Source organism: Acartia tonsa, chromosome 4, assembly GCF_053477335.1.
Source record: "Acartia tonsa isolate MP-2025a chromosome 4, ASM5347733v1, whole genome shotgun sequence".
In the NCBI taxonomy this organism is placed as follows: Eukaryota; Metazoa; Arthropoda; class Copepoda; order Calanoida; family Acartiidae; genus Acartia; species Acartia tonsa.
The window spans coordinates 32,387,033-32,445,206 of record NC_137263.1 but is presented as its reverse complement, the minus strand read 5'-3'; the positions used below and the strand labels follow the sequence as shown (position 1 = coordinate 32,445,206).

At 34.3% G+C, this 58,174-nt stretch overlaps 9 protein-coding genes across 13 annotated transcripts; all 9 read right to left on the bottom strand.

Moving 5' to 3' along the window:
* Window positions 1-433: 433 nt before the first annotated feature.
* Window positions 434-12,488, bottom strand: LOC145316833 (uncharacterized). Its single transcript, XM_080157580.1, has 19 exons — window positions 12,431-12,488; window positions 11,835-11,952; window positions 11,339-11,412; window positions 11,020-11,132; window positions 10,656-10,704; window positions 9,311-9,347; window positions 8,991-9,073; window positions 8,633-8,698; window positions 8,098-8,182; window positions 7,040-7,791; window positions 6,470-6,609; window positions 6,019-6,094; window positions 5,269-5,361; window positions 4,468-4,560; window positions 4,060-4,120; window positions 2,841-3,672; window positions 1,660-1,703; window positions 1,074-1,122; window positions 434-839 (listed from the first exon to the last, which is right to left on the bottom strand). The coding sequence occupies exons 1-19, from the start codon at window positions 12,464-12,466 to the stop codon at window positions 794-796; spliced, it is 2,847 nt and encodes a 948-aa protein (XP_080013706.1). The 5' UTR covers window positions 12,467-12,488; the 3' UTR covers window positions 434-793.
* On the bottom strand, window positions 12,487-16,354 carry mRpS35 (mitochondrial ribosomal protein S35). Its single transcript, XM_080157583.1, has 7 exons — window positions 16,259-16,354; window positions 15,548-15,588; window positions 15,326-15,386; window positions 14,816-15,012; window positions 14,224-14,391; window positions 13,730-13,869; window positions 12,487-13,332 (listed from the first exon to the last, which is right to left on the bottom strand). The coding sequence occupies exons 1-7, from the start codon at window positions 16,335-16,337 to the stop codon at window positions 13,002-13,004; spliced, it is 1,017 nt and encodes a 338-aa protein (XP_080013709.1). The 5' UTR covers window positions 16,338-16,354; the 3' UTR covers window positions 12,487-13,001.
* ND-13A (NADH dehydrogenase (ubiquinone) 13 kDa A subunit) lies at window positions 16,352-17,793 on the bottom strand. Its single transcript, XM_080157587.1, has 4 exons — window positions 17,725-17,793; window positions 17,370-17,455; window positions 16,924-17,026; window positions 16,352-16,643 (listed from the first exon to the last, which is right to left on the bottom strand). The coding sequence occupies exons 1-4, from the start codon at window positions 17,785-17,787 to the stop codon at window positions 16,521-16,523; spliced, it is 375 nt and encodes a 124-aa protein (XP_080013713.1). The 5' UTR covers window positions 17,788-17,793; the 3' UTR covers window positions 16,352-16,520.
* Window position 17,794: 1 nt separating this feature from the next.
* On the bottom strand, window positions 17,795-36,243 carry LOC145316834 (vacuolar protein sorting-associated protein 33A-like). Its single transcript, XM_080157582.1, has 13 exons — window positions 36,128-36,243; window positions 35,705-35,903; window positions 31,784-31,877; window positions 26,784-26,870; window positions 26,098-26,262; window positions 25,514-25,715; window positions 24,839-25,029; window positions 23,768-23,895; window positions 19,891-19,973; window positions 19,433-19,725; window positions 19,188-19,283; window positions 18,870-18,941; window positions 17,795-18,413 (listed from the first exon to the last, which is right to left on the bottom strand). The coding sequence occupies exons 1-13, from the start codon at window positions 36,225-36,227 to the stop codon at window positions 18,312-18,314; spliced, it is 1,812 nt and encodes a 603-aa protein (XP_080013708.1). The 5' UTR covers window positions 36,228-36,243; the 3' UTR covers window positions 17,795-18,311.
* On the bottom strand, window positions 36,236-38,354 carry Tspo (Translocator protein). The gene is made up of 4 exons (XM_080157586.1): window positions 38,253-38,354; window positions 37,786-38,004; window positions 37,519-37,600; window positions 36,236-36,925 (listed from the first exon to the last, which is right to left on the bottom strand). Exons 1-4 carry the CDS (start codon window positions 38,340-38,342, stop codon window positions 36,810-36,812), a joined length of 507 nt encoding a protein of 168 aa, XP_080013712.1. The 5' UTR covers window positions 38,343-38,354; the 3' UTR covers window positions 36,236-36,809.
* LOC145316836 (uncharacterized) lies at window positions 38,342-42,078 on the bottom strand. Of its 4 annotated transcripts, none has more exons than XR_013878749.1 (3): window positions 41,060-42,078; window positions 39,110-40,712; window positions 38,342-38,773 (listed from the first exon to the last, which is right to left on the bottom strand). XR_013878749.1 is itself a non-coding variant. In XM_080157584.1 (2 exons), exon 1 carries the CDS (start codon window positions 42,040-42,042, stop codon window positions 41,092-41,094), a length of 951 nt encoding a protein of 316 aa, XP_080013710.1. In that variant the 5' UTR covers window positions 42,043-42,078; the 3' UTR covers window positions 38,342-40,712; window positions 41,060-41,091. The 4 variants fall into 4 exon arrangements, 2 of the variants coding, with proteins under 2 accessions (XP_080013710.1, XP_080013711.1); XR_013878748.1 differs by having other exon boundaries at window positions 38,342-39,975; window positions 40,163-40,712; XM_080157584.1 differs by having other exon boundaries at window positions 38,342-40,712.
* An 83-nt stretch (window positions 42,079-42,161) lies between these two features.
* On the bottom strand, window positions 42,162-47,552 carry LOC145316824 (DENN domain-containing protein 1B). Its single transcript, XM_080157568.1, has 7 exons — window positions 47,410-47,552; window positions 46,971-47,065; window positions 46,490-46,683; window positions 45,762-45,906; window positions 45,129-45,522; window positions 44,529-44,972; window positions 42,162-43,012 (listed from the first exon to the last, which is right to left on the bottom strand). Exons 1-7 carry the CDS (start codon window positions 47,482-47,484, stop codon window positions 42,263-42,265), a joined length of 2,097 nt encoding a protein of 698 aa, XP_080013694.1. The 5' UTR covers window positions 47,485-47,552; the 3' UTR covers window positions 42,162-42,262.
* Window positions 47,546-51,191, bottom strand: Vta1 (vesicle trafficking 1). Of its 2 annotated transcripts, none has more exons than XM_080157576.1 (6): window positions 51,019-51,191; window positions 50,392-50,575; window positions 49,974-50,159; window positions 49,389-49,620; window positions 48,468-49,069; window positions 47,546-47,700 (listed from the first exon to the last, which is right to left on the bottom strand). In XM_080157576.1, the coding sequence occupies exons 1-5, from the start codon at window positions 51,172-51,174 to the stop codon at window positions 48,901-48,903; spliced, it is 927 nt and encodes a 308-aa protein (XP_080013702.1). In that variant the 5' UTR covers window positions 51,175-51,191; the 3' UTR covers window positions 47,546-47,700; window positions 48,468-48,900. The 2 variants fall into 2 exon arrangements, with proteins under 2 accessions (XP_080013702.1, XP_080013703.1); XM_080157577.1 differs by having other exon boundaries at window positions 49,998-50,159.
* Gle1 (Gle1 RNA export mediator) lies at window positions 51,191-57,944 on the bottom strand. Its single transcript, XM_080157567.1, has 15 exons — window positions 57,812-57,944; window positions 57,524-57,649; window positions 56,753-57,167; window positions 56,343-56,511; window positions 55,860-55,953; window positions 55,330-55,534; window positions 54,734-54,949; window positions 54,463-54,622; window positions 54,241-54,331; window positions 53,785-53,863; window positions 53,341-53,466; window positions 52,954-53,150; window positions 52,669-52,726; window positions 52,037-52,446; window positions 51,191-51,789 (listed from the first exon to the last, which is right to left on the bottom strand). Exons 1-15 carry the CDS (start codon window positions 57,818-57,820, stop codon window positions 51,364-51,366), a joined length of 2,781 nt encoding a protein of 926 aa, XP_080013693.1. The 5' UTR covers window positions 57,821-57,944; the 3' UTR covers window positions 51,191-51,363.
* Window positions 57,945-58,174: the final 230 nt, after the last annotated feature.

Here is a 58,174-nt window from a genome sequence, read left to right as displayed (position 1 = left end):
TGTTGTCATAGGAATCATTATTCCAAAAACCAGATAAAAATGATAACTAGATCATTGAAGGTACTTAAAAAAAAATTAGATGAACCTATGGGCTTTCTGGTAATGATTATAGTTCCTATGCCTTCTTAATTATACCCAACTGTTACAGAAATCACCATGTCAAGTTTGAAATCGATAGTACAATTGTGTAACACCTAAGTTAACGATGAGAGCAAGCCGTTATGGACGTAAGGAAAAAAGCTGAATTTCACTTTTTAAAGACCAAAATTTTAGATGAACTTGAGGACATGTAATTGAAGAGAAATCATAAAATAGTTAAATTGATGGAAAAGTTGAAACGATATACAAGAGCTAAATGTATGTATATGAGATTCGCTACTTTGAATGTTATCATTCTTGTACCTTTTATGTTCAAATAATATCAATATTGGAGTTTTTAATTATATATAGATTTATTACAAAAAAATGCAAAAACACAGGAAAATGCAAAAAAATGTATGAACTTTAATTTTTAAATATATCTAACAGTGAACAGGTTTATTAATAAAAATTTACTGAACTTTTTACTCCATATAATATTTTCTGGTGAATAAGAAAATGGCGATATTTGAAAAAAATATACATTTTTCTAAGCGTGAATTTTCAAAGGTACATCAAAATTTTTGAAGTGAATAATTTATATCTAGATAATCTGACAGTTTTCATAAATCATTATGCAGTTGTAGCATAATTAATAACTGAAGCATTGATACATTATAATAAAGTGTATTAAACAAAACAAAAAAAAAGATATTTACTTGGCAAGGTCCGCCATGAACGTCCATCGGTTCAACACTCCTATGATAATGGATATAGAAAACACGTGGATATTATGACAGGGAAAAAAATTGTCGTCAATTTAGGCAACTAACATGGAACTCATTTATTGGTCTGTATGTTTATCCAGTAAGAGTGGAGGGGATGGTATAAAGGGGGTGGATAAGGGTAACGTTGTTTTAGCTCGCTGCAAGTTTCACTTTTTTATAGAACATGAAAATTTAGTGTAACATCCAAGTAAAAATATATCCATTCCTGTGATGTAATCTCTCAGCTTTAATGGGTCATTGTGACTAGAATCGCCCTATTTAATTAAAACATTTACTTTTAGTTTTACCACAATTTTATTTAACAAGAACAAACTTTTCACAATAAGCGTGTGTTTAAATGTGAAAATGATTAATGCTCTTATGATTTATCTTGACATTTAGTGATTTTTTTTACATTCTATTAATTTTTCTACAGTAGGAAAACATTTTCTCGTATTCATTCGAATCCGGTGGATAGGAACCGGTTCTCATCCATACGAAAAAACTATGTCTAGCATCGTATTGTATCCAGCTTTCTACGAATATAGAAATGTACAATCATAAGATTAAAACTAGTTTTGATCTCATAATTGTACATTCTATATCCGCGGAAAGCCGTTTATAATACGATGCGAGAAATAACTATTCTAATATTTCAAGAAAACCTTGTATAAGAAAATAGTATTTTAATTTTGAAAAATAAGTATATTGAAAAGAGGAGTGATAGAAAGAAGTGTATAAATTAAAAGGGTTTGTTTAATTACATGGAGAATTTGGATGGTGAGTAATGTGAGCATGTAAAGTAAATGTTCCTGAGGTAATGTGGATTGAAATTCAACTAGCAGCACCAACAAAAGCCTACAAAACAAAACAAAAAATATCAGAACAAGTCTTAAAATCAGGGATATAAAGGGATAAGACAATGTCCGATAAATTGGTGTACAATTACATCCCCACCCCAATACTAAACAAAATTACAAACTGTAGATTAAAGTTAGTGGTAGTAAATGTGAGCACCCAACTTAATGAACCAACCAATCAACATTTATTGAAGTCCCCAAAGTAGTAAAGCCAAGGATGAAGAAAATGTTATTATAAAACTTTGGTGACTTGTGTAATAAGCAGTCTAATGTCCCCTCCCTCCCTGCTTAAAACGCAATGGTGTAATGAATGAAAAGTAGATAAAGAAAACAAAGGAAGAATATAATCCTTTCTCTCAAGTCAATTCTTTTTGTTTAAAAAAAAATTGACAAATAAAGGGACATGGGTTGTTTACTACATCCCTTTTAACAAAGACTACGCACGAACGAGCAAAAGAAATTTTAAGCACCTTCAATCAATTATTTTAAATATTCTTCTTTAATATACAAGATTTATGTTAGTTTTATATGAACAAGAATGATATTGACAACATCCGCAAAAGCGAAGATCTAAAATTCTACGGTAGGATATACTCACATTTTTGGGCCTTGATTTTAGAAATGCTTCGCTTCTAAATTTGTGATTTTTCCAAATATCAGATGCAAGGATAATTATATCATACAAAGTTAATGTCAAAAAAGTAAAAAAAATCAGCAAGCTCAAATACTTTCTGATAACAAATACAGAGTTGCCACGCTTTCTAAATCATACGTAACTATTACAATATCGATAGGATAATTATAACATGCCTAAGTTAACGATAAGAATATACGCTGCGAACACTCCGACCTAATTATAGAAAAGCTCTCTTTTTAAAATGTTTCAAAGCATTTAAAAAAAAATATCTTCAAATGTTTTCTTGAGTTCAAAGTGTATATAAAATAACATTGCAAAACATTTTTTTTGGCGGTTTTCTTTATTTTCGTTTGAATGCTAGTAATCAAAAGCCTAGATGCCAAAGGATTTCTAAGTCATTAAATTAGTGATACCTAAAATTTCAATGCTTTTATATTGGTTTTCAATCAAATTTTTATTTAAACCCCTAACAATTTTTTAAAAGCAAATAATACTTACAGAAGTCCGTTTTTCTTGGCTGAAACTTTCGGGACCCGTTCCTCACGTCCATCTTTACCCTTCAGATTCAGAAATACGGCATCCAAAATTTCTTTGCCATCTTTCTTCGCGCTGATGGACTGAATCTTCGGCATTTCCGGTTCAACAGGAGCATTCACATAATCAACCTCTGGAAGAGTACAATCATCTTCGCTTTCACTGTCATCATATTTGGCTGTCTCATGCTTTTTCCGGGGTGTACTGCGTCCAATCTTTCTTAAATTATGAGGAACTTTGAATGGACTGGTGGTAATGTTGTCTAAGATTGCCAAGGGTTTGCTGTTTCTGACCGGGCTTGAACAATCATGAGGTATAGTATGACTAGTGCATGGTTTATTGTTCTCTTTTTCATCATCAACTTTGGCTTTCTTTGGAGCAATCTCAGATTCTTCATAGGCAGTCAGGTTCGCAGTTTCCTCTATGTTGTCAATGTAATCCTCGCAATCTGCGGCTGTCGATCTAGTTTCAGGGGGCGAAGACGCAACAGGAATTGTGTCTCCCTTTAAAATATTTGGTTTTGAAGCTTCATTCAATGACATGTCCATCGCATTTGATTGCACTGATGACTTAGCGTTCTTGGATGTTGATTGTTGCGATTTATCATCCGTTGAACTTAATCCCTCGTTATCATCTTGAACCAAAAAATCTCTGAAACCGCTGAAACCAATGGCATGAACAGTTTTGTCCAGAATTCTGAGGACTATTTTCATGGCAGAGTGGCAGGCGTGAAGCTTTGTCCAGGTTTCCAGGTTACTGGCCAACATGTTCCAGACACAGGACATTCGTACCTCACCTAAAATTTAAATTTATGCATTTAAAATAATTTCTAAAGGAGAGATATTTCATGAATATATATTTTGGTAAACTTTTACTTTATTCTTTGTTGATAAATATGTATCCTTACTATTTTTAAAATAACAACTAAGATTGCAAAATGCCGAAAGATACAGTTTATTGAATAGATTCTCCCATAGCCTCACAGAAATAGGTTTGATTACGTAATTACCCCTCTTAATTATTTCATAGAACGTACCCTCAACCCCCAACCTCTGAAAGCACTAATCCTTCCCTACATCAATAGGTTAGATTCTGTTCAGTCGTTTGCGAGATATTAGCCGATCAACTGACAGACGGACATCATGTTACATACGGATTGCTAAAAACTAATACAAAATATTACTTGGAATGTTGAGCTTTGGTAATCCTAACATCAACTGCAAACATATAAAACCCATCAGTGCCTAAATAGAAATAATTCAGTTAATTAAAATGTAATTTTCTTACTTCCTACAATGAAAATAACAACAATGTGTAATTGTATTGTGTAAAAGAAAACCAAACTAAATAAATTACATTAGAACTGGTGAAGGGTTCTTGCCTAGTTTCCTTTTTTTATATTCTTCAGAGAGCTAAAGTGACACGAAAATGGATGAAAAATTGTACATCCCCAATGCCGATAAACAAATTCAACACTTCTGTAGAAACCAAAATAAAGTTCCCAAATGAGAGAATGCGTTTTAAATTTTAGAAACCAGTATTATTTTTAGTCCAATGTCCTCTCCCTACTTGATATGTTGAATGTGTCTACCTTGAGTTTATATGTCTGCGGTGGACACTTGGGTACAGTGTCAATCATTAAGAGTTGGTTCAAAGGATGGTTAATATGTCGCTTCCTCATAATCTAAACATTTAAAAATAAATATTTCATTAACCTAAACTTGAATTTAGTGAACTGCATATTGTTTCCTGTTTAATGGTTTAAACTACATTTATAGGGCAAATATTTGAATGAATTTCGTAGTTTTAAAAAATATTAAGATTTGAAAATCATATTCTTGTGATATATGCCTCTATATAGCTGCCTTATTTTCACAAAAACAGCATGACGACTAATTTAGTGATGTCTAAGTGTTTGTTCTGAAATCATTTTTCTGGAATGCACTTCATGCAACTATCCATTTAAATATTAAAATAACAATATTACAGACAATAAAGGTAGTGAGGTCTTTATTTCTTGAGCAAAAGATCTCTTCAATACTTACTGTTCTACCTTTTTAAGAAATCTAGGGCAAATTTTAGGCTATTTTCTAAATTAGCTCAGAGGTTAAATTCTCAAGAATATTGAGAACCGAGTGCTGCAGTAAATAATGCGTGACCTTTAAACTGAGAAAAAGGGGAATTATTTGGCCCATTAACAGGTACAACTGATCAATAAGGCAGTTTTTAAAAAGTCGTGTAAACAAAGAATTAGTTGTTTAAAATAGTGATTAACATCTACAGTTAAGATCTAATTATCCTTTAATGTATTATATTCATGAAATCATATATTTTCTCCAAAAGGTACAGTTCTAGGATTATTTTTTTTAAACAGATACTTCTAAGTACTTACATTGGGTACGTTTTCCCAGGACCAGTTGATTGATTGTTTTGACACTGCAGGTTTAAAACAAACCAAACAAGAGATGCAGAGATCTGACAATGTCTAAATAAAAACAAATATATGAACATAAAAACATTTCTGCCAATAAAACTTACAGTAGTAACAAGACACAACAAAAACTGCTCTTCATTAAAATACTTTATATAAACTTTATTTTTTTCCACACAAGTTTTTAAAGCTAAGTCTTTAAACCTTTAGTAACCGCCCAAGAAAAGAATATAATTGGGGAGACAGTAGATTACCCACCCCCAACAATTTATTTTAATGGAATATTAGTCTCCCCCCCTATCAAAAAAAAAAAAAAAAATGGAAACCCCTCATAAAAATTATTTCACCTCGAACCATGATTTAAAGCCCTAAACAGTTTTTTTGAGGGAGGGGAAGGAGAGGCTTTTTTTGGAGGGAGGGGAATGAGAGGCTTTTTTTGGAGGGAGGGGAAGGAGAGGCTTTTTTTGAAGGGAGGGGAAGGAGAGGCTTTTTTTTACTCCACTCATATTTTAAGATTGAAACCAGTTTTGTTAGACCCTAGTGGCCGTGCTAACAAAACAGGTAGGTATTAATATTATGAACTTTTTAAAAATGTTTGTAGAAATTGTCTGAAATACGATGCTATACATGATTTTTTTAGTATAGCTGAGAACCGGTTCTAATCCAACGATTATTTATCGGTGTCAATGCAATACTGGAATTAGATCTTACCTTGTGATCCTGTAATAATGATGGAAAACTCTGGAAAAGATGGCTGATTATGTCACTGATAATCATCATCAACATTCTAAAAACAAATAATAACTTTTAATCACTTGTTTTATGGTTGTTTGATTTCAGAAAGGCTGCACATAATAAGACCGATAAAATTAGCCATATTTTGATCAGGTTTAGACTTTTAGCTGATTTTAAAAATTGTATAAGGTTGATTTACCTGAGACTTTCAGGCGGCAGACGAGCCCTAGCCTTAATTACTGTATGTTTGACTGTGTTTGTTGCAAACGACGGCAGGACCAATATTTCGAAAATTTTCATCTAACCCTAAGAGATAACACCACCCCCCCCCCCCAAACCATCCCCAAAAATGCTCCCCCTTAAAAATAAATGTGAACTCCCCCCCCCCCTTTCATTGAGAAATGCAACTAGTAAATAATGAAATTACTTGTCTTGAATGAAGTTTCTTTCTTGTGACACTGTCATTAGAGTGTAGAAAATAGATTTAGCTTGATCCAAATCTACGAGAACACTCTGGCCTTCTTGATCAACCTCGGCCCAAGCAAACCTCTCCTTCGATATTAAGGTCTAAACAAAAATATTTGACATTAGTTGCAATTAACCCGAAAGCTAAATTGTAATTTTTGAGTTAGGACAATTACCTACAGCCTTGAAGTATAAATTAAATCGAACTTAATTATTATTAATTAAAAAAAAATTATTAAAATAAGCGAGAGCTCCCATGAGACAGAGCGGTACAATTTAGGTTGCTAACATGCAACTTACTTATTGGTCAGACGTTCGTCAATCCAGTAGGAGGGGAGGGGATGATGTAAAGAGAGGGTAGCGTTATTTTAGCCTGCTGCTTGTTTCACTTTATTAGAGAAAAAGAAAATCTGGTTTAAGATAAAAGAAATGATATATAGAATGGCATCTCGGGGCTAAAAATTTTTTTTTTTTAATCTTAAAATTGTACATTTTTATATTCGTAGAAAACTGGATATAATAAGATATATACCCGTATTAGAGAAAATGTTCTGATGAGAATAACAGGAGGAATTGGTTTCATATCAGTAACGTCTATCTTTGCACTTGATGCTTCAAGCTTCAAATGTTCATTAATCGGGACGCGAAATTTATCCGTGAGCTGGAAAGCTTTGCAATAATGTTGTTCTTGTTTCCGATTCTTCATATTTCTTGCTAATCCCTTTGGTTTCTCCGTATCTGTTCCTTTGTCAGGTGTTTTCCAATTTTCACAGTCTTTGTCCTCATCTTGTAGAAATTTAGCCTCAGAGGGTCCTTGAGCAGCTAAATCATTTGACTTTTGGGCAGATAATGATTTAGTAAGCATAAGTTTCTTTACTTTATCCCCCAGCTGTGATACTTCAGGTTGTGTTTCTGTGAACTTACGTTTCCAGAGCTGTAACAGAGGGTATGATGTCGTGGAAGAGGGTGGGGCCGTGAGGGTGGAGCTGTCGTGAGATGGGCCAGGTTCTGATTCCATTGCCGTGGGATCATTATCAGCTGGTTCCGATGCAACTTTTAGATTATCAGGCGGAACTGTGGCTTCACCAGAAGGATTTTCTGTATCTGTTATTTCAACTGTTGGATTTTCTGCTTCTGTGGCCGCAATGTTAGGCTGAGATTGTGTTTGTTGAGGTAGGACTAGATGAATGTTGACTCTGTAGTTGGTTAAGACTGTTAGGATATGGCTCCACGTTACATTCCAGCTGTACTTGTAGTTACACAGCAAGCTCAGAAAACCTTTCTCTAAAATAAAATAAATATTTAATACAATTTCAGTTTAGTTATTGCACAAACGCATTCAGAAAAGCCATATTACGCATTTGAATGAACAAGAAAACAGCAAACTGCAATAAAAGTTGAAAATGTACAAAGAGTCTAAAATACTTTAAATGTTTAAATGAGAAACAATCGAAAGCCAGTGTAAGTGTATGTATCTCTGAGAAGTATGGAAATACATAATGAGCGCTGTTCTTCACCAGAAGGGCAATTAAAGCCAAACAGACAGACGGATGCAAGGACATACACTAGTTATTTATAAAGAAAACTTGCCTAGATATTCATATTTGTTAATTTGATCAGTAGGAAATACACTGAGACTGTAGAATAGAAAATCACAGATCTTCTTAAAATCCTTCTGAAATCAATAAATCGCATTATGATGTATTTAACATGAATAGAACATAATTTAAAGAGAAATTGAACAAACAGAAGATTAAATAATAACAGTAGAACTTCAGAAAATATTGATGTTACGCCGAGCGCCATTAAAACTCTAGTTAAAACTATATACTTTTATCACTAGTAATTTTAACATTTAGCATTTAGTATGGCTATAAACTTTATGGTATTTTAATGTGTTTTAATCTTTCATTCGTCAATTCTTGTTTTCTTTGTATAACTACTAGAGGCTGCGCCCAAAGCATCTAGGAGCTCAATATTCGAAGTAATATAGAATGGCCGAAAAAGAGCCTAAAACTATCCCAGGACCTGTAAGAGGCTTTATTGTAAAAGGAGGAACATATCGGTTCAGCGGTTAGTAACATTCTTCATTAAAGACAAAAAAAACTATGAAAATTTGCCTTACCTTATCGTCTATTAGAACAGAACCAGGTACAGTTGGTATCAAGGAATTCATCAACAATATTGGATCCTGACAATAAAAATATCAAATTCAAAATAAAATCGAATTTGCCATATCTCATTTCAATTAGCATTCACATCTATGACAGTTTTATAGGGTTATCTTTAAAAAGCTAGTAATATTTGTTCTTAAAATTGGTCAAAAAAATGTTAGATTAATACAAAACTGAAGTTGATTGCATCCCCCCCAACCACCTTATGTTATTAGTATTGAATAAGAGCAAGTGTTATAATAAACACTTAATAATTATAAACTTTTAATCAATAATATAAGAAAATGGAAAGAATAAAATAATCTTAACCTGATGTAACTTGTTGAAATCAAGTATAGATGATGTTAGTCCTTCCTTCTGTAGTAAAGAACTATCATAATTGAAGTTTGTATCTAAAACAAGAATAACAAAATCAAATGTATCTCAGCGATTCAGAAGAAAACAATTTAGTTACAAGAAACTCTTAACAAAATTGACTGACAAGGCACTATGTTCTTAAAACTTAAGAGAAAAATATACTCTCTCAAGAAATTCGTTCAGATTGTTTAGTATCTTGCAAACAAGGTTTTTCCTAAAGAAAAGTTTACCACCATGAAAATGAAAATAAAAATAGTGTAAGACTAACTTACCCAATCTCAAATCTCCATGTTCAAATTTGGCAAAACCCTAGAAAAAAAGATATTATATGTATGTACAGGGTGGGGCAAATAAGACCGGACAAACTTTAAACGGCCATAGCGCCAAAACTACTTGACCAATCAGGACGTTTGACCACACTATAAAAAGCTTAGGTAATGACCTTTTAGCACAAAAAAAATTTGGGACGAAGATAGACGTGTACACCGAGCTGGCCGCGCATATTTTTTAACAAGGCAGATTCCAAATGCGCCGGTGGTTAATGCTCAAAATCACATAACGTAGGGTCCGATAGTGGGTGTCTTAGGCTCATTGAGACACACATTTTGCCGTGTTTAAATCCATTTTAGCTCAATCCTAGCCGAAATGAGATCGATTTTTCAAGATTTTGAGCCTTAAGAAATTACAAACAGTAGGGCCCGACAGGGAAGGAGTTGGAAATTTGACCCAAAAATTTGTGTGTGTCTTAAGCTCATCGAGACACGCATTTTGAGTACTTAAAGTCCACTGTAGCTAAATCCTAGCCCAAATGAGAGCAAAAACATGGATTTTGTCAATTTGGCGGTTACTCATGTTCCTTAGGAAATGTGGCCTCCCAGCAGCCCGATCTTAATTCAATGGACTTTTGGGCCAATGGCTACTTTGAAGCATGCACCAATAGACGTGCCCATACCACAAAGACCTCCCTAATTGCCACTATCAAGGAGAACTACGCCAGCTTTGACAGGTACATTTTGACCTGGACCTGCCGGCGGTTGAGGAGGCCGATAAAGGCGGTGATTGAAGCTGGCGGCGATTTTGTTGAATTATCTATTAGTCATATACCTATTTTGCTTGCCAGTTTTTAAAATTCAATAAAATCTTTAAAATTGACGATTTTATGTTAATTTGTTTAGAAAATAGAATTTGTCCGGTCTTATTTGCCCCACCCTGTATATATATAATTATCGGGTGCGCCCCTAGCATATAGGGGTCTTATATTCGAAGGGATATGGAAGGGCAAAAAAAATAGCCAAAAGCCATACCAAGACTTATTTATAAAAATAGAATAGTCTAAAACCATTTCAGGACCTATAATAAGCTTTGCTGTAAAGGAGAACCATATCGGTTCAGCGGTTAGCGATATCCTTCGCTTCAGACAAAAAAGCTTACTACTTTAAATATTAGGATTAAGCTTGAAGCCTATCTGGGGATTACAATGGGAATTTGGCAATAATGTTACTGGAGATTTTTATAGATAAAAGATTTTTACATTTGAATTGTTTTAATCTTGAAATAGTTAGATGTTTGCTACAACTACAAATTTGTTGTATTTTCATTTTATCAAAATGTTTTTACCTGTTTGAAATTAAATATGGCGACACCAGGTGCATATTTTTCATACAATCTACAAACAAAAAGTAAAATAAGACCATTAACCTTTTCCCAAGGAATACGTGCCCGTAAGTTGTTCGGAGGGTGAAAAGGAACCAAACATAAGTGAATATTAAAGAAAAGGCATAATAATAACTAGTTATAAATGGGAATATGGGGGTATGGGAAATACCTTGGCCACAAAATACGCCCAAATCAGAAGCATGCATATTTAGGACTTAAAAGCAAAGGTTCTGAGACTAAAGAGTTGGTAATGAGTAGGTCACTGGCCAAATTATCATTTTTGACGTAATTCTTCATGTCCCATAAATTTATAATCAAACTTTACCTTTTATCATCATTTTTGTTCTTGTTCTTCGCCTTCTTTTTAGGTGAGAAGAACTCCTTTTCTGGCTTTAGTTCATCAATATTTACTTCATTGTTTCTTAATTTAATGTAGTCCTAATAAAATAACAAAAATTATTTCCAATAAAAGCAAAACATTTAAGTAAAATAGAATAAACTGATTAGTTCATCTTTGTTAATATTATTGTATTTATTATTTTTAAATCTAAGGATATTAAGTTTTCAAAATCCGCTAATTAACAAATCATACACTGATATTCTTAAGTTTTAAAGTAGCTGCGCTACTAAACATAATAACAGACCTCTTGTTGAAGTAATTCTTGAGTGTTAGGGTTGTCTTCCTTCAAGAAATTCTGCGAACCACAAACGCTGTCGCCTACGATACATTTTTATTTCAATTTACATAGCATGTGTTTTTATTTTAATGTGGCTTTGCACCAAGTATTTTAATGAGGGAGGGGAAAATCATTTTATTGACCATTTCTCATGCATTACATTAAATCAGTTGTAACAATCAAGAAACTTAAAATATTTCTCTAGCCAATTAAGAAATACACTGTATAACCATTTGACTGTCTTTTAATCTCTAATAACTCGGTTAATTGGATTTAAATCATGCAAAATTGCTTTGAATGTGATAAATTTGGCAGATAAATGAATAAAACTTCTTGAGACTATTCCCATGGCCATAAACAACTGTTTAAAAACTAATTTGTCTGTATGTTTATCTTGCTAGCTGTATATAGTCACAAATTACGTTTCATCCCAGTAAGTAAAATCATATTCAACTTAACTTACCAAGAATATTACTGATGTTAATCGAGGACTGTGTTTCATTAAGCTTAGAATTTTGTGAGAGGACATGTTGTGAAGATTGTTGGCTACTTTCTTCGTTGTTTTCCTGGCTATTTACTCCCTTAATAAAAGCATAAGAGTCCAAACATATTATGTTATTATCAAAATACTACATGCAAGCACCTATCCAATTTAAAATGCAGCCTCTTGTTAGGAGAAACATGACAATGACAGCACTTTCCGTCGAAAGAGATGCTTCTTTTACTAAGGAAACAACAAACTCTTTTTTTTCAACGAGAATAAAGAAATGGGATAAAATAACGCTTCACCCTGCACAAAAAAAACATGAACCTAAAATGACAGACATGATAATCTTTAGCTTTTAATATTATTTAATGAAGCTTGCAGAAAACACCACCATAACTGCTAAAAGACTGCCACAAGTAGACTCAATACCCCATATAAGAAGCCTCCAGTTCTACTATCAAAAACAGTTAGCTTGGACGCTTCAAATTTGGTATTGGGCCGGTCTTGTGGGGCGGTCTATCAGTAATTAGAGCGTTGTATTTCCTGCAGGCTTCCTTTAATTTAAATGTTACCAGCTCAGATTCGGGGAGTAAGCCAACAAATGTCATTGTCAGCTCACTTTCTATGCTCTGAAATTGAGAACCTCGAATTTAATTTAAGATAAACAAAACAAGACTGTTTTGATATGAAATAAGGAGAAGCAAACAAACATATATTTTAGTAAATCTTAACTAATTTCAAAAAATTTAAGTTTATTATTATCAAGAATACAAAATAAATTTGTCTTGTAGCTTGTTATTTCATTTTTTACGTAAAAATGGTATAAAATAAATATTCGCGCGATATTTGTTTTGAAGCGCATTTGCCGCGTTATATTTTATTGGTTAACAGAAAGACGACATTTAAAAAGAAGTGTATTCAGCGACAAATTTACACAATAAATGGGTCTTTTAATCTAACCCCTTTTCAGAAGAAGAAAGTTTTCAAATATTTTGATAGCATTACCATAAAATATTTCAATTGGACTGAGCAATTACATCATAATAAAGATATATAGTGTTACACAAGTTCAAAAAGACAGAATTATAAAGCAATAAATTTAATATTTTTCATTTATTAAAACAAGATGAGATTAACAAATAATTAAACAATCTGTGCACTTGCTGTTTGTGTTGGTAACTTCAATAACTTCCTGGCTGCCTCCTTATACTTTCTCAATGTTTCTTCATCCTCTCCGGCATTTAGCACATCTTCAAGACTTTGCTTGAAAGCATCGTCATACTTGACTTCACCCTTATCACTAATCTCAGCGGCGAATTCAGCATGGTCGTCATACGCCTTCTGCTCCCAAGCATCCGTACGCCAGGATTCAAAGTAGAGAGCGGTTGTGAGATACTTGGCGTAGTCCAGGTTTTGACCGCGGTAAGGACAGCGGTCACAGACTAGGGTTACAATGTCACTGTCAATATCATACCTGAAATTAGTGCAATTTATTGATGTAATATGAAAATAGTTTTCTAAGATAGGTTGGTAATAGTTATTGTCACCATGTATAGAATCTCAAAAAAATAGTTCGGTGTCGACAAATCGCAATTTATGAAAAGATTTTCTTTTAGCTAATAAATTCTATGTTATAGTCATTAAGATGGAAACATGCAAAAGCATACACATACAGTCAAAATCAGTAATAAATAAATTTCTAATAAAATATAATTTTGGAATAAGCTAGGTACTCTAAGTATTGTTATTTTTTTGTATATGTAGAAAAAGTAAGTTGCTCTATAAAAAAGAGAAGTTGTATTTGCTCTATAGAGTAAAAGCTTAAAACATGCGGACATTGTACTAAAAATATCAAATATGCTGCAAAATACCTGTTGCCAAGAAGTCTGATAATTTTGTCTCTGGCATGATGATCAAACTGAAGGCTGGCTAGTTTAAACTTGAGGGTAACCCTGCGGGATCTTCTGTCTCTTATAGAGGAGTCGGAGTTTAGATAATCGGTTGTAGTAACCTAAAAAAATTATATCACATGTAAACTATTAATTATTTTAATCTGTTAAACCGTTGATGTTAGTAACGTCCTATTTTATGTTTATTCCTGTACTAATCAAACATAAACTTTAGGGAGTGAAAACCATACAATAATTTACAGAAGCTTAATACATCTTTTAAAACTTCTCAAAACGATTAGGCAAAATGCAACATAGTTAGCTCATCTACATTTAAATTTTAAAAGAATTACAGTTTTAATCACCCCTTTTATACTTTCAAGAGGAAAAAACACATTTAGTACACCAAGTTATCGGAGAAACTTATCTTTAATTTTCCAAAACTTGCTTAAGGGTTAAATAAGAAAATACAGCACCTGAATTGGGAAATGTTTTTCAATTTTCTCCTCAGAGTCTAGCCCCCTGGGAAATGGCGTGCAAAATTTTTTCAATGCCGCGCAGTGTTTTTGAATGACTGGAGGTGTCAAGTGAAGAAAATTTGGAATTTTCATAAGCTCTGTGTTGCCGTATTTGGAAGGCACAACCTAAAATTTGAAAAGATTGAATTCAACTTATTAAAAGGTTGGGTAATATCTCTTGTACAAAGCTTTCAGTACAATTATTAGTAGAGCAAGAGATAATTGGAATAAAACAAAAGCATAATTTAGCACTCTTCAATTAAACAATTACAAAAAATAAATTGCTATCTATGTAAAAGAGGGGCGAAATGTTACCCCCTTTCCTTCAGAGGAAACAAGTCGATAGGCTATCTCAAGTAGGCATAATATGAGAAAAATACATGTCTCAACTACTACTAACCCCAGTAAAAAACTCAAGCTCCTTTATTTCAATATCTCAAGTAGGAAAAATAAGTAATTTCACAAAGACAACAACAAATGAAATATAAAAAATAAAATACATAAAAAGGAAACACTTGATTATTGCTCAAATCTAGCAAATCAAAATTACCTGATTCCTAAGCTGGGTAGCTCCCTGTCTGACAGGCAAGGGTACCACAGCAGGATGAAATGTTCTGGCAGCTGGCCACACACTGTTCCAATCCTGATCCGGTTTCATCTTGGTGTGACGTGGAGCTTTGTTATCATCTTGTTGATTTCTGCGCATGCGCTGATTCTGGCGTAGACCATCGTCGTACTGAGGTTTTCCTGGTAAAATTTAACATTAATTCTTATTTTCAACATTTTAACTGGAACTGATGATATTTTTGATTGGTAAGTATGTATAAAATTTTTAAAAATTGTGTTTCTATCAATTAACAAGTCAAGCTAATTGTCAAGTTTTAGCAGCAAAATTAGAACCATTGGTGAAGGCGATAAAACTATGTATTATTCATTTAAGATTTCTTTGCAAAGATGTTACAACATTAGAAAGAAAATTAGAGTATGACATAAAGCAATAAAAAACATTACTAAGTAGTAACATATACAAGTCTATGTATAGACTATGAAATAAAAGTACCTATATCCAAAACTCTAAAAATTCCAGCGTTCTCTTCTTCAATAATTTGTTTGGCATCCTTGTTTTATTACATTTTAAAATAATTTCAGAATTAATTTAAATTAAGATTAACAGGGGCAAATACATATCATTTTGCAAAAAAAAAAAATTAAAAAAATATGTTTATTATTATAATACTAAAGGAAAATCTAAACGTAAAAGTATGAAATGTAAAATTTCCTTTCTAAATTCAGAGCCTCCAGATCGCCTATTCTTCATTTCACCTGAAATATTTTAAATATTTTTTACTTCCTAATATGTCATTTTGAGATGCCTATAGCACTTTTGTTACTAAAGCTGGTGGTATTGGGTCTACTTTTGGGTCTTTCGGCAGTTAGAGCGGTGTATTTCCTGCTGACTTTCTTCAAAAAATTGTGTCATTGCTTAGAATTTTTTAAACTTATCAATTATTATTAAAAGAAAAGCAACTCAACAATTTAATCATAAAAATCTATCTTCTATATTAGATTATAAATATAATTTTCGTGTTTATTTTACTTATGTCAATCTCGTTTATACAATGCAAAGGTGCTCCAATTTTTAAACCACGTTATAATATAATATTCGTTGGCTCAAACACTATGGGTAATTTTATTCAATTTTATTGGTTGGTTCCAAACACTTCAACCAATAATTCTAATATAAAGAAAAGGTAATTTTGTTTATTATCAAGTATGTATGATTTTAAATTTATCGTCCATTGACTATTTCTTAAGATCCAAACTTAAGTAGGAATGATTTTAAAAAAGGAGCCTCAGTAGGGATACGATGGATAAAATTTACATTAATAAGATAATTATCATTAATTAATAATTATTAGCACTCTTAATCATGTTATATTAGTGTGAAATTATAATTATAAAAAAAACTTCAACCTGATAACAAGAAACTTACATGGTCTCGAGGTGGACACCATCCTGATGCCAACTGGAGAGAGTCCATACTTGCGCAAACATGCCGCGCTCACAGACATATTAGTTTCTACAGTTCTGTAAAGTATCAAGTCTATTATTATTCACTCCTTTCATTCATTAATTAAAATTATATATTTATTTGACAGAATGGAAACTACAAGCAAACACAAAATAAAATATCTTCCACAATAACTTTAAAAATAAAATAATTGAATAAGATATTTGGAAAAAAAGTTACAAAATTAATGGTGGTGATCAAGCTCGAATCTAAGTCCACAGTAGTTGCAAGAGTGTGCCCCGGGTTGGTCCAGGTTAATATAAATCTTGGGGTGGCCGAGGGCTCCGCCGCCTCCATCGCAGGAAACCTTAAAATAAAACATTAAAGCAAGTTGAACGAAAATTCAGCACTCTAGATTTCAAAGTACAATACAAAGTATCTAATGATTATAAAATACTTCACATGATTTTCGTTAGATATTTAACTCATCTAATGTTAGCATGATTTATTTAGTTCGAAAATCGCCAATTTTCAGTCATTTCGCGTAACTTTGACGGATCAAACTAAAAACCCAAGTTATAGCACAGCTGCACTACTTAAACTGAATATGTGCCTAATAAGTAGCGGAGCAATAATAATTCACTTACAATAGATTCTGTGACTTTCTTGACGGGTACTTGAGCAATTAGATCAATAGCCCACTGGCTGTTAACTTGCTTCTTCAAACCAGTTACTTCAAATCTTACATTTCTACAAACAGAACAGTAATTGTGGTGTTTTGTCAAAAATGAATACGATTTTTGAAGCTATTATTTCACTTCAAGTTTCCTTATTATATGTTAATTTAGTATTGTCTCCGAACGTCGGAATCTATCAAAAATTTCATAAACCACAAGCAACTCAGTTTTTGTTATTCAAATCACACGAAAAAAAATAAGATGTGGTCATTTAATTTCATTCTGCGACTTTATGTTAGCCCCAAATATTAAGGGAATAATAAAAGTGTCTGATGTTAAACTATTAATCTTCTTATTGTATCCCATCCAAATGCACCATAAAACTAAAGTCAACACAAACAAGAAATATAAAGAACCTTGGATCATCAGGAGAGTAGTCTTGACCAGTATGAGTGACTGAGTCACCAGATAAAGGGGAACTAGTTGACAGGCAAGCTACACCCTAAAAAACAGTTTAGTAACACTTTGATTTCAACAAAGCATTTGATGCAGTTAATCTAAGGATAGAGTAACTTTTTTTTACATTTACCAATAAAAAATGCAACTTCACTTAAATTGAAAAATGATAATTATGTCCAACTGTTTGTTGTAACACATTAACAACAAGGCTACATGATATTAGCAACAGATCTATTTTTGTTAGATTTTAACGATTATGACTAAAAGGACAGAACTGAGTGAACTAGAAGCTGCGCTGATTAAAAAAAATACCTGGCTGCGTGCACATAACCCAGGGCGGGCAACCAGCCTAAACACACGGCTAGCAAGCAACATAGCGATCTCTGAAATTGGCAATATAATCAAAATTTCAGAGGTTTATGTGTGTAAGTTTTTCTCATTAAAAAATATGTTAAAAAGTTTAAATTACTGCTCATTTCAATTCAGGTATTAATTTGTAGTCCATTGGTCAATCCCCTTATTTACTTTAAACTTTTGGAACATATTTAATTGTAATGAAAAAATATAGATTTTATATAAATACAATCACAGTAAAATTAAGCATATATACAAATATTTTAATATCACAGATGAAGACTCAAATAAATTAAAATAGAAATTAAATCTTTGGGAGAATATGATTAAATTTTAATCACAGCAAAAAAATGCAAAAAGTAAACATGAAAATTAAGTTAAATCATAGGTAGTTTCACCATTCAAAAGGAATCAAGAATGATATAATCCCCCGAACCGAAAATTGGACAGAATAAACAAACCTATTTAATTCAGTACATGGAAAACTGCCAAAATTAATGAATAGTTTTATCAGATCAATAATAAAGTAAAAAAAAAATATGAAATTAAAATACTGGTGGTTCCAGAATGGTTTGTAAAGATTGAATGATTGTAGATCCAGTAATAATGCTTGTGGTGGCTATCAAATACTCAACATTGCTGTCATCCTATATAAAAAAAAATTACTAAATATTGATTGATATGAGTAGCGCAACTGATTTGCTAGTCGCCGTTTTTGATGTCTAATACAGTCAGCTGATTGATAACAATTTATTAATTTTGTGTTTATTACATCCTCTATTTAAACACACATTTCTTTTAGCTTTTTGTTCTACCATTTACTTCTCTTACGTCTAACTTTTTCCTTTTAATCTTTCAAACATATTTTTTGACAGCAGAACCCCTATCCCTGTCCGGTATTTTAAGAATATTTTTGATAAAAACTTTACTTATTTCTTCTATCCCAAACCAAAGCTCATAGCCTAGGGCCCACTCCTTAAATTCTTTAGTGGTACATATGCAATATGACAAAAACCGTCATTTTTTCTCCTTTCTAATAAATAATATTATTCATGCCGGTAGATTTCTCAACGTTCAATGAAAATTTAAATAAAATAGATAACCTGATGAGAAAGAAATCTAAGAGCTGCAATTTCAGCCATGGTACATCCTCCAACAAACATCACCAGAACAACCTAAACATATTCAAGGGTTTGCATCATTATTTTTGTTTATAACCTCTTTTATTTGATGTCATAATCTCTAAAGAACATGTAGTTTTTAAAAATATTGTGTTTACAAAATAACTCTTTTATATAATTATTTAATATAAAGGATATTTATTTCATGTTTTAGCATTTATCGGACCAATGGACATTGGTATATTATTTTGCTGTTAACATGAAAATGCAGAAAAAAATACATTTTGTTTCAATAAATACCTTGACATTATCGTCTCCTCTGGATATATTTTTCAGATGTGAAGGAATTTGTTGGGTGTCCTCAAAACTTGTTCCAGGTAAAATGTCAAGGATGTCCTAAAAACAGAATTATATTATATGAAAACTATATTACAAAGAATTACAAAAGGAAATGAATTGTATTTATATAATTAAAATTTAAATTATTGCCAAGTCCACAATATATTTGTGAAGTGAAAATAATAAATTTTTAAATATAATATTACCCTGATATTTCTCCATCCAGGCTTTTCCAGTTGTTGTACTAGTCGTACAGATAGAGGTGCATATACACTGTGTACATAGGCTATGTCTGTTGGATTCTGTTCGTCCACAATGTCGGATATCAAATTGAGTCGCTTGCGCAATGTGCCGAATGTTTTCTGAGTGCCCGCTGCATGGCTGGTGATGAAACTAGCCTTCTCCAGGTTCTGCAGGGTCAGCAGGTGCTCGTAGCCGTAAGCCTGCACAACCAGGCGCTTGTACATGTCCAGAACTTTAGGCTTTAGGCCAGAGCAAACTAAAATCAATAATAATATTTGACAGGCGTAGTTTTTAATAATATTCATAATAGAAGCTTTAATCATGACAGCAAAACAATTAAAAAAAATATTGATGAAATAATTATTTGATGAAAAAACAGTAGGTACATCATTATACAGGTATATGTTAAAAAGACACTGACCTAAACTCTGCATGGAGATTATTCTGAGTAACTTGACAAGAGGATAATCTTTACATGCCAAATCTTCCACACTATCCAAATATCTAAACGAAAATATGGGGGGGGGGGGGGAAGTTCTGACACATTTGCGTAAACAGTGAGTATAGGCTTTATCTTTGGACTGAGAAGATAGGTTATTAGGGATAAAATCATTCTTATATGATGAATTTCCCCCAGATTTAAGATTTTTTGGATAGGCCTCCAGGTTCTGGAGCTCCAGGCCTCCAGGTGGTCTCTGTACAGGTAAAAATTAAAAATAAGATTTTTTTTTTGAAGAGTTAGAGATTAACTTATAAAACAAAATATGCTTCTTTTTTGATTGTTATTCACACATTTGAAGAAAAAACATACATATTTTGTCTCATAAGCTGACATCTCACTCTTAAAAAAAAATTTTTTTTTTTCATTTTTACCTGTACAGAGACAACCTGGAGGCCTGGAGCTCCGGAACCTGGAGGCCTATCCAAAAAATCTTAAATCTGGGGGAAATTCATCATATAAGAATGATTTTATCCCTAATAACCTATCTTCTCAGTCCAAAGATAAAGCCTATACTCACTGTTTACGCAAATGTGTCAGAACTTCCCCCCCCCCCTTATTTCAAGATTTAGAGTGTTAGTTTGCATGTTCTTTAAGGCTTTTTAAACAGGTGGAGTTGCTTAATGAGAGGTATTTCCAGACTGGCCAGCCAATTTTGAAAATAAAAAACGTACATAACGTACACAAAAAAAATACGTTACGTACATAAAAAAAAGTAAAAAAACGTACAAAAACGTACATTCCTAACAAAAATAAGTTAAATAATTTCCTAGTTACCTATTATCAATACATTTAAGTCTACTAGCAGCTACCTGTAAAGGAGAACCATAGCGAACTGACAGACACAAGATATCCTTTTACTCTATTCAAAAGAACTAGCGTCTACGCTCCTAAAGGCCTCTAGGGGCACTTGAGGAGGGGAGAGTTGAATCCAATAAAAAAAAACATGGATGACAACATACATAAGTAGCGAAGCTCAAAAGTTATTTATAGACATCTGGAAAAAAATTAACTTAAAATCGCAATTAAAATTCATTTTTGGGGGGAGGAGGTAGTTTTTTTTCTAAAGTCAATTTCTCTTGGGAGGGTGGATGGTGATACTCTTCCCCAAAATAGTTATAAAACTTCCAAAAACCTATGAGAAGCTATCCTGTTAAGGAGAACCATATCGGTTCCGTGGTTAGCGAGATTCTTTGGTTCAAACAAACAGACATTCTGTTATTATGTACAAAGTATATCCTATTATAAGGACCAGCGACTACGCCCTTAGAGGCCTCTAGAGGAACTTGATTAGGGGGGGGGGAGTTGAATTCAAAAACCTATTTTTTTATTTAAAAATAAAAATTAAAAACAAGGATGACAACATCCTTAAGTAGCGAAGCTCAAAAGTTATGGATGGAAATCTGGGAACTATATAAACTATAGAGTAGTGTCGTAAAAAATAAGCATTTAACTTATTTAAATAAATCACAAAACCTTTTAAAAATATATAATAACGTGAAAATCTAGGAATAAATTCAGCCCCCCAACCAATAAGCAAATCTCAATGAAATTTAGTGGAAGTATTAAGAATGAAAACTAATACAATCCCTGAAAATTACAACCGTCTATCAGGAATATAAGTTGTGAAAATCACAAAAACCTATACATCTAGCTAGGCATCGATCTAGCACTGCAACAAATAGACAAACCTTAAAGAAACTTTTTGAAAATATGTAGAATGTGAATTTATTTATTCCCTGAAAATTTCAGCCGTCTATCTTGAATAGAAGTCGAGAAAACCATGAAAAAAAGAAAATCTAGGAATAGATCTAGCACCCAACCAAAAGGCAAATCTCAATGAAGATATGTAGAATGTGAACTTATTCAATCAAAAAACAGGAGCCGAGAAAATCACGTTTCTCCGATAGCATAACGGACTGACAAAGTGATTATAGAGTAGCTTCGCTAATATTTTTTTTAGTGAGGGAAGGGGGAGTAGACCACCCCCATTTCTGATTTCAATTTTAAAAAGAAAGAAAAAATAGGGGAAGGGTTGTGATTTTTTTCTAAGAGTAGTTTCTCTTGGGAGGGTGGTTGTACCCTCTCCCAGGACCTATGAGAAGCTACCCTGTAAAAGAGAACCATATCGGTTTAGCGGTTAGCGAGAACCTTCGGTACAAATAAACTGACAGAGAGACATACATCCTGTTATTACGTACTAAGTATATTCTATTAAATAAAGTAGTAAGTTTTTTGTCTGATGCTAATAGCCTACAACCTCACAAAGATCATGTCGGTTCAGCAGTTAGCGAGATTCTTTGTTACAGAAAAAAAAAGGATTTATAGGATAAACATATAATAGGATATAGGGTTATTTTGTCTATTGCTAAAGATCTCAGAAAATACTAGTCTTTAATACAAAGTAAATCAATGCCTGTCTGTCTAAAGCTTAAGATCTTGGTAACCGCAGAACAGATTGGATTCTAAATTCTAATCTTCAGGGAATATATCTACTAGTCCTATGGTAGTTTTAGGCTATTTTCATAGAGTGTGGGAAACCCACCCCCCCCCCAAAAAAAAAAAATCAACCACCCCTCAATTTATTTTTGTAAACTAATGCAAATCAGCGGGGTGGGGGAACCCCCACTGCACCCTGGGGCGAAGCCTAAATGAAAAAAATAATCACAATATTTTTTTATATTTTTTTTTGACAAATTTCCAACAAACGATTCTATAAAAGAGGGATACGAAGCCTCTAATCCTAGTAGAAAGTAAAAAGCTTTAAGTGTCCCTCCCCCAAAGAAAATAGCAAAAACCATCACAGGACTATTAGGTATATTCCATGAAGAGTAGAGCACAATAGGTTCAGTGGTTACTGAGATATTAAGCTTCTGATATACAGACGGACAAGCAGACGGACAGACATCATTCTACTTTGCATTATAGATAATATACTATTTTTGTAATACTTTTTGTACAAATACAAATAAATATACAAATACTTTTATACTTATATTTGATTCTTATTCTTTAAAAACTGAAGATACCAAAAAATAAGACTTCTTAATCCTACACTGTGCACCATATGATATCTCGGAAAATTTACCCCAAGTATATAAAGAATTTGAAAAAAATTATCGTAAAATCTATTAAAGGGGTAGTAGCATGAAATGCATTTAAACTTGAATTTAGTCAACTGCATATCTCTTTCTGTTCAATAGTTTAAACTATATCTATAGGACATATATTTCAAATCCATAACTTTAAACTGTAAGTTCTAATAACATATATGCATAATTTACATACATATTTTTGTTCTATGAAAATTGAAGATATTATTGAATTTATTTAAATAATACACCTATTGTTTTTGCAAAAATTTTCGTACAAAACATACAAATTACTTTTCTGCTAATATTTGATTCTTATTATTTTTAAAAAAACGTAAAACGTACAAAAATACAAATTTCAAAATACGTTACGTACACATATCAAAATAACGTCCAGAACGTACACAGATTCGATGCGTAACGTACAAAACGTACACTCTGGCCAGTCTGTATTTCTTGTTATATGAAATCCCCATAACCTGACAAGGTTTATGACCCTGTGGTGATATAGGTAAAATAAACCCCACAGGACAGCCCAACCAAAAAGAAAAGGTTAGATCAATGTTAAAAACGAAGCTTTAAACATAAGCTATATGATTTATCTTTAAGCTACATGAAAAAGCCATGTTTAGTTTTCTCTTATACAAGTAAATCAAGCAATATTAGCCAGGTCGTTTTAGGCCAATAAAGAAGAACATTAAACATACTTGTCTGAATTAACATAGCTGAGTATCTCCTGTTCAACCTCCAGCGTGTCCATGAGCCCAGACTCGGTGATCTTGTCCTTCACCATTTCAGCGATGGTTGTATGGATCCCCAGCGACTGCTTGGCTGCCTAAAATTGTATATGGTATTTGAAACAAATACCAATTGGCAAATGCAAAAATATATACCTAATACTCTTAACAGGTGGCTTTGTATGAGTATTGCTAGCGTAACTTTGTAACTCAGAGTTGCATACACGGAGTAGTGTGGGTAGAAAAAAAAATTTTAAGAAAGAAAGTCTTTTATCCAATTTAAATACCTAAAAACGTTGTCTCTTGTCCCTGCATAAAAATAAAAAGAAAGTACAAATATAGCTAAAATTAGAGAAGTCATTAACGCATTAAAAAAACAGTAGGATAACATTAAGATTTGTTATTAAGATATTTTTAAACTTTGGTTTTTAAAGTCTAGACTGCAAAACTGATATCTTCTTAATGATGATATAGTGACAGACGGACATACGGGCAAACCTTAGTAAAAGGATTTCTATTATTGTTTGTATTTTAAGTAGGGTTGGCAATCCGTATCCGAATCCGGAATCCGCCCAATTTTTGGTCAATTTTGGAATCCGAATCCATATCCGGAATCCGTTTTTTAATAGCGGATTCAAATTCTTAATTGGTAGGCTAAAATTAGCGTCTCGAGTTTTTTCTTTCAACTCCCGCTTTTTGAAGGCAAAGATTATCATCATTATATATAAAATCTTTTAAAATCTGGTTCGATTCACGGAAGTAAATTATAGAGAAAAATAATTTTTAGGACATATGTAGCACTTAATTTTATAAAAAAAAAAGCCTTATAAAATATTGTTAGAATCTGGAATCCGAATCCGGAATCCGCCAAAAATAAGAATCCGGAATCCGCGGGAATATGCCATTTTTTTGACGGATTCTTGTAAGAATCCAAATCAGATCCAAAAATTTGACGGATTGCCATCCCCAATTTTAAGCAAATGCTAGGCGTAGTACATAAGCATTACAAAGACATGAAGTTAACTAATTTAAAAATGTAACCTGCATGGAGGGAAGCTTCTCTACAAACTCCTTCATCTCCCTGACTGTCTTGGCCTCGTGTCTCTCCTGGAACTGGGCAGAGATGCTTCTGGCCTTCCTGCTGAGGCTGGGACCAACGGCGTTGAAGTTTAACCATCGAATCTCTTGGTAGAGATCCTCTGAGGAGTTTAATGACACTTGGCGCATTTCCCCTACCAAAATAAATTGTAAATATCTGACAAGATTAAATTTCATGTAAACTTGCAACTTTTGAACTAACAATAGCCGATAAATTAATGTTCTTCCCAAATGACGATACAAAAAAACCTTCCTGTAAAATTAAATAATACTTCCCAAAGTTGTTAAGGTAACAAATAAGAAAACTTATTATAAAACTTAGGGGACTAGTGTAATAAACAGCCGACTGTCATCTGCCTCCCTGCATAGAACGACAAAAATAATTTGTACTCTATGCAGCAAAGTAATTAAAAAAATCAGATAAAAACGACCAAAACACGCAAAATGTTATACATTTACACAAACACCGCAACTAGCATCATTATACTACTTTTATTTTTTTTTTATTTTATCACATACTAACAGCAACAAAAATAATTCTCAGTTAGAAAGGTAAATTAAAAGACCACAGTTTCATTATGTCTTTCCTTAATCTAAAAGAATAAATTAAAATCTTACCTGACGGTTCACTTTGTTGTTGACCCCCAGAAAACCTATCAGCTGGAACCTTTACTGATCCCTGGCTAATACCAAACAGTTCGTCAATCAATCCCTCGTAAGTCAGCTGAGTTGGCAGGGTAGAGAGCAGGTCAACAGAGCGGTCAATTATAACCAGAGAATCTATTTGTGGCTTCACAGTTGGTTCCGCTCCAAGCATTTCCTTTTCAAGATAAGAAAACTGCGTTATCGTTTTTATTACAAAAATAAAAAATAAGTAAAATAAACATTTAAGATTTATTTATCGCTTTCAAGATTTGAAACTGCAAAACTCAGTAACTCTTATTAAAAATAACTTTTCATTCCCAAAATCGCTTAATCACCTACTTTTCTTTTGCTTAACAGTCTTTGTCTATGAACATATTACAGTTGAACCCACTCAAAATTCCACACATTTACATCAATAACTATCAGAATAGTTAGGTATGTCCCATACAGTGGTCATGGTCCATTAAATTCGTGCCCCTCCGGCCCCTTACAATTTCACCGCAGTAGCACTGTGAATCCTGTTTGGAAAAAGTTTACATGAAACCTTTTCAACCAACCTGTTTCATACGCATCATCAGCCGGAAAAGTCGGTCAGCGTTGGCACCCTTGCCATATATCCTTGGTATGGTTCCCGCGACCATCTGCAGCTGCATCAAGGCCTTGGCTGCGTACTGGATACACGTTGGGTCTCCCTCTAGCGTCAGTTCTTTGAAACTGTCCTGTTTTGATTTTTAAATTTGTACTTTATTGGGTGCTATTAATCCTTCTATTAAAAAACCTGATGACTTTATGTGTGTCTGTCTTTCTGTCTGTATCAAAAGATCTCACTTGCCATTTTACCGATATGGTTCTCCTTTACATTGAAGCTTCTCATAGGCCCTGGAAAGGTTTGTAACTATAAGGGGGAGTGTAAAATTACATTCACCCTCCAAAGAGAAATCACTCATGGAACCCCCCCCCCCCCCCCCCTCCCAATTTGTTTTACTTTTTCTATTGAGGCCTCTAGTGCCGTATCCGCTAGTGATAAATAAAGAGCAACGTAAATTAAAAGTAAATTTCATATTATCTTAAGTTTTCTTTGTTTATAATTACAGTTACATTCCGAATAAAAACTGTTTATCAAAATAAATAAATGTTACATTTTTTTTCTCTTACCACTTACATTATAATTTATTTATCGAGACACGTAAACTAGAAAACTAATTTATTTCATAACGAGTAGGGGAATAAGTACACTTTCCTGAAGTTCCATGCTAAGAAGATCTGTATCAAGAGGATATAAATAAATTGGAAGCTCGTAGATGCTCAATGAACCATATACTCCGGATTCCTGTAAAAATAAAGTATAAAATCTTTTGTTAAAAATCATGGTGTAATTATTTGGTGGTTCTGTTAGAATTAAAGCTACTTTATAACTAAGGACTGTATGTACGCGACGCCGTCCGAGCAAATTATGTTGGCCACATCTACGCTGTGTATCTACCTTCATCAGCAGCAGCAACACCACCAGCAGCAGCAGAGAAGCCAAGAGCCAACGACAACAATCTCCCATCCTACCATACCTACCATCATCAACTACACTTCCAGTGGTTTTTCAATAACGTCGACAAAGAGAACATCTCTGCTAACTCGAGTTTTTAGTATGCCTGACAAAGAGTAAGACAACACCAGCCTGTCTTATTCGGCTTCTCTTAATCAGAGCTGGAATCGAGCAAAACCCTGGCCCAGACCATTGGCCCTGTATTATTTGTGACAGAAACCTTTCACCCTATGCTGTACAATGCTCAACATGTCTAGAATGGCTCCATGTCAAATGCTCTGGATTAAAATCTACAAATCAGAGAAACAAATTAAAATCCTGGACTGGACCATGCTGTACCCCCCCATCACCCCCTGCCCCCTCTTCTCGTGCCCCCACTCCCTCCTCTCGTGCCCCTGCCCCTTCTTCTCGTGCTCCCGTCCCCTCTTCTCGTGCCCCCGCCCCCTCTTCTCGTGCCTCCGCCCCCTCTTCTCGTGCCCCCACCCCTTCTTCTCATGCCCCTGCCCCCTCTTCTCGTCCCCCCACCCTTTCTTCACGTGCCCCCGCCCTTTCTTCTCGTCCCCCCACCCTTTCTTCACGTGCCCCCGCCCCCTCTTCTTCTCCCATTCCCCCCACACCTCCCCCTAGTCCACCCCATCCAAATAACCCACCACTTCAACCCCCCCATCCACCCTCACCCCCTGAAGGCCTGAACCTGAGATGAAGGAAGATGTCCATCATAACTATTTTCGGTTCGATTCGCCCCATCTCTTTATGCTTTCCCCTTTGAACTGGATTTTTCTGGATTATATATTCCAAAACTTGATAGCGATAAGGTGTTTATACAAGTGCGCCAATGTTTTTTTTTATAAAATTGTTAAAAAATGACATCTGTTTGGTTTTCCTTTGCAATTAAGCTTTTTTTTAGGTACAGGGAAGGTTTTTAACTATTTTGGGAGAGCGTATCTCTACCCTCCTAATTTAAAATCACACCCCCAAATTTTTTTCTGAATATTTCTTATTAAAACTCCGTTAAAAAGTAGAAGGGCGGTTGACTTATCCCCCTCCCACCTTAAGAACACCTAGAGGCTTCTTGGGGGCGTCCGTTGCCCTATAGTCTTTCTTAAAATAAAAGCTATGTCTTGCATTTTTTTCAATTAGGTGTTTGATCACGAATTTCATATGGTAAAAATATTTTTCTTTTTTAATTGTTATCCTAATAAGATAAAAGTTATGCTTGAAAATTGTTTTAATAGCTATTATTATATGTTGCATTTTTAGATAAACGTGAGAATTGCGTTCAGAATTGCGTCAGAATTTGCGTCATTTGCGTCATTTCAATTTTCAGATTTTTATTACCCGTCATCTGAACCTGAACATATACCAACACAACATCAATGGTATATCTGGCAAAAATGATGAACTTCTCCACGAACTAGAGAATGGAAAATATCACATTGCCGCAATTCAGGAGACAAAACTCACAGACAGATCAAAGCTGAAAAACACCCCTAACTACACATTTGTCAGAAAAGACCGTGGATTCAACAAAGGAGGTGGTCTGGCATTCTTAGTTCATAAGAATGTAAATTTCAATCTCGAAAAGGAACCAGCCATCCTCGAACAAGATCCACATCTTGAATCCATCACCATCAGTATACCTGGCAAGAACAACACCCTCTACATTCGCAATGTGTATATACCTCCTCAAAGCAGCTGTGAACAACAATACAGACCACCACTTGAACATCTACATGTTGGTCTTGGTGACACATACTACATTATTGGTGATGTAAATGCTCACCACGAACTCTGGTATTCTGAAGCTACACCTGATCCCAGAGGTAGACTTCTTGCTGACACCATCTCAGGGCAAGATTATGGCATAATCAATGAAGATCAGCCCACCCGAGTAACAAACCAGTCGTCCACAGCACCTGACATCAGCTTAGCCTCACCAAACCTGATTCCCACAACAACTTGGAAGGTATTAAACAAGCTCAGCTCAGATCATCTGCCCATCTCAATCAGTCTATCAATTGAACTTAAGAAAAACAACACTCAACATCTCAACTTCATCAACTTTTCTAAAGCAGACTGGCCTGAATTTACCAAATTCACAGAAAACATCTTCGCCACTGCAAGAAACGTCTCTAACATCCACAATTCTGAAAAATTCTTCCGTAACACCATCTTAAGAGCCACCAAAAAGTTCATACCCGCAGGAAGAATACCAAAAACAATAAATGCTCTACCCACAGAAGTTGTTAGATTGATTGATATCAGGGATGACATCAAGAAGAATAATCCTGGCGACAACAGACTCCACGAACTTAATAACAACATCAATCAAAAGATCAAAGATCACAGGAAACAAAAATGGATTGAACATCTAGATGATTGCCAACCTGGATCGAAAAAACTCTGGAGCACCATAAAAAGTCTGAACAACCAACCTCAGCAACCTGATAACCAGGGTATTAACTTCAATAACAGGACCATCAACCATCCCAAAAAACTGGCTACAAATTTCAATAAACAGTATACCCCAACAACAAGTAAGAAACCACAACAAGCACTTCGGAAGCTCATTAGGTCAATGAAACAGAGACCTAAGGACCCAACACCTATATTCACCCCTGCACAGACCTTAGAGGCGATTAAAAAGGCTAAGAGCTCAAAAGCCCTGGGCCCAGATGGGTTGTCCCCCATCATGCTTAAACATCTTGGCCCAAACGGAATAAACTTCCTCACTAACATCTTTAATGAATGCATTAAATGTTCCATAATTCCATCAATCTGGAAAACAGCGAAGATTATTCCACTTCTCAAACCTGGCAAGCCTTCAGACCAAGGGACCAGCTACCGCCCGGTTTCACTTCTCTCTCCCGCCATTAAGATATTGGAAGCACTACTCCTTCCTATCATCAATGCAGCAGTTAATCTAGCAGACCACCAGCACGGCTTTAGGAAAAACCGTTCAACAACAACAGCCCTCCACAGCATTCTTAATCACATTAACGCTGGACTCAACAGGAAGAAACCCGTACATCGTACTGTTTCTGTAGCCATTGACCTTTCCAAGGCGTTTGATACTGTCGACCATCAGATTCTCCTGGAGGATATCAACAACCTTACCCTCAATGACCATATCAAACGTTTCCTGTGTGCCTACTTACGCGGCAGACAAATGTATGTAGTATTTAGAAACTCTAAATCTACATTTCGCAAGGTCAAACAAGGAGTACCACAGGGTGGTGTTTTATCACCTGTGCTTTTCAACCTGTACATGTCCTCGATGCCTTCTCCACCAGGTAGTGTTAAATTAGTGACTTATGCTGATGACTCTAACATCTTAAACTCAGGCCCCATCATTGACAAAGCAGTACAAGAGATCAACATCTATCTGTCCACCCTAGATGAATGGTTTAAAGGGCGAAATTTATTCATTTCTCCATCTAAATCATCGGCTACACTCTTTACTACTGCTTCTGCCGAAGTTAATGAAACTCTCGACATAAAAATCAATGGTGAAACGGTTCCAACAGTAAAGAAACCCAAGTTTCTAGGTGTTACATTTGATGGTCTCCTTTCCTTCAATCAACATGCCACAGATATGAAAACCAAACTTCAGTCCAAGAACAACATCTTAAAAGCATTGGCTGGAACAGACTGGGGCAAAGACAAGGAGATTATAACCAACACCTACAAAGCCATAGGCCAATCTAATCTGAATTATTGTGCACCAATTTGGACTCCATCTTTGAGCGACACAAATTGGAAGAAACTTCAGACTACTCAAAACTCAGCACTTCGTATTGCCACTGGATGCCATCTGATGTCTGATATTGATCATCTCCATCATGAAACCAAAATCATGAAGGTCAGACCCCACTGCGAAATGCTAAGTAAACAGTATCTTCTCTCAACTCAAAAACAGGACCACCCTAACCCAGTCAACCTAAATGGCCGCCCACCCCCACGCCAAATGAAACAAACCCTTGAGTCTAGGTTTGGAGCCACTATCAAGGCCCTCTCAGCTCCAAACATTTCCTCTGAGGACTATAAGAGGAAGCTCAAAGTCATTCATACTAACTCTGTAAGAGAAATGATTGACTCCATGGCTCACAGCAAAGTTTTGAATGCTCCCCCACCAAAAATAAGTGACTCTGAAAAGGACCTTCCCAGAGCCGCCAGAACAACTCTTGCACAACTTCGTTCTGGTTACAGTACTTTCCTCAACAGTTACAAGGCAAGAATTGACAATAATGCCACAGATCAATGCCCATCTTGCCCAGCCGCACACACCACAGATCACCTTTTCAATTGTCCTGCTAACCCGACCAACCTGACCGCCAAAGACCTCTGGACAGCACCACTGGAAGTGGCCAGATTTTTAAATCTGGCAACAGATGATGATGAACATGGATGAGCAGGAGTACTGGGCTAACAGAAGAAGAAGAGGAGCAAATTATGGAAATTTAATATATTCTGTTTGTTGATTCAGATTGATTAAAAAAACGTTATTGATTGTTTATTGAATATGCAAACAGAAAAGTGATTTATTTACAACACTTACCAAAAATTCTTTAAAATTTGATTGTAATTATTAATCTATTTTTACAAACAAATTTTCTGCAGTTTAAATAACGTTAAATGTCTGCTTTTTGCTGCGTAACCGATGGAAATAACAGTAGTTGTTTAAAATTAAGATATAAATATACCTTGAGTCTTTTTTCACAAAATAAAGATTTCTTAGGTAGAAAAATGATGTGATAATCCAATTTTAGCCCGGATCCTCCCCGCCTTTCCTCATTTCTAAAAAAAATTATGATAACAAAATAAAAAATCGCTTTACCCTTAAAAGCCTACCATTCAATTTTTAGTTAACAAAGCAATGTAGAAGATATTAAGGATGTAGGGGTTAATTTTTTTCTCTCCAGGTGCTGTTTAACTAGGAAGGGTTCACTGATCCTTCACCAAATAATTTTAACACTTTTAAGCTACCTACTCAGTTTAACGATTAAGGGGACGATTTGATTCAAACAGAAACATAGACAGACAGGCATCCTACTTTTTTTTTTTTACAAATTTTGTAGCGCAGTGCAGTTATTTAAAAACTGCGAAATACAGGGTACCTTGTTTAGAGACGAGATTTTAAAAATTAACAACAAGCAGGGTGTCGAAGCCGTATAATTTTGATGCGGCTCCGGCTCCGCGGAGCCGTATCTGGAAATACGGCTCCGGCTCCTACCTTAAAATTAATTTATCAATTTTTGTTCATTATTGAATTTGATAAAATAAAATAAATAATATAAAATATTTTGCTTTTATTTGATTAAAGCTATATAAAAGTAGAAGGATGTGTGTCTATTTGTTAAGTAACAATAGTTTTTCAGTTAATTATATGGAAATAGACCGTTGCCAAAGGGGGGGGGGGGGCGTAATGACATCTATTCTTAATCCGTGAGCAAAATGGTCTAAATATTGAGCTAGAACCTTCAAACTTGGTATATAAGCCTAGTCCTATAGGTATTACATCTAAATGGCAAAAAAATCAAAAAAATTTTATTTTTTGGTTAGGTTAGGTAAGAAAAACCCTGCGGAAATAGGGTTTTTAGGCTTTTTTGGTCTATATTGATGTGGAAACTTACCTTAAATTGTGTTTTCTTAGGATTTTAACTTAAATACACTGTATCTATTCATAAGGACATTATTTAAGATGATTCAGCAAGTTGGGGACCGACCCCAGGGGGCTAGGTGGGTGGCCCGCAAGGGTTAAGTGCATTTTTTCCAATATACATGTTGTGACACATCAAATTATAGGTTTTTTAGGTCAAGGAACTCAAATTCAGAGCTAAAATAAGCATTAGACTAATCTGAAGCTAGCCCCAGCGGGCTATGTTGGTGGCCCGCAGGGGTTAAGTGCATTTTTTCCAATATATATCTTGTTATATATCAAAATATAGGTTTTTTTGGTCAAGGAACTCAAATTCTCAGCGAAAATTAGCATTAGAATAACCTGAAGCTAACCCCCCCGGACTAGGTTGGTTTTCTGCAGGGCGTAAGACCATTTACCTAACCTAACCTAGAAACTTCCTTATATTTTTACAGGTTTTTTTCCTGAATAAACTGTGTCTATTAATGAGGACTTTATTTAAGATGATCCAGCAAGTTGGGGACCGACCCCAGGGGGCTAGGTAGGTGGCCCGCAGGGGTTAAGTGTATTTTTCCCAATATATATGTTGTGATACATCAAATCATAAGTTTTTAGGTCAGTATCTCAAATTCAGAGCTAGAATTAGCATAAGACTAATCTGAAGCTAGCCCCAGCGGGCTAGGTTGGTGGCCCGCAGGGGTTAAGTGCATTTTTTCCAATAGGTATATATCTTGTTATATATCAAAATATAGGTTTTTTAGGTCAAGGAATTCAAATTCTGAGCGAAAATTAGCATTAGACTAACCTAAAGCTAACCCCCCCGGGCTAGGTTGGTTTTCTGCAGGGCTTAAGAGCATTTACCTAACCTAACCTAGAAACTTACTTATATTTTTATAGGTTTTTTTTTAATAAACTGTGTCTATTAATGAGGACTTTATTTAAAACTAGCGGCTACGCCCCTAGAGGCCTCTAAAGGCACTTGAGAAGGGGGGAGTCGAATTTGATAACCCAATTTTTTATTTTAGATTTTAAAGAAAAAGTAAAAAAAAATATTTGGGGGGTGAACAATTTTTTTTTGGGGGGGGGGTGCCCTTTTTTAGTTAAAAAAAATAAAAAAATAAAAAAAAATTTTGGGGGGAGGATTTTTATTTTTTTGGGGAGTTGGGGGTGTCCCACCCCCCAAGAAAATAGTTATAAACCTTCCCAGGACCTATGAGAAGCTACCCTGTTAAGGAGAACCCGATCGGTTCAGCGGTTAGCGAGTTCCTTCGGTACAAACACACAGACACACAGACATCCTGTTACTTTAGTATAAGGATGATATAATATAATCCGCAGGGGTTAGCCTTAGGTCAGTCTAATGCTTAAAATAGCTCTGAATTTGAGTTTCTTGACCTAAAAAACCTATAATTGTATAATTGTATGACAACACATACTTTAGAAAAAATGCACTACACCTCTGGGCCACCAACCTAGCCTGCTGGGGGCGGTCCCCAACTTGCTGGATTATCTAAAATAATGTCCTCATTAATAGACACAGTTTATTCAAGGAAAAAAAACAAAAAGAATAAGTAAGTTTCTAGGTTAGGTTAGGTAAAATGTACATAATCCCTGCGGAAAATCTACCTAGCCCGCGGGGGTTAGCTTCAGGTAAGTCTTATGCCAATTTTAGCTCTGAATTTGAGTTTCTTGACCTTAAAAACCTATATTTTGATATATAACAAGGTATATATTAAAAATAATGCATTTAACCCCTGCGGGCCACCGACCTAGCCCGCTGGGGCTAGCTTCAGATTAGTCTTATGCTAATTCTAGCTCTGAATTTGGGTTACTGACCAAAAAAACTTATAATTTGATGTATCACAACATATATATTGGAAAAAATGCACTTAACCCCTGCGGGCCACCCACCTAGCCCGCTGGGATCGGTCCCCGACTTGCTGGATCATCTTAAATAAAGTCTTCATTAATAGACACAGTTTATTCAAGAAAAAAACCTGTAAAAATATAAGTAAGTTTCTAGGTTAGGTTAGGTAAATGCTCTTAAGCCCTGCAGAAAACCAACCTAGCCCGGGGGGGTTAGCTTCTAATGCTAATTTTCGCTCAGAATTTGAATTCCTTGACCTAAAAAACTTATATTTTGATATATAACAAGATATATATTGGAAAAAATGCACTTAACCCCTGCGGGCCACCAACCTAGCCCGCTGGGACTAGCTTCAGATTAGTCTAATGCTTATTTTAGCTCTGAATTTGAGTTCCTTGACCTAAAAAACCTATAATTTGATGTGTCACAACATGTATATTGGGAAAAATGCACTTAACCCCTGCGGGCCACCCACCTAGCCCCCTTGGGTCGGTCCCCAACTTGCTGAATCATCTTAAATAATGTCCTTATGAATAGACAGTGTATTTAAGTTAAAACCCTAAGAAAACACAATTTAAGGTAAGTTTCCACATCAATATAGACCAAAAAAAGTCTAAAACCCCATTTCCGCAGGGTTTTTCTTACCTAACCTAACCTAAAAATAAATTTTTTTTGATTTTTTTGCCATTTAGATGTAATACCTATAGGACTAGGCTTATATACCAAGTTTGAAGGGTCTAGCTCAATATTTAGACCATTTTGCTCACGGTTTAAGAATAGATGTCATTACGCCCCCCCCCCCTTATATTACTTTAAAAAATCATTTTTAGCTAATCTGGAGCCGGAGCCGTTTTTAACGAAAAATACGGCTCCGGATCCGGCTCCACCAAAAATGTTGCTGCTCCCGGCTCCGGCTCCGAAACACTGACAACAAGCATTGCCAAAAATCTTTGTCATGAATGCTACGAGTAAATTCATATGGCTTAATAAGTAATTTAAAGAAAAGAACTTGTGTTACATATATGAAAATGTAGATGAGTGTTATTGTTGCGCTATCTTATGACTTAAATTGACTTGTTTTTAATAATTTTCATCATAACTCTTATAATTTGTTCTAACCTGATATTTGAAGCAATAATATCACAATTTTCTACTCTTGGCCGGATAATGTAAACAATGCTGTCAACTCTGACATTCGGCAGCCCTGACTGTGACATAGAGAACATTCTTGCAACCCCGTGCTCCTTGAGTACCGAGTACTCTGCAACGAGGCCAACAGGTCCTGTCAAACATTCATCCCACACTAACACTTTTGTACCTAAAATTAAATTAAATTGATGAAAAACAGATAAGCAAAAAAAAACATTTAAAACCGATTAAAAAACGTTTTTGAGTTATTTTAGATTTATTATGTATAGACGGATAACTTTACATAAAATCTAAAGACTTTTTACTTTGCATACTACTACAACTAGAAAGTTATAATTCAATAACCAACCGACTTATTAGAATCATTGAGAAGCTTGGTTAGTAATGCATTACCTGAAATTGAATCCAAAATAGAAAGAATATGCGCCCTGCTCATCTCTCTAAAGTCTCCAATCTTGGCGCGTCCACTGTTTAAGTGCGCGCGCGACGACATTTTCAAAGTCTATGATTAGATATACAATATATTGGTATAAAAATAGCACCCTTTAATCAATAACATACTGTTGATACATATGAAAAAATAATTTTGTGACAAAAATCAAAAAAAAATTGGCCCTTTTTTAGAGTTAATTCCTAATTAATCAAATTAAAAAAATAATTTACCCATAATTAGGAATATTAATTTTTTCGCTCTACTAAAAAATCAATTGAGCATGAAAATCCAGTGAAAATATCCTTATTAAAGTTTCTTTCATGAGACACTAGATTCCAGAGACTATATGATATTCCTTTAATAGAACCCATGGTCATAAAATCAATCAATTAAATCATTATAGTTAGTTATACATAACAATAATATCACAACGTGGTTAGTAATAATATAAAAATTTAGTGCTTTACCCAAAATACATAAAAATCAAATAAAATTAGTCATGTTTAAAACGTTTCATGAGCAAACTAAATAAACTGAAAACAGCTGGATTGCACAAAAATACTTATTTCTAAAAATGCATAGGTAGATATTAAGAAAATTAAAGCTTTTTTATTGTAATGAATGTAAACAATCAAAATAAGCTCATTCTGTTTTTTCTTGAGGTTTAGCCTCTGAACTGTCACCGTTCTTGTTCCAAATCCAATAGTTGAGAGCAGTAGCCAGACTCACCCACGCCAAATAAGGGGCCATCAGATATCCTAGAGGAAAACGGAATTAGTCTGGAGATCCAGTAAATCCATGGATATATTATTTCTTGGATATTACACCAGATTTTCATTTTAATTTAGATTTTTTAAAAATAAGTAAATTTTTTGTTGGGGTGGGGGAAGGGGGGTCCGGCCCCCCCCCCCCCACCCAAACAAACAGACAGACAGACAGACAGGCATCGTTCTACTTTGTATTATAGATACATTAGTAATTCACAGTATTCGTAATTATTGAATCTTCACACTAATCCTTTACAAATGTAGTGGGGGGGGAGTTCTTTCTGACACTTTAATGTAAACAGGCTTTGTCTTAGGAGTGAGAAGAAAGGTTATTTAGCAAAAAAATTTACTTTTTGAGGTGTAATTTTCTTTTATTTAAAGAATTATTTTTGGCCTCCAGGTTCAGGTGCTGCAGGCCTCCTTTTTTTTTAAATTTTTGTTTTATTAGTTGACCTCTACTAACTCTTCAAACTATTTTTTTTATTTTTACCTGTCCAAAGACCACCTGGAGGTCCCTTAATTAAGGCATATCCTAAATTTTTTTTCCACTCAGGACTAAAATACAGAAAAAATTATGTGCTTACCAGCAGTCTTGTCCACTTGGTAGAATTGATATCCACAAGCAGCGATATTACCCCACAGTGCAACAAGGGTGAAGAAAGCAGCCTGTAACAAATTATTACCTCATTTTCAGAATTAAAGCCGTAATATAGCATTTGATTAGAGTTTACAATATTAAAAGAAATTATTTGAAGGTGGGGAAACAAAACAAATATCCTCATACAAAATAGACAAACAACATGACCTTAAGTTTGAACCAAATCAATTACATCTAGGTATAATATAATCACCTTAAAGTTATGCTGACCAAAGAAGATAGGTGTCCAAGCCCAGTTGAGTGCCAGCTGGCTGGCGTACAAGGTCATAGCTGTGCGCCTTACCGTTCCCTCGCTGCCAGTGAATGCCAGGTAGCTGGCATACCCCATGCCGGCGTACAGGCAGCTCCACACAGGACCAAACACCCATGGGGGTGGACGCCAGGAAGGTTTATCAACGTTGTCATACCATCCCTTAAATATATCCAATGTTTTATAAATCTCACAGGAGATGTCTTTGCTATAATCCCAGAAAGGTTTTGAACCATTTTCTATGTTTTATGTTGTTTTACAAAAAAATGTCCTTAAAAGTATCTCGCAAAGTCTATGACAATGATATAATCAAGTAAGTTACTTAGATAACCACCTACCCACTTTTAAAAACTAATTTGATCATAAATCCCCGGGGAAAGCTGATATACAGAAAATGAAGCTCTACTCACCCTATTTCTTCTGGTTATCATGCTGCCAGGTATAGCACCAGCAAATGGCAACAGAGTAGCTCCCAAAGCTGGAAGGCTGAACGCAACCATTTTGTTTTTATGAGTCTAGGAAATAGTATTATTGTTGTATTAGTTTAACAATGATGATTCTGTTTTTTTTTATAAAAAAAATCAATTTCAAGTCAAGAAATGAGAAAACATTGAGACAATTTAAAATGTTTATAAGTTGATCCATAATTTTTTTCTCAAAAAGATCTAATTCTATTATTTTTTCAAACATAAATTTTCTTGACTTAATATGATTAAACTAAATGGGTATGAAATTAAGTTAATATTATGCAAATATCATTTATGTATATCACATCAACATAAAATCTATAATAAGATCACCAATATTAATATTTCAATTATTAACATTATTCTAACAATATAAAATAGGTATAAATAAGTCAATGATAAAAATGATATCTAAATACAATGATAAAAATTTTGGTATCTATAAACTTTGGTACATTTATGTACTGCATATGAAATTTGGATCTTGTAGAAAAAACGAAAGAATTTTTTTTAGAATGATAGTGGCTAACGAACTTATTATTACAAAAAAAGCCTACATAAATAGCCAAAAAAAGTTCTAATACATAGATAGCGCGGCTAAAGTAAACGCACTTTATCGGTAGGATTTCGAGCGTTTACACGAACAACATTTTAGGGTTTGAGGCATTTTGCTTACATAAGTTTTGTGATCAGACGTTTGGAAGTGAGCAGCCTTTAAGATCAATTAAAACTGACGAGATTTCCCCTGGAGGCTAATCAATCAATCATCAATTAAGAACACTTTCCTTCATATTTCCTACTTGATCTCTCATTTTGTTTTAAAACATTACACATTCATCAGGATATTTGGTCCATTTCAAATAAAAAGAGAGATTTTAGTATCACATTACATTTGAAGAATAAATTTACATTTTTGCATAAAATATCAATATCAATACATAAACAATTAAATGAGAAAAAAATCAATAATTGGCAAGAAATTTTGATATACTACTTATAAGGAAAGTAAGATATAAATTTTTAAATATTCATTTTAATGAAACTGCAATGTGATACGTACTTTTTAAAAATCAATTAAAGTCATTTTATATTAAGAAATGAACATTTCTTAAGTAATATTCTAAGAAAAGCTTATGAAAATACTAAAATACTTCTATAACAATGATAATCTAAAAATTATAAAAAAAAATGATTATCACTATAAAATTTCACACAAAACTTGCAAGTATAAAAATTATAATAAAAATATAAGAGAATTTGTCAAGGATGAAAATGTTTACAGCTACATTATAAATATCTCTACACAATAAGATTTTAAATCAGAAAATATAGAAAAAGGAAATATGATTTTTATAAATCACTTTCCATCCAAAATACATTATTTAACTTTTTTTGCATAGGAAGCAATATTATAATATTAATTAACACATCACAAAAGTTTATCAATTTGATTTAATTCAAAATAACTACACATCTATAGAAGACTAGAAAACTGTTTCATATTGAAGCCTAAAGAAGAAAGTTACATAAAAAATAAACAAAATATTAAATTTTTAAAAGAAATAATACCTCATTCAAGTAAAAGCAAAAGTAAAAGCCGTTGCAATATTCAGATCAAAATAGTTTTTAACAGGGCTCGTCAGCCGCGCGTCACCCGCCTGCCAGCCTTAGATTTTAGAATTTAAAAAAATCCGCCGGAAGTCTAAACCTGACCAATATATGGCATTAATCTTTTCAAAAAAATTTCTAAGCATCCAAACGGGGTTAAATTTGCGGCTTAGTCGCGGGTATCGTGCGGCTGCCGAGCCTTGTTTTTTTTAGAATTAATACAATTACATATACTAATACATTACCTATATCATCTTTTATCTATCTAATTACAATTATTTAACTAAGACTAGTTCAAATTTTTATATTTTGAAATAAGAAAATTGAGCTAAAACACTTTTCCCTACCATTTTACATTATTTTTACTTGGAATGGGGGAAGGCGGATAAGACACTTTTTAAAACAAAACCTAAAGCAAAATGAACTCAACCAAGAAAGAGTTACAGAACAGAAATTTGGCATTGCAGTTGCTACAATGAGATATAATGTGGAACTGTGAAGAAACGGTGGCGGAACCACCGCTCTCTCCGAATATCGCTTTAGCCGCTGATTTTTTCCCCCCACAAAATTTGAATCATTAGGAACAAACTTAATTTCATCTACAACAAAAATTCCCTTATATTTGCACTTCCACATAGTACCTCATTAAAGCGACGGTCATGTCAAATTTCAGTGCTGTAATTCTAATTTTCGGCTGAGTTCCTTTGAGTTTCAGGCATAGTTTTAAAAAGTGTCTCATCCCCCTCCCCCCTTTTTTAAATGTGTCACAAATCATTACTAAACATTTTAAGGTATCTAATTTATTGATATTTTTAAGTCCAAAAGAATATTAAGTGTATAAAAATTGTTTCTATGGAAATGTACTTTATATTAAATCTAGAAATATGACATTAAGAAGTTTTATTTGAGAATACATTCATTTAAAAACCTTAAAAACTAGAAATGTTGTTACTATTTCAAAAGCTATTAAACTATTTAAAGTACGTTATATATATTAAGTTTTAATAATAGAAAAACGCCTATGACATTACTGTAATTTTATATTACAAGTATTTGAAATTAATCCTAAACTCTGATATGTGGTAATATCAATAAAAAAGAAAATAAAATAGTATCATTAAAAATCCTATTTTCCTTGTAACCTTCTATGACAAAACAAGACAAATTTAGATATCTAGTTTTCAAATGTAGTCCACTGTTTCTTGCCGCGCGGCGGTATGGCGGGTGGCTGTCTGTGGCCTCCAAATCCTGTTGAACTTCCAGGCGACGGAGTCAAGTTTGTCCGGTCCAGCTCCGGCTTGCCAGCGGCTGTGCCATTGCTGCTACTGCACAGCGGATCTAAATCTGAGAGAAAATGGTTGTTGTTGTTTGTAGTGTTACTTGTGGGATACAGGCTCTTCTTATTGACCCCACTGATGCTTGTTGTATTAGGCATGGGTTCTAGACGCTGGTTCACAGGTAAGTTCGCACTTCCACCAGTAGTAAAGTTAGTGGCGGGCATGACAGGGGAACTGTTAAATAGAAAGCTATTATTACCGCCAGAGTGACCATTTCTGGACATATCTGGAGCAGATGTCGCACTGACTGATCGTTGCTGTGAAGATGGCGGCAACACAGGCGGTGGTCCAATAGTTGATGCTCTGGGCGGTGGCTGTGGATATGAAGTGTTGTTGACACCGCCACTGTTCCCATGCCCATTCAGTTGGAAGCCCGAGGAATTATTGGAAGACATGTAACCATTAAGAAACGAAGCTGACGTGCTGCTGTTAGTTGAAGAATTTTGTCCGCCACTTCCGCCAGATATTCCAGCTCCAGCTAATAGTGTCGCAGACCTGTTGTTTTGACTTGCCATCTGGGTGCCCAGACGAATATTTGACAGCTCAAGAAGACCATAATCTTTCAGCAGGTCTTCAGATGACCGTTTGAGTGCTTGGTGACCGCTGTTACCACCCGGTCCACCATCGGTCATGCTGGACATGAAATGTTTAAACTGAGTTTGGTGGTTGACCCCGCCTGGCGGCACATAGTTCTCATACTTGCCTTGGCTGTGGTTAGATAATCTTTGTGAGCCTGTTCTCGGCTGCGGCTGCGGAGCAGCTGTAGATGGATATAAAAAGGAGTTCATTGAAGAGGAGTTTCCCTGTGTCTGCGGATTTATCAATCCTGATATTATTGTAACATTTTTAAATCCGAACTTTGTTATTATACTTAATCTTTTCGTGGGCTTAAAAAGAAAAGAAAAAAAGATGAAACTTCAAATATATTTTTTAAGTAGAGCAATTTCGGTACTATTACCTAAATGACATGAAAAAAAAGATTAAATATCTATGACAGAAATGAAAATGTTACATTCCTGACAAAGAAGCATCCGTCCGGGACAGCTTTCTATGGTTACCAGCTGCATCCTGGCCGCCAAAGTTATTTTGACTGGGAGTATTATTTGCAAAGGAGCTGTAAGTATTTTGATTAGAAGATGAGTTGGTGTGACTCGACGCCAAGGGATCAAAAAAGTCCGCCGAATGAACCCCGCCTGGGTCATCATCATGGCTTAAGTTGATTAAATCTCCGACCGAGGGCTTACGACTTTTATCCTGGCTACTTTGGTGATTTGGTGTGCTGTTGGCCGTGCTGCCAAAACCGCCACTACTGCCGCCAGTAATGTTAATACCGCTGGCCAGTGAGCCGAATTGGCTGTATACAGCACTTGGCTTTTGTTTGTTGAAAACCTCATCAATGTCCTGCATTAGGTTGAAGTCATCCGATGCAGCCGGTGATAAATGATCATCCGCCGGCGGGCTGTGCAGTGACGCTGATGACGTTGAAGGATCAAATCGTTCATATTTCAATATTTGCGCGGTCGGGGACGTCATAAAGTTGGCCGCACTTGACGGTGTACTCAGCCCAAGATCTGTATTTTGGCGGGGTAAATTACCGCCGCCATGATTTGATAACGTGTGGTAGTTGTTGACAGAGCTGCGGCGTGACTGTGAAGGGGAAGAGGGGGCGCTGTGAGTTCCACTAGAACTATTGTCTTCTCGAAATTGTTCATGGTTGTCACGAAATTTTGATTTTACTTCATTTATTGTCGCTTTGGCCTGAAATAAGAAAAGCAAATTTTAACATCTAGATAAACTGCATTGTGGCTTAGAGAACAACTTTATATAATTCACTTTATATTGATACAGTAAAAAAAACATTATTCTGTTTAATGGAAATAATTTTTTTTCTAAAACAATTAATTTCAGTGAAAAATTTAACATAATACAATAAAACACATAATGTTACAGTCAAACCAATAAGATTTCTTGTTTCATTTCAATTCTTTATAATTTCCGAAAGAGTATTTTTACAAAGTGACTTATTTACAATGTCCTAGTTAAATAATTTTTATTTAATTAAAATGAAAAGAATGAAAACTATACATGTAAAAGATACATACTTTTTAAAAATATTTAAAAAAAATAAGTTTGAATAATCTTATTTTATATCATATTTGTATATGTGACAAAAATAATTTTGTTGTATTGCATAAACATTTGTTGTCATCTTGTCATGTTGTCATCAAATTTAACCCTTTACAGCCAATTTTTATGTGTTTAAAATAGGTGATAGAACACAAACATGTTAATGTTAATTCATTGGTATATTGTAAAGATTTTAGTGAATTTTTATAGTAAAATCATAAGGCCTAATTTTACTCTATACCAGAATACAATATTTATGAAGCAAAACACTCTAAAAGCTACGAATTTTACCCAAATAAAAAAAGACCTTTTGCTCTGGTCAAAATGACCACGGCAACAGTAAAAATTAATATTTAAATCCCCCCAAAAAAGTTTATTGGGGACTTAATTCAAATTTAGGCTCTGCAGTCTGATTCTACTGGTGTCATAGTATATTTTTTATATACTTTTTAAAAATAGGTTAAAAACAGTTTAAGCCACATTTTTTAACAATAATATTTTAAATATGTAAGTTAAATTAATATGATTTCATTGAGACAAAAGAAGATGCCATGTTCACCGAAATATATTTCTAAATAAAATAAATCTAGAAGAAACGACTTTAATGAATTTAACATATTACAATTTCTGTTTAGTTGTATTACATATAAACAAGGAGGTGGGGGGGGGGGGGGATTAATGCAACTATCCCGTAACCAATGTATAAATGGCACTTAGAATTTGAATTTCAATCTGAAATTTTGCATGAGTAATTCTTGGTAGGTCTATTTTCCCTAAATCGAACAAAAAGTTGAAAAAGTAACGGCTAACGGCTAAGCCGTTTTTTGGCTATTTTTTGTGCAAATCTGTCATAAATTACGTAGGAATCAACTTTTTGAAACTTTTTTTGCTTTAAATCATATGAAATGAAACAAAAAAAGATTTTTACATTTCTAGTACCAGCAAAGAGTTTATGTAGAGATAGGTTTCGTGATGATTTGCCTTGAAAATAACAAAAAAATGGCTAAACTTTTTGTTCGATTTAGGGAAAATGGACCTACCAAGGATTACTCATGCAAAATTTCAGATCGAAATTCGAATTTTAAGTGCCATTTATACATTGATTACGAGATGGTTGCATTAACCCCCCCCCTTTATTTTAACTTACCTTAGATTTTGCTATCTTACTACTATCTCTGACACGCTCTCCTGCCTTTTTGCCGCCGTCTAACACATTTTTCATCACTGGATTAGTCTTATTCTTTACCTTCTTAATCAGCGCTCCACCGTCCTTTTTAACACTATCAAACGGTGTAAATCGGCGGGATGGCGCCCTCTCCGCAAACGCAACACACTCCAACTCAAATTCGTCCGTGTAGCCTTTGCCACTGTTCAACAGCTCCAACCTTTCGTCCTTGAAGCTTTGAAACATCTGTATCTGCAGCAGTTTGGTAAGAAACGGCTGCAAACTAGAGGACCGTGACTGGACAAACAAATCTCGATCAAATACAATTTTTTCTCCTTGTCTATAGCGCAAGGCATCTCTGTATCCACCAATTAAATGCACCATGGCCTGCAGGAATGATCTCGCCACATGGTCACCTATCTTGTCCTGAAATATTTAGAAAATGTTTCTAACTTTTTAAAAATTAGTAAACTAGAACCTATCTTGGACTCATACTAAGCTTCAAGATAAAAATGAAATTTTGTCACTTAAAGATTTCAAGGATACAGTAAAACAACTACATAAAGTAAATAAATTCATTACCTTTTCTTTCAAATTTTTCTTTAACGTAGAGGCCACCTCCGGCGGAAAAATATCCTCGTCCGCAAATGGATTCTTCACCGTATTAGAATCTGCATCAAGAATCACAACCTCGCCGATTTCCGCCGCCGGCTTCCTTTTCAAAGTTACGTCAGGCACCCCCATTAGAAACGGGACGGGCGCCGTCAGGAAATCAATCATAGGCCCCGGCAGGACAGGAATGTACAGGTACTGCCAGGACAGCGGGTACAGCAGGGAGCTGGCTGCCTGGATACAGGCGGTCAGCCGCGAGACCTTTTTGCTGGTGACAATTACACGACGCTCATTGAGCATACTGAAGAATATTGTTATCATGTTGTTGACATCCACAAAATTGAAATATTCGCTCAAATTTCTGAGAACAAACAAAATATTTTCTTCTATGCAAGCATTCTTATTTATATGTGGAAGTAAGCATAAGAGTTGATCCCACGAATTATTTTTAAAAAGCACGATGTACAAGTTTTAGTTTTTACATTATATTTATAACTACCTTCTTATCTAATCATTGTAAGTAACTCAACTAGTAAAATACACTTTGTTGAACTACCTCAAAAAGTATTTGTTGTACATATTTAGAAAAATATTAAGTTCCTGTTGTCAGGTATACTGGGTAGTCTGGTAGGATCTGGCGTAGAACTGGAGAAAACCTTACCAAGACTGCCGTACTCCAGACTAAAATCAGACCCAGGCCGCGGTAGTTTGCTGTTGTATACGTCGCACAAAAACTTTTGCAATAAATCTAAAATAATAATAAAATAACAGAAAATCTTGTTATTCTCTAATGCACTGTAAAAAATCTAATTTTCAAATTATAGGCTAACGATTGTAGTTTAGATATGTATTTTTTCTAGGTATTTAACCTAGTTTTTAAAAGTGAGTAACATCCAAGAAAACAAAGTAATGAATGGGGTGAATATCAAAATTAAATACCTACAATATGAATTAACAAAATCTATTATTCTTATTTCTTGGGAAAAACAGTTAAAATTTTTTTCAACTTATGCAAAAACAGAGTATTGATTTACTTGAATTCAGAAAAATCTTTCATTGATCTAGGTAGTTCATAGTTTAAGGACAAGGTACATGATTAAAATATATTTGACTACCTAATGGATATATTATTACTTGGATCTTAACCCAGATATTCATGTTCTCCAATAAATTGAAAAGTGCGGTGGCTGAAATAACGATTTCCCCCTTCTACCCATCCCCTCCAATAGATGAACGAACTGACCAATAAACGAGTTCCATATTAGCAACCTAAATTGACGTAAATTTTTTCATAATATCCGCATATTTTCTACATCCATTATTTGACTTACCTGGAACTTCATCCCCGCTGGAGTCGTGCATAATTTGGGCGCAGGTGTTCAACAGCTTATAGAAGAAATCATGCCAAGGAAGGGCGGACACAACAACAAGAGCGGTTTCTGACCGGGGGGCGTGGCGGGCAAAACCAAAGGTCAACTTGCCCTCCAAGTTGGTCAGAGCAAAAGAAAACAACTCAACATTTGTTCTAAATTGATATTATTTTTTACTTAAGAAGGTAATTTATGGTAAAATCAACAGACAGCATTCACATTCATTACCTAGGTAGGTACATCATATGTTTTTTTTTAATTTTTCAACTTTGCATAAAATTTTTGATGGATAGGTAATTTAGATTGAGAAATAAAGTCAGACCTAATATAATAGAAGACGAAAAATTTCCTGAATAATTAAAATGGCAGAATTTTACATTTACATCTTTAAAATGATTATCTATCTTCTATTGACCTAGCTTTGCTATAAAAATAAACTTACACAGTGAAGGTGCATGGATAAACAAAATCTGGAATTTTGTCTTTTTCTTTGTAACTCTCGGGATAACATTGAACTATTCCAGGTTTACCAATCTTCTAAACAAATAATTTTCCTTACGAATGTTCTTTTTAAATTCTATAAAAGACATATTTCACTAGGGTTAATAAGAAACAAAATTAGCCCTCTTTACTTTAAAATTACTGGTACATGGAAAAGTTTAATCACTGCTAGATTGTTCCTACTAATAAAGATTAAATGCAAAAACATGTATTTAAAATACTTTTGAGGAACAGTAAAATTTTCAGTTCACTTAATTTCCTCTCCTTCACTCATTGCTTATGATAACAGTTATATTTTTTTAAAAAATCAATAATAATTCAGGTTCGATAGATGTAGGTATTTCTTTAAACTTTTTACAACTTAAAATATAAGTGCTTACTTCTCCTGAAGGCTGTTTGACCTCCATAAAGCAGTGGAAAACATGCTTTAGATTACTATTCATACGAGACCCCATTTTTGTGTGTTTTTTCTCCCTTGCTTTAATAAGATATTTGTTTTTATATGCTACATTTTCATTTTCTGAAATACATATGTTTTTATTGTTTATTATATAATATAAGTATTAAGCACACTTATGCATTGATACATATATCACACATTTAATACTTTATTTCCAAGTTTTTTTTTAAATTAAATGTCAATTCTATTTAAAGATATGTATATCAATCAGCTCATAGAATAAATAGAATAAAAAGATAACTTTATGATTAACAAAAAGTTAAGATCAATCTTCATATTTAATACTTAATATTATCCTTCCCATCATTCTTAGTTCACTTATTATGATGATGTCCCTATCCCCCCCCCCCCCCCTTTAATTACTAAGCTCGCGCCTCGCCACCTCCCCCCCTGCGCGCACAGCAGCAGCAAGCAAATAGAAAGAAAATCAGATCAGCTGATCTTAGAAAATCTGTCAGTGCAGTGTAACTCAGTAATGCGAAAAATGGAACGATTATTCACCAAACCTCGACAGCACAGCAATCAATCAATACCATAAGGTAGAGTAATCTTATTTGTATATGTTTCGCTTTTACAAAGTTTGTATCACTAAAAATCACTATATAAAATGCACAATAGTACCTAAGAAATTTACATAAAAATAAGTTGTAAAAATCTTGCAAATCAGGGTACTAAGAATACTTAAAAACATAAAAAAAAGTGAAACTAAATATATTACCTTCTAGAAATAAATATGAAGATATAAGCATTTATTTCAGTCGGAACTTCGAAACCTCTTTTATGGAAGATAATCCTACTAAATAAAGGTTTCCCACTTTGAAAACAGGAATAAAAGGTGTCTAGCTATTAAATATTATAGTTTACCATTTCTTTTAAATGGAGTAGTTTTGGTATTAATTTTCGGTGAGAAATTGATAAAAAAAAGAGAAAATTAAATTTGTCAAATTATCTTTTTGTGGTTGTGGAAGTTGTCATAACCAAAAGGATATGGTGCATAAATTACACGAGAAACTAATATAATCTAAATTCTTTGCAAATGCCTTGCACTGTCGACTAAACAGCAAAATTGTACTATAAATTACTATAGTATTATTTGCAACAAAAATACATATATTTACTTTATTAAATCATAATTTGAATATAAATTGAGTATCACAATATAAAAGAAATTAATATAATTAAAGTAATGCAAAAGGCTTTTTATATTTGAAAAAATACCTTTTAAGATGAAAAAACATCTAAATTAAATTGAAAGGACTAGACAGTCAAAAATTCTAAAATAATATGCAATTAACTTAAATGTGCTTAAAATTAAGGTTTTTTTTTATAAACCTTAATAGGAAAATATTTATCTCTTTTTATATAAATACTGTACAAATAATAATATTAAAATCATAGCACAATATTTTGTTTATTGTTCTGGAGGATTTTGTCCAGTCTGACACATGTAGAGTGCTTTGTTGAGGTTGGCTATAGCCGTGGGCATGTCCTCGTAGTCCATGGCGCTGATGGCATACTTACAAAACTTCTGTGCCTTGCTGATCTGCTCCACACTTAAAGACACTTGACCAGCAACCCCACTAAAAAAATAATTTATTTACCTTTTACCTTTTCAGTTTTAAATAAAAATATTTAAACAAATATAGATTCTCACATATCCTGATTAAATGTTTCTCCCAGTTGGCTAATAAAAAGATACACCCCCCCCCCCTCATATGACTAACCGAACCCCTTCCCTGACCACGGAGGAACGAATTGACCAATATTTGAGAACTATAGGTATTATCAACCTAAATTGACGGAAAAAAATTCCCTGTCACAATATCCACGTATTCTATAAATGGCTAATTTATAGTGAGGATAATAAAACTGTTTTATAACTGTGAAAAGTAATTTTACCTGGTAACCTGGGGAAGGACAGGCTGAACAAAATTCATATTTTGAAACTGTTGTGTTGGAGGCATAACTTGAGCAGGTGGAGGTGCAACTGCTGCAGGAGCCGGTGGTGGTTGCTGTGGGTAAGGTTGTTGGGGATACCCAGGAGGCATGCCAGTGCCAGGAGAGATTCCACCAGGGGCACCTGCTGCAGGGGGAATACCTGGATTTACAGGGGCCTCGGGATTACTTGATTCTGGCAAAAAATAAGGAAAAATTAACAAATATCTTGATCATTAAACATTTTGTTTGATGCAATGTTTATAACCTGTAAGACGAAAAACCTACATAGATCAGACGCAACTTCCAATAGTAGCGATATACTTTGCTATTTTTCCATACCTAAGTGAACTAAAGCAAAGTGTAATGTGGATCTTTATTCCTCTTCTTTTATGTGTTAAATTCTGCCTTTAGTAGCAGGAAATTATAGGAAGAGATAAGATTAATCCAGTTCTATCATTGTCCTTTTTCAATTTATTATAAATGGCAAACACAACCAAACAACACTTATAAGTTATATTGTAGCTTTGCTGCTAAAAAATTAGAGACCTGTGAGAATATCATCATCCTCACCTCCATCAAGTGGGCCAGGAATAGGGGTCTCCCCGTTCTTCAAGCAGTTGTGGATGTAAGCAGCTTTCAGCTTCGCGTACTTTTTATAGTGATTGTTCTCAGGAGATAGCTCCCCAAATACTGTCAGCGCATCAAATAAAATTCCACTTGTGTAAAAAGCCTGATTTCAAGGATTTATTACTTTTTATTTGTAATGTTTAAAATGCCTAGGTATACAAAAAATTTAATTAGTTTGATATAAAGTATATAAAAAGATATTTGTATATTAAAACAAAGAGAACTTCTATTTTAAGATTGTTGACAACCTCAATTTAACACAAAGGGGCGCCTTCTACTACTTCTTTGATTTTTCTAAGTAATATTTTACCACAGAAATGAAATATAAAACCTCCCTTAACAACATTCTTATTGAATCTTGACTCTCTGTCCTCTTTGTCTGCATACAAGAAAAGTTTCATAGCATGGTTCTCAATGTGCGCGGATGCCACGACCTCATTACTGATTGCCTCGTTCCCGGCCTGCTCCTTCTTGTAGGATTCCAGCCAGTCCATCAAAGGCAGTAGTACTGATAAGGCCTCCTGGGATATATTATTATAATAAATTAAGAAAATAACTGTAATTTTCTGTCTTTTATTTTGAGATGTACTGATATGGGGCTGCAACATCTAATTGAGGATTTTTTAAAATAAAGAGAAAAGGCTAGGTATAATGTAGCTGCACCACTCTAACATACAAAAGCAATCAAAAGCTATAATTCATAAACATTTTTTAAAATTTGACTGAAGGCATTGTACATTAATACCTTTGGAGGTTTGGCTACCTAGTTATTTCATATTATTCGATTCTCTCTTTTTATTAATCTATTTCTGTAGGTACTAAAGATCTATTAAATGCCTGAACCATGTCAGAGAAAACTTGAAGAAAAAATACAAGTCAAAATTCCTAAAGAAAAGTTCAGTAACAATTCCATTAATAAAAATTTTACGCATAAGGTATTTGAAGAAAAAAATTCTCATAGTACCTTCGAGCTTTTGTCAAGTACCATACCATTCTGAAGCGCAGCTAGTCTGCACCAGTATGTGATGACACCATCTCTGTTCTCATGTTCAGTCGCGGTTTTCAGGAAATGTGCGATACTCTTGATGGATGCCGGGCAAGGGGGGAGGCTTAATGACATTTTTATTGTTGATATATCTGGAAAAAAAACTTAATGATTTTAATATTAATAATATGATTTTTTGTTGTTTGATAAAATTCTCAATATAGGTACTTCTTATAAAGACACAGAAAAGCGTAGTAAAAATCTACGGTTCTACATAATGTTTCTGTTACATATACATATTTTTTCCATGGAATTTACTATAATCTAAAGAACAACATTTTTAATAAATCCTGGGGCTAATCCACCCCTTGGCTTATCAACTTCTTTCTCGTGCATAACTTTCGTTAGAAACATATCAAGGCGTGAGGTCGGTCCGCCGTCAGTCTTGACCGCCTCCAACGCAGGTAGAAAACCCGCCTTTATAATGGATAATAGTTTAAAGAACTGGGCGCCGTACTGAGAACACATAGTGTTTCCAGTTGTCTCTAGAACAACAAATAAAATTGTCGCGGTAACATCTGGCAACGGTGGTTGGTTGGTCAACGTGGCGAAAAACCGCCAGATGGCGTTGGGTCCCATGGGATGGATTGTGTTGGTGCCCTGGGGTTTGGCCACCACGGACAGGGCGCTGAAAAGGCAGGACAGGCCAGTCATTCGCTTCAGGTACATATCTGGCTTCTCCATCACCTCCTAAAAACAGCACAAAAATAAGAGCTTGTGTCGCTCACAAGATAAGAACATAAACAAAAGGTACATTCTACAATACAACTAAAAACTGAAAACAGAAAACTGCTAAAAAGTTATGGTTAGTCTATCTATAGTTAATATGAAAAATCATTAAGTGAGCTCTCACTTTATCTCACTAAAAGACGGACATGCAACAATTTAAAGTAGATGTGCTATTAAAAAGAAGTTTAATCATTCTTTATGAACTTACCTTCTCAAACTTATACCCAATACTGGTGAGGTAATCCTTCTCTGACTGTCCCTCCGCGCTTGGAGGATAAAACGGAGCCAGCATGGGACAAAACTCGAAGAAATACGCCAACAGAAGCCGCCCGAAATCCGGGAACTTGTCCCACAGGGCAAGAGCGACAGCAGCAATAGGAAACGCGGCCTCGGCCTTTGAGGACACAACATCCTCGCCCTGGCGAACTATTTTCTTGGCTAGGAGAGCAGTGCAGTATTTGACCCCGGACTTATGTTGACCGGCGCAGATCTGTATGTCCTTCATGGTGACAGGCTTGCCTGCCAGCAGCATGGTCAACTTGGCTAGCTTGTCGTTCAGGTGATCCCGAGTCTGGGCAGATATGGCATTCAGGGCCGTGCTGATTCCAAGGGTTAATTCTAGATAGGTAAACAAGATTAGTTTTCATGAAGAATAATGCCTTTTTTAAACGAAAATAGATGACCGTTTTTTTCGTGTAAAGATATATAAACTAACCCCATAGATATTTTTTCCCAAAAGGCATACAAGTGATTTAAACTTCCATCATTTCATTTGAGACAATTAAAACTTCAGCGAATTTATCATTTTAAAAAAAAATAAATGTTGTTTCTATGAAATACCTGATTTAATTTTCTTTTCTTGGTCAGTAAAAACTACATCTTCAACATATTTAGCCTTTACAAACAAATTATTAGAATGCATTAAATCTACTTTACAACTTAATAAAAATAGAAATCTTTTTTTAAATATAGTTAGGTGTCAGAAAAGTTTCAGCCCCGCTAAAAAACTTTCTCAATCCAATAACCAAATTTCAACAAATCCCTCTCTCTTTATTAGTTACCTATGTGACACTGGCAAATATTGGTTAATTAAAATAAACATTTGATTAAGTATTCTCTTTCCTTGAAAGCTAAAGTATCTTTGTAGAACTGTTCAGCTGAATAAGTCTGGGCAGCTGTTGTAGTTGAAGTAAATGCTGGTGGCTGCTGTGCTGGGACTGCGGCTGGCTGCTCCGATGCAGCCGGAGCTTCTGGTGCCTGTTCTTGTTGTTTTTGTTGAGAAGCTGCTTCAGCCGCAGCTGCTTCTAGTTTTTTCTCCTCTTCTTTCTGATAAAATCATCTATGTGTAAAATAAACATAAAAATATAAAAAAAAATTTTTTTGTGAAGCTTGGACCACAATGATAGACTTTTGACAAACTGATACTTTTCAGGGATAAAATGATAGGACCATGGACTTTAAGTTACTGTATATAATAGGACATTGTTATAATAATAAATTCACATTCATGACTTTCCTGTTTAGAGTGAGCCTGATCTCGTTGTATACGTTCAATATCCTCCTGGATTATATTGATGCCGCGGTTTATTTTTTCCTTCAGACTATCAACGTTTTTCCAGTCCTCGTCCGTAGCGGAACCTGAATGTATTAATGGGTTAATTTGTTCTTAGAAAAGCTTGGACAGAAATTTAGCAATAAACTGATATCGCATGATAATATAAAAGTCATTACTTATTAATATCAAGTTAAATAAATCAGCAAGTTTAATATAAAAATTCATATTCGTACCATTAATCCAATATTGTTTCATGTCATTAGCATAAAAATTATATCCAAAGTAAGTATTCTGCATATTATCATTTTTAACAGATTAACATTTTTTACTTTATATCATTTTTAAAAATTTATTTAATTGGTATAAATTCTTTTGCTAATTCCAGATTCAATGTATTTTACCTGTTTGTATCTTGGACTTGATGGAATCAATGGTAGAGCTGAATTCTGTGTGTATATTTCCAGCTGTCTCTGTACTGGCCTGATTAATAAATTATGAATTATATATCTACCCAATCTAGAATATTTTTTATTGCCTACGAGCTGAAAAAATTTCTAAAATGAAAGGACTAACAAAAGTAAAACCTTTTTTAAAGTCAACCAATTAAGTATAATTTCAAATGAATTGCCATAACTTTAATGTGCAATGTGATTGTGCATGCATAGTAAAATTTCTATTTGTTTTGAAAATTTCGCACATTGTGTAAAATTAGTTAAGCCGTTTACTCTATCTTAGCGAATATACAGTCAGACAGTCATTCTGTTTATGTGGCATATAAGTTACATAAAATTTTGATTACATGGTAATTTGCATAGTGCATTCTGTATAAAAAAAATAACAACAAAATGCTTTATTACCTGGCAAAACAGAGTTTTATCCTCAACACTGGACCAAAGTTCCAGCAAGGTTACAATACACTTCTTTAAACTAGGCATCTCCTCTTCAAATCTAAGTTAGAAATATCGTCATGAGGAAAACTTTATGGGAAATAAATAAATTAGGTATTGTTTTTTATCCAAAGAGTTTTTTATAATTACGTTTAAAAGAGAAACACAGTGTCTCAAACATTCTTTATTTACCTAGCACTCTGAATTCTAATCTGCGCATCCTTCTCCTGTTCCTTCTTAATTCTATCCTGTTGTTCCTTGTAAGTGTTTAGTAGCTGGCGAGTTTCCTCGCGTCTCTTGTGGTCTGCAGCCTGCACAGCTGCCAGCGAACTTTCTGCTTCCAGCTTTTCTCCTAAGAAATATCATGTCTAAGACATTTTTATTTAATAATACCAAAGCTGCTATAATTAAAAACTTTAAAAACTTATTTCAATAAATTGTAATGATTAGGGCAATTTCTTACTTTCAGCTTGGGCCGCAATAAGCTCAAGTTGCAGTTGCTGTTCCCGCCGATACTCTGCCATCTCCTCTTTGTACCGCCTTTCCGCCTCAGTGGCGAGCCTTGCACTGGTCTCCTCAGATTTGCGCACAATCTCCACCCTCTCCTTCTCAAGTTGGCTCTGAATCTTCTCTCTGTTCTTGGATAGTTCCAAGTTTAACTTCTGCTGCTGGATGTATTCTAAACAAATTAACTTTAGTTTCAATCTTTAATTAATTAATGGGAGAGGATAATCGAAACTAATTCATCTGCAACCCTTTCGTAACTCGAAAAATTACAGGCTTCCAAAGGCGGGGAAGGAAGGGAATAAACCTACCTATCCATTAAGCTTGCTCTCAAAAAAAATAACCACATTCTGTTTCTTTCATAAAGGTTTAACCTAACCTATAGGCGGTAACCATCCATAGAATTTACTCATTTTACTAACGACTTCATTCCATTAAAAATGGGGAACAGTTCTTCCAATTCTTATTTTCTAATGTCGCTTTTTCGAAAAAGGTTTAGTCTAGATTCTTTGGTATGTTTTAAACCAAAACTAGAAACTGTAAAAGCAAAATTACCTATTTCATAATTCTCATCGTCAAGATCATCTTTCTCCTTCTCATCATTCTCCTTATCATCACTATCATCATCAACAATAGAAATCAGATGTTTTATAGACTCCATTCTTAAGTTAACAACATGGACGGACAGGGGCGTGTCACCCACTTTGCTGATGAACCCCTCCTCGTACTCAAAGATTGATTTGTTTGTATCTTCCTTTATCTGCAAAACAAACATGATATCAAGTCTTACATTGCCAAACTTTACAATGAATTTGAAGAGAAATTTCGACAATTGTTCAAAGGCATATCTGGAAAATGTTTAGCTCATCGTGTTTTCAACTACCCTTTTAGATTCCCTTAACATTTACCAATCAAAAATACTATCTTTGTCTTATCAGAAAGGAACAAGCAACATAAATCAATGTTTATAAATAACCTTTAAGTCTAACTAACCGACTCAAAAGGAACATTTGTAGATTAGATTCATTTACTAGGTATATTTTAGGAGGAATTAAATTGAATTCATTTGAAAAAAGAGCACTTACACTGTCGTGATATTTTGCTTCTTCATACTTTATACTCTCGTTTTCTTGAGTGAAAGAAGACTGGCTTTGATCACTGATAACGCTTATAAATCTGATATATTAAAACACATTAATTTAAGTTATTTACAAAGATTTATGTGATTCTGTAATCTTTCCAAAAAATCTAACTAGGTAAGCCAAACAACATAATATAGGACAGAAAAGTGACATAAAATAAGAATAGCCAGATTTCGTATAAATTAGTATTCAATCATTTATGAGCTATTTCTAGCTTTTTGATTCTTTTTATTTCTTACACATTGTCTTCCCCTTATAAACAAAACATCTGAAAAAAATATTCTAAAGAATTTTTGAAGGAAATCAATTATATATTAATGAAAAATCCTAGGTACCTACAAAAAGACTTAAAATAAAAGCTTCTATTGTATAAAATTTGCGTGATTTAATAACAAGTCTTTTTCCAAAATTAATGCAATTTTCCTGGGAGATTTGAACTGTTTAATCTGGTCCTTGGTGTCTAGTCTGAGCTCTGCAGCCCTGTTCACAGGCACCCGCACTGGCTCCAAACCAAAATATTTCTGGCTGTCACGTGGTAACACCTCGGCTTTAGAGGATGAGAGAAGAGACTCGGCCAGGTCGTAGCATTTGTCCGCTGAAACACAAGTTATTCATACATTTTCCACCAAAGTGTAGCGACATTAATTCTTTTTATTAACTTCATTTTCTATGCGAGACAGTGTGTCATGAAATAGTGGTCCTAATAGCTTTACATAAGTGTCACATGCTACACCATGAGAACTTAGGTCCAAACATGAAGAAACTAGGGCAAGCAATCAATTATATTATATAATTCAAGATAAGGAGACATAATTTGATAATTTATATATAGTTACCTGAATTTATATCTACATGAACTTTCCGTTGTCTAAACTCAGAGTTGGCACACTCACCAACAGAACCATCAGAAGAATCAGAGGTTGTAGAGTCAATTGATCGGTCATGATGACCGCTACAACTGCTGCGGTCAAGAAGTTCATCCACCGGACTCGAATACATAAATCTTCCATGCCGATTGGTCACTTTAGCTGGCATATTATGGTCAGCTTTTATAGGCACAAAATTATCTGCAACAGCTGGGCCTGTTTTCAATAAAGTTTTTACTTCTTTGTCCTCACAGATTATTTCATCATAAACTTGAGGTAGACTCTTGTTGTCAACTATTCCATTATGATCATCACTGATAACTTTTATTTCATGGCGACGATTATATTTACTACTGCCAGCGTCACCACAATTATCTATGTCAATCTGAAATTGTTAATGTTAGGCTGGTTAGTGTAGTATAGGAAGCACAATTAATAATAATCTTAATACTGGGCCTCAAAAAATCTCTCTTCTACCCCCATGATTGTGAAGTCCTGTGAATGTACATAATGAACATGTACAATGTACGTACATGCCTAAACTCAAAATGCATATATTCCTCTCTTTGTGGCCAGGCCAAAACATGTGACTTAAGACCTATTTTTAACCAACTAAAAATTCTTCAGTTTAATACTTCAAAAAAGTTGCTAAACATAATACATAGGTATCTATGCAATTTTGCAATATTTGATAAGTGGAAGTACTATTTACTATTTTTAATCCAAGAAAAAATATTGTACCTCTTGTATTCCTAGAGAAAGTTCATTGAGAACTCTGTGGACGGATTCCGGAGACTTGGCCCAGTGTCGGTCATAGTCAAGTCGGCCTTTCCGACTGCTCTCCAGAAATCTCAATACTGTGCTTAACTAAAAAAATAATATAATTTTTTAGAATTTAGATAAAAGTGCGGTTTATTTTTCGTTAAGAACTCGATTACCACTGAACCAATTGAAGCTTAAAAACCAGAGTGGTTTCAGTCTATTTATTTTTTTTCAAAATGATGCCAGGCCATAATTTAAGCATCTTACCTCTGACATTTTTACTTTTTGTAATGATCACCCTATCCAGTCATTTTTGACATCTTTACATTTCTGAAAAACAATAAAATATATATTTTCCACGGAAATAAGATTAGCTCTCACCTGGTCTGGGCAGAGATGTTCTGGTGAAGTGTCCTGATCATGATCCTGTTCTGGTTCCACAAGTTGGTCCAGATTATCCTTTCCATCCAGATTGGCTTCTTCCAATTTTAACAACCTAAGGACCGATCTTTTTCTTGGACACTGGGCAGGGAAGTGAGCAAAATCGACATTTAAATGTAATTCTTTGGACAAATAATTACATCCAGGACAGAACATATTTGACCCAGGTCTACTATTGTAAGATCCTCT

Bases quoted from the DNA above. Each gene is read 5' to 3' on its own strand.
- Tspo (XM_080157586.1), bottom strand. From the start codon at position 38,342: ATGGTTGCGTTCAGCCTTCCAGCTTTGGGAGCTACTCTGTTGCCATTT. The intron at 38,005-38,252 runs GTGAGTAGAGCT...GATATATTTAAG, and splicing joins TGATAACCAGAAGAAATAGG to GGATGGTATGACAACGTTGA. The intron at 36,926-37,518 runs GTAAGCACATAA...GTTTTCCTCTAG, and splicing joins CCAAGTGGACAAGACTGCTG to GATATCTGATGGCCCCTTAT.
- LOC145316824 (XM_080157568.1), bottom strand. From the start codon at position 47,484: ATGGGGTCTCGTATGAATAGTAATCTAAAGCATGTTTTCCACTGCTTT. The intron at 46,684-46,970 runs GTAAGTTTATTT...ATATCAATTTAG, and splicing joins TATCCATGCACCTTCACTGT to AACAAATGTTGAGTTGTTTT. The intron at 45,523-45,761 runs CAGGAACTTAAT...TTTGTTTGTTCT, and splicing joins CTACCCAGTATACCTGACAA to CAGAAATTTGAGCGAATATT.
- ND-13A (XM_080157587.1), bottom strand. From the start codon at position 17,787: ATGTTGCTTGCTAGCCGTGTGTTTAGGCTGGTTGCCCGCCCTGGGTTA. The intron at 17,027-17,369 runs GTTCTTTATATT...TTCTGTTTGTAG, and splicing joins TACTCTCCTGATGATCCAAG to AAATGTAAGATTTGAAGTAA. The intron at 16,644-16,923 runs GTAAGTGAATTA...TTTTATTTTAAG, and splicing joins AGAAAGTCACAGAATCTATT to GTTTCCTGCGATGGAGGCGG.
- mRpS35 (XM_080157583.1), bottom strand. From the start codon at position 16,337: ATGTCTGTGAGCGCGGCATGTTTGCGCAAGTATGGACTCTCTCCAGTT. The intron at 15,589-16,258 runs GTAAGTTTCTTG...AAAATATTTCAG, and splicing joins GGTGTCCACCTCGAGACCAT to GTGAAATGAAGAATAGGCGA. The intron at 15,013-15,325 runs GTACTTTTATTT...AAATTTTACCAG, and splicing joins TTTTAGAGTTTTGGATATAG to GAAAACCTCAGTACGACGAT.
- Gle1 (XM_080157567.1), bottom strand. The intron at 57,168-57,523 runs GTACAATATTTT...TAACAATTTCAG, and splicing joins TTTCTCTAGGAATACAAGAG to ATTGACATAGATAATTGTGG. The intron at 53,151-53,340 runs GTCATGAATGTG...TTTATCAGAAAG, and splicing joins GGCTCACTCTAAACAGGAAA to AAGAGGAGAAAAAACTAGAA.
- LOC145316833 (XM_080157580.1), bottom strand. From the start codon at position 12,466: ATGACATTTGTTGGCTTACTCCCCGAATCTGAGCTG. The intron at 1,123-1,659 runs AGGAACATTTAC...TTTTAATTAAAT, and splicing joins ATTTCAATCCACATTACCTC to AGGGCGATTCTAGTCACAAT. The intron at 840-1,073 runs AGGAATGGATAT...ATCCATTATCAT, and splicing joins AAGCTGAGAGATTACATCAC to AGGAGTGTTGAACCGATGGA.
- LOC145316836 (XM_080157584.1), bottom strand. From the start codon at position 42,042: ATGAACTCCTTTTTATATCCATCTACAGCTGCTCCGCAGCCGCAGCCG.
- LOC145316834 (XM_080157582.1), bottom strand. From the start codon at position 36,227: ATGTCGTCGCGCGCGCACTTAAACAGTGGACGCGCCAAGATTGGAGAC. The intron at 26,871-31,783 runs GTATATTTATAT...TTATTTTTACAG, and splicing joins TTTGTGAAAAAAGACTCAAG to GAATCCGGAGTATATGGTTC. The intron at 25,716-26,097 runs GTTGGTTGAAAA...TATCTTGAAAAG, and splicing joins TGATGATGCGTATGAAACAG to GAAATGCTTGGAGCGGAACC.
- Vta1 (XM_080157576.1), bottom strand. From the start codon at position 51,174: ATGTCATTAAGCCTCCCCCCTTGCCCGGCATCCATCAAGAGTATCGCA. The intron at 50,576-51,018 runs GTACTATGAGAA...AATATATCCCAG, and splicing joins TACTTGACAAAAGCTCGAAG to GAGGCCTTATCAGTACTACT. The intron at 49,070-49,388 runs GTAAAATTACTT...TTATTTTTTTAG, and splicing joins GTCCTTCCCCAGGTTACCAG to TGGGGTTGCTGGTCAAGTGT.